Here is a 72089-nt window from a genome sequence, read left to right on the forward strand (position 1 = left end):
TATTAGACGGAGGGGTCCGACAGCCGATCAGTTCGTCATTCCACCAGGTAGGAGGTACACGGCTCTTGTTGTCTGTAGTTCAACCATGCCTAGCGGTCAATACCGCGGTTCGATCATGCCCGCATTGTTACTTTGTGCCAGGAAGGGCTCTCAACAAGGGATGTGTCCAGGCGTCGCAGAGAGAACCAGAACGATGTTGTTCGGACGTGGAGGAGATACAGACAGACAGGAACTGACGATGACATGCCTCGCGCAGGCCGCCCAAGGGCTACTACTGCAGTGGATGACTGCTACCTACGGATTATGGCTCGGAGGAACCCTGACAGCAGCGCCACCATGTTGAATAACTTTTCGTGCAGCAACAGGACGTCGTGTTACTACTCAAACTGTGCGCTGTAGGCTGCATGATGCGCAACTTCACTCCCAACGACCATGGTGAGGTACATCTTTGCAACCACGACACTATGCAGCGAGGTGCAGATGGGCCCAACAACATGCCGAATGGATCGCTTAGGATTGGCATCACGTTCTCTTGACCGATGAGTGTCGCATATGCCTTCAACCAGACAATCGTGGGAGACGTGTTTGGAGGCAATCCGGTCAGGCTGAACGCCTTAGACACACTGTCCAACGAGTGCAGCTAGGTGGAGGTCCCGTGCTGTTTTGGGGTGACATTATGTGAGGCCGACGTACGCCGCTGGTGGTCATGGAAGACGCCGTAACAGCTGTACGATACGTGAATGCCATTCTCCGACCGATAGTGCAACCATGTCGGAATTTTTCAATCCATTCGTAGACACTCCGTTGTGGCAGAACACTGTTCCCTATTGTACCGAAAGCCGTCGATGAATTTCGGCCCCTGATACGCCTTCCGAGCACAAAAAACGGATCACTGAAAATTGCTCTTCTTTTGTGCAAATAAACAGTGGAGCAGCAATGATTATCAGCATGCAGCGATAGCGAAACTAACCTAGCAGCTTGAAAATTGCAAAGATATAACAACAAATAAACAAAGCATGCGTCATCAACGTAAAATGACAGTACTACCAAAATAAACAACAATATAACTAAATTGCGGATGATAATTGACTTACCCTCGTATATTTCACCCAGTTGGTGTAGACAGAGGGGGAGGGGTGATGGGAAAGGGGAAGGAACAGAGATCTGGCAACAGTCCAAGCTGTGGTGGAACATCTTCATCTCACAATGGCAACTACACCCAATGTCCTTTGTTGTATATACTCGTATTTCAATCTCTTGTCCTCGCCTGCAGTTTACAACCGCTACATTTTCCTATAGTACTATCGAAGTTATCCTGTAATGTTGTTGCTGCCCCTCTTTTGACGAGTCTTTTTTGCATATCCCTTTCGTCGCCGATTCTATAGAGAACCTGCTCATTTCTCAGCATTCTTCTGTAATGCCCCGTCTCAAATGCTTCGATTCTCCTTTTTCAATATTTTCCCACAGCCCAGGATTCGCTTCCATACATTGTAATGCTCCAGTCGTACATTCACAGAAATTTTTGAAACATCCTGGTAGATCAAAATTGTGTGCCGGGCAGAGTATCTCGGGACCTTTGCCTCTCGCGGGCAAGTGCTCTACCATCTGAGCTACCCAAGCACGACTCACGACCCGTCCTCACAACTCTACTTCTGGCTCTACCTCGTCTCCTACCTTCCTGAATTTTTTGTCATATTAAGGCTAATGACTGACAGACTTCAATTAGCGAAGAAAACGTTCTTCACATGTGATGGTCTGTTTCTTACTTCCTCCTTGCTTATCATGTGTTATCCTACTCCCAGATAGGCGAATTTCGTCGCTTCCAGATTTGTGTCACGTTTATAGCTACTGTCATTTACGACACTCTTCATTACTATTTTGCTTATTCTCACTACTTATTCGGTGCCCATTAATCTGTTCATGCCATTCAACAGGTCCTATGATTTTTCCTTACGCCCAGTCGCGAGAGAAATGTCACCATCGAATCTTATCACTGATATTCTTTCACACTTCATTTTAAAACGGTTTCTGAACTTTTATAAATTTCCGTCATTTCGTCTTCGACGTACAGGTTTACTGGATAGGAGAGGTACAGCATGCCTGGCTTCTGCCGTTTTTAATTTAAGCACTACCCTCTTGGTCCCCCTTTTACATTTTCCGCTCTTGATTCTGGCACATATTGTGCATTACCCTCGTCTTCCTATAGCGTATACATACCCGTTTTTCAGATGATGTCAAACATCATGCACCATTTTACGTTCTCAAACACATCTTCAGATCCAATGAAAGTGACATGATTTTTCTTAAGCTTTGCTTCCATTGTCCATCTAAACATCAGAACTGCCTCTCCGTTTCCTTTACTTGCCCTAAAGCCAAATGAATCATCATGTCACAGATCCCCAATTTTCGCTTTCATTCTTCTGTATATTACTCTTATTAGCAGTATGGATGGATGAACAGTTAAGCTGAGTGTGTGACAGTTCTCGCTTACATATGTTTCTGCTTGAACCGTGATTTATTTTCAAAGGATATTCTTAAGAATTTATTTTATTTACTAGCGATTCATCAAGAACATTAACACATTTAATCATACTATGTAAGCACGGAAGTAGCTGCCAGGGAGTAACCATGAAATCATAACCAAATTCCTTTTAATAAATGGGAATTTTATTCACTTCAATATTGCCTAAAAGCATTTTTTTAAAAGAAACAGATTTAAAATTATAATCAGAAAGCACCCTCTAAATATCAAAGCTACAATTTATTCAGAGGCAGAAAGAAACAAGTTTTGACTGATGAGTTTTTGGGCAGAGAACCTTGCCGCTCCCTTTTGACACGGCAGTAGTTACGACCGCTCACAACAGCCTCTGAAAGACTACACTGGTGCAAATCTGCAACACACCAGATTACCTTAAAGTAAAAGTTTCAACAATTCATACAAGCACACAAACTATGCACCCCCCGTACGAGGGATGGAAATGGTACAAAACACCAACAATTAAAATATTAACCTTGTCAGCGAAGGTGCAACTTGATTTTAACTTCTAAGAAATGTCTTACGGTGAAAGGGTGGCAACTTTATATACTAAAATGGTCATTTAAAAGAAGCCCATGAAATGCAATCTTATATAAAATTCTACAAGGTTGGCCAAACAATAGTTAAGATGCTCTACAGTACGCAGATCATAGGCAATAATATCAAAGTTTCCAAAGATCAAACCATATTTCAGGTTACACTCCAAGTAATAAATTCGTTAACACACCAAATCCGACCAAGATGATAGAGGCAGCTACTAACGTACGGTAGATTGATAGGGAGGTTACCGGGTCAAACGGACCACCCAATTTATAAACAACCACCTTCCCGCGGGTGGGCAAACGGAGAAGAATGGTGGGACGTCCACAAAGCAAAACGGCTGGTGACCTCACCAAGCAAACAAGTAGAATTTAACAAGAGTAAATCAAACAACGTATCACCAATTACTTAACTTGTAATAAACTGCGATTTCTCGAGAAGACCTGGCGCAGCACCCCCAAATCGCTCTCCCGAACCGTCCGCTGCCAGCCGCTTCAACGGACGCAGGAAGGCGCGCCGACCTCCCGTCTCACGGCGTCGCAGCTCGCACCGGCCAGACTGATGGCGTGGGTTCACTCCTGTTGCTCTCGTGTCTACCGCGAGGACTCTACCCCTAGCTATACGCCGCGACCCACTGGACTCACGTGGCGACTAACCGATCGATCCATCCGTTGCCTGAGCAAACTCGAGTAGAATGGCGGCCCATCGCGCAGACTCAGATGCAGGAACTAAGCCCCGAGCGGCGGAGTGGAAAGACTCTCATTTTGCCGGCTTTAAAGGTTGATCCGAACGACAGACATACTAACTCTCCGAACGACATACAGACAATAACTACCTAACAAATGCGGACGAGAGACAGACTAGCAAGCCGGGGGCGAGAGACTGACCCAGACTAACTGACTGGCGAGCTCATAGCGCCCCTTAAATGCACGTGAACAGGCAACCTTTCCCATTTCCCACCAGAGGAAAGATGCGATTGCCACAGCGGCGCCGCTCCCAGAAACGGAGGGCGAGTGCTTCACGCTACGCGCTGCGGCGCGCTCTTCAAAACAGCAATTTTTACCACGGCTCAACCTCCTCCCCTCACACTGGAACAGGCGCTCGAACTCAGAGACTTCACTTGGCTCAAATGGACTCGATATTCCCTACCAGTCTGATCATGTCTGACTAACAGGTTAACCGGACTCAAGACACAGCGCACGGTGCGTGGACCTACAGGGTGTTTCAAAAATGACCGGTATATTTGAAACGGCAATAAAAACTAAACGAGCAGCGATAGAAATACACCGTTTGTTGCAATATGCTTGGGACAACAGTACACTTTCAGGCAGACAAACTTTCGAAATTACAGTAGTTACAATTTTCAACAACAGATGGCGCTGCGGTCTGGGAAACTCTATAGTACGATATTTTCCACATATCCACCATGCGTAGCAATAATATGGCGTAGTCTCTGAATGAAATTACCCGAAACCTTTGACAACGTGTCTGGCGGAATGGCTTCACATGCAGATGAGATGTACTGCTTCAGCTGTTCAATTGTTTCTGGATTCTGGCGGTACGCCTGGTCTTTCAAGTGTCCCCACAGAAAGAAGTCACAGGGGTTCATGTCTGGCGAATAGGGAGGCCAATCCACGCCGCCTCCTGTGTGTTTCGGATAGCCCAAAGCAATCACACGATCATCGAAATATTCATTCAGGAAATTAAAGACGTCGGCCGTGCGATGTGGCCGGGCACCATCTTGCATAAACCACGAGGTGTTCGCAGTGTCGTCTAAGGCAGTTTGTACCGCCACAAATTCACGAAGAATGTCCAGATAGCGTGATGCAGTAATCGTTTCGGATCTGAAAAATGGGCCAATGATTCCTTTGGAAGAAATGGCGGCCCAGACCAGTACTTTTTGAGGATGCAGGGACGATGGGACTGCAACATGGGGCTTTTCGGTTCCCCATATGCGCCAGTTCTGTTTATTGACGAAGCCGTCCAGGTAAAAATAAGCTTCGTCAGTAAACCAAATGCTGCCCACATGCATATCGCCGTCATCAATCCTGTGCACTATATCGTTAGCGAATGTCTCTCGTGCAGCAACGGTAGCGGCGCTGAGGGGTTGCCGCGTTTGAATTTTGTATGGATAGAGGTGTAAACTCTGGCGCATGAGACGATACGTGGACGTTGGCGTCATTTGGACCGCAGCTGCAACACGGCGAACGGAAACCTGCTGTTGGATCACCTGCTGCACTAGCTGCGCGTTGCCCTCTGTGGTTGCCGTACGCGGTCGCCCTACCTTTCCCAGTCTGTTGAAATTTTTCAAACAGATCCTTTATTGTATCGCTTTTCGGTCCTTTGGTTACATTAAACCTCCGTTGAAAACTTTGTCTTGTTGCAACAACACTGTGTTCTAGGCGGTGGAATTCCAACACGAGAAAAATCCTCTGTTCTAAGGAATAAACCATGTTGTCTACGTTGTGAACAGCACACGCTTACAGCAGAAAGACGACGTACAGAATGGCGCACCCACAGACTGCGTTGTCTTCTATATCTTTCACATCACTTGCAGCGCCATCTGTTGTTGAAAATTGTAACTACTGTAATTTCGAAAGTTTGTCCGCCTGAAAATGTACTGTTGTCCCAAGCATATTGCAACAAACGGTGTATTTCTATCGCTGCTCGTTTAGTTTTTATTCCCGTTTCAAATATACCGGTCATTTTTGAAACACCCTGTATAAAGCGGTGTGTGAACTTCCTTACTCGGCCCCCCATCCTTCCTCGACCCTGAACATTTTTAACGTAGACTTGATCCCCCGGTTTTCCCTGATAAGGACGCCTATTGCGGTTGTACCGCTCGGCTTGGCGACCACGGGCAGCCGCTATATTGCGACGAGCCCGAATCCAGTTCTTTCTATTTAACCAAGGGGATACCCGCTCAGGAAGTAAGTCTTGGATGCGACATAAGTTCGACAAAGGCGAATTGATAGGACAGGCCAATAACAGAGAGGCCGGAGTAGTCTTCGATGCCTCATGAATCGCAGTGTTAAACGCAAAATTAATCCAGGGCAAGTTAGTATCCCACTTACTCGGTTTAACTTGATGGTAAATTATTAAAGCTGATTTTAGGTTGCGATTCAGTCGTTCAGCAAAGGACCCCTGAGGGTAATACTGTGTTGTGTTTATGTGCTTGATGCCATTCCCGAAATAAAGGTCTTAAAATTACCTGACACAAAAGCAGGAGCATTATCACTAACCGAGGCCTTAGGAGGCCCAAATATCGAAAAGATGTTAGTAAAGTGAGAAATAGTTACGTTGGTAGTACTACTTCTACTGGGAATAAGCCAAGTAAAGCGAGTAAAGGCATCAATTACCACCAAAATATACATATTTCCTCTACTGGAACGTGGCAACGGACCCACATAATCGATATAAAGATGATCCATTGGATAATTTTCACGTTCCGAAGACAACAGACCTTGCTACAGGCCACTAGTAGGTTTCGCGGCCCGACACAGGTGACAACCGGCTACTAACTTCTTAATGTCGCGCTCCAGATGAGGCCAAGTCACATACTGCTTAATTTTGTGAATCGTTTTATATGTCCCTAAGTGACCTCCCACCGAAGAGTAATGAAAATATTGAAATATTGGCCGGATTAATGTTCGTGGCAGGCAAATTCGAGGGTGGCGCTCTCGGTCCACTGCTTTACATTGGATACCTTTCCTCAAGCTGTAATTTCCAATAACCTCACCTGACCTAATCCGCTGCTTGATGGGACCCAATTCCTCATCCTGTTCCTGGTAAGTGGCGTGAACAAAAGGACGCTATGTGCAAGAAGCATGACGCGCCCTTTGAATGTATCCTGATAGCTAAAAGACCCACGCGCACTTTGAATAAGAAAATGCTATTTGACACTGAAATCAATATAAAAGATAGGGTCGCCACCAACTCTAGCCACACGACAAAGAAGAGGTAGCACTGAGTCGGAAAATTACTTAATTTATTAATAAGAAAAACTCACAAAAGAACATTCATTGTAAAGTCATTGATAAAGATGTAGTTATTAATATGATCCAGGCATTCTTCCCGTGAATCAAATATTCAGTAAAGTAAATAGGTCGTGAACACCATGCGTAAGTGCAGCCTGCAGCAAGATTCGTGAAAACACGATCTTTTCCAGAGCATTTGTTTCAGATAAAAAAAGGGACACTAATCACTACACCTGTGCACATGGAAATGCTATAGGTGGGCCAACAAGGAAAACTACAAGGTAAATGGCGAAGGTAACGGCGACGTAACATCGGTACACAAGATAAGATTGAAGGCAAAATTATTTATTCCTTAAAACATTGATGTAATGCATCTATAGACTGCTGTTGCATGCTAACTATGTACAATTGTTTGTGAAATACTATACGTTTCATAACAGACTCGCGGGCCCACTCGGTCCGCGGAGACAATTTCTATGGACCGTGGCCAAATTTTAATCACAAGAGACAAAGAAAATTCACAAATACACAAAAATTACCAAGATCCGGAAAAGATTAGAAGCATACACTCACAGTTGTAGGCACATAAACATTCACACTGAACCGAGGGCACTTCAACATATGCAACTCCTTTGTGCTGCGTTCCTCTCACGGATCAAAGTCAAGACTGCATTGGGAATCGAACTGAAAGTCTACAAAAGCCTTGCATTCCCTGCTGCAACCCAGCAAGTAAATCTTTATAAGACGAAATTCGAGACCAAAAGCTAAAAGCTCCCCTCTCTATGTGACAACGCGCCACGCGGTCAGTCCAACTCACCCTTCTTCGACTGGAGCACAGCTGTGTACGCTTCCCGTATCGGCGGCAGACTGCCTCCTGCTTCTCCAGCCTCTTCCACGCTCCGCGTGGACCGGAAAACCCCAGGATGCCATTTCCGCCACCAATCTAACGCAGGTGGATTTCTCACAAGTAGCAGAAACCTCTTTGCCGACTTGACCACTACGAGAGTTGGCAATGAAAGGTGGCTACAGGACCCTTTCACTGTTCCTAGTTTTCTTCAAGATTACTAAACAACTGAGGTACCTTCCTCAAAACCAAAAGTTGACCCTCAAATGGACCGTGATGCTGCTCCTCCGAAAGAGCTCTAGAAATTAATTCGTTACACTTCCTCTTTGCTAACGGGTACAGCAGTGCTAACAGATTGGACTGCGATATTCGAAAAGCAAAAGAATTCTACTCAAAATAAACCAGTAACCACAGAATTTCCTGTATCTTCGCTAACGATTCTACACTTAATTCTCCTACATCCTTTAACAAAAGTGCAATCGGGTTAGGTAGCTTTGCGAAAAACTCCGAATTAGGTTCAATTCCGCGGACTGGGTTATTTAGTTCGCTTCCTGTTCGTTCCAGATCGACTTGGACCTGCCCACTAGATTCTTCGGAGCTAGACTCTAACCCAGTTAACCTAATCTGCAACGCAGCCACCTTTTGCTACAACTCAACCACTTCCTTACGATCAGCCTCGTTTACAACATTCTTCTTGCCCACCACTACATTCTTGTGGACGACAAACAAATCGAGTACCTCGAGGTATGAGCGCCAGCTTTTCGAAATGATGCGAAATTACCGCTGAGATTACTCGATTTGACACTGCAGCGTGAGAAAAAAGAAGCATAGTTGAAAGTGAGGTGGAAGCATTTACAGGCAAAGACGGAGGGAGATACACATGGGGCGGTCATATGAAATATTCCACTACCTTAGTCGATAACACCGGCAAGATTCCGGCCATAATTCGGAAACTACTTCCTACAGCCTACTCTGTCGGCAATATTGCCGGCACATACCGGAGTGATGCCGTATGTTGCAGCTACACTGCAACAGTGTTGAGAACAACACTATAGCGGACACGTCTTGCGTAAAATGTGGCCAGCGTGAGCGCGCCTTAAGGGGCTCCGGAAAGGCTCAAAATCATGAAAAGTTCAATTTTTACTTTTTTGCGTTTTCTGAATCTGCAGACTATTACCTATTAATAGATATATAATTTATTCAATTCCGAAGACTACAACTATTTTTAAATTTTTTTTTGAAATGTGTTCTACATGAGCGTGACCCACTGTGGCGCTGTCAAACTGCTGTCAAATGGTGTTATTATTAACGTCCGTGTTCATCAGGTACATTTTAGTGATGTGAGATAAAGTATGTGTTGTGGCTAACCTGTGATGGTTCAATATATATCGCTGGTGTGATTGTCGACTGTTTCATGTTTATTTACTCTGTCGTTATCTCGAAAATATTCGTAATTAATTCTGTTTCTTGAGTTTCTGTTTTGTTGAAGTATAATAATGAGTAAAAGTAAAGTTATTAGAAATCCTCTGAAGGCTTTTAAGAAAAGGAGAAATGTTGGAAAGCCAAAGGTATGTGTTATTACAGTAAACAATAAAGACGATAACCAAGTGAGTGAACCTAACCTCTCAAGTACACCTGCCCATAGCAGTCAAAGTGGGAAAGAAAATACTTCACAGAAGAAGCTTGGTTCAATGAGTGAAAACTATGAATGTTTTATGGGCGAATCGGATGTGAATGAAATATTTGACATGTCGGTTCTCAAAGGAATTTTTTCAAACTGTGTAAGATGTATTCATTGTACTGAAGTTGGTCTGGAACTCTCCATAATAAAGCACGTAGGACTTGCTAGTGAAATACAACTGAAATGTGATAAGTGTTCATACATGACCACCTTTTGGAACAGTGTTGCAGTAACTGCAACTGAAGAAAATGGTAGCAAAATCTACGAACACAAGATTAGATTTGTTTATTCCTTGCGTTCAGTTGGTAAGGGTGCTACTGCAGGTGCAATTTTCTGTGGCATCATGAATCTTCCAAATCCCCCAACCAAGTTTACGACCTATAATAAATTAATAGGGTCTAAAGTAGAAGATGTCTGTATAGAATCTATGAAGAACGCTGTGGAAGAGGCAGTAATGGAAAATAATGGTAACAGAGATTTGACTGCAGTGTTCGATGGTACCTGGCATAAACGGGGACACACATCTCTTCATGGTGTAGTATGTGCCACCAGTATGTATACAGGGAAAGTTTTAGATGTAGCAGTAATATCAAATTATTGTAGATGTCCACAAAAATATAAAGGTACACATTAAAATAATTGCAAAGCTAACTATAGTGGCAGTAGTGGAGGAATGGAAGTAACTGGTGTTGCCAATATATTCCAGCGTTCTGAAGCGTGTGATAAAGTGCGATATGTTAATTACCTTGGTGACGGTGATTCTAAAAGTTTCAAACATGTTCAAGGACTGAAGCCCTATGGTGATGATGTTGTAGTGCAGAAATTTGAGTGTATTGGACACGTACAGAAGCGACTGAAAGCTTCGTACAAAAAACAAAAACTTAGTAATGGTAAAGGGTTGGATGGGAAGGGAAGGTTAACTGACAGTGTAATTGACAAAATACAGAACTATTATGGAATGGCTATTAGGCAAAATACACAAAGTGTCGACGAAATGAAGAAGGCTGTCTGGGCTCTTTTTTTTTTCATACTTCTTCAACCGATGAAAATCCCCAACATAGCTTGTGTCCCAAAGAAGAAGACAGTTGGTGTAAATATAACAAAGGATTGCTAACTGGTGAAGTGTACACTCATAAGTATAGTCTGCCTCATGCAATTATGGAGGTGATAAAACCTATTTTCAGAGACTTAGCAGCACCTGAACTGTTGAAAAAGTGTATTCACGGAAAAACTCAAAACCCCAATGAAAGTGTAAATAGTGTTATATGGTCGAGAATCCCCAAGACTGTATTTGTTGGAACAGAAACACTTCACTTTGGTGTGTATGATGCTGTGGCGACTTTCAATGATGGCAACATTGTAAGGTGCAAGGTATTTAGAAATATGGGAATGAAGATAGGTTCTAACATGGTACGAGCGATGCTTGCTTTAGACAAGGAAGGCCTTCGGGCTGCAGACAGGGCTGTAAAGAGTCTAGAAATACAAGCAAGAGTAAACAGGAGGAGGAACAAGAGGAAGCTGGAGGAGGAGTTTGCAGAGGATGAAGATAATCTATCCTATGGACCTGGAATGCAATAAAAAGTTAATGCAATCTTTGTCGCTCGATTCCCAAAACTTTTATTTTCTCATACTAATTACATGTTTTCTAAGGATCTTCCAAACATATTTGTTTCAAACTTACAGTAAATGTTACACAGTACCTTCTGCATAATTTAACACAGCCTTTTTCCAAAAAACTGTATATTTTTGAATATATAAATAAAAAATTGCAAAAAAATGTTGTGAATTTTCATTACAATTGAAAAAAAATCATCTTTAATAACTGAACTAAAATTTTGTAAAATCCCTGTGTTAAGTTGTAGCCCATATTCCAATAAACAATCTGTAAAAAGTTCAACTTCCTACCTCAAATACTTTGTGAGGAAAGATGTAATTTATGAGCGTTATTTTAACATTGCAAGTATAGGGCGTTCCGGAGCCCCTTAATGGTTTGATGCGTGTGACGTCACACTAGGCGTAACTTGACAAGAGCTACCCGGGTAACGAGACGTTGTGGTGCGACGTACGTAGAGCGTGTGTGAGTGGACAGATCGTCAAGCGAAGCGCCGCGCCACTCTAGCGAATACTCGGAGCCCGCAGGCGGCCGAGGCTTCACGCACGCCTCTGACAAATGCGCCACGGCAATGCTTCACGGCCATCGCGTCGTAAATCCACGCACGGCAGACAGCGTCCGGCAAGCCGTGCCGCTGAAGAACAAAGCGGACGGAAAATAGCAGCGATGCGCTCGTCAGCTGGCACATCTATCGCTCGACATTTTAACCTTCCAGGTCGTTTAACAACAAGCGGGTAAATGTTCGCACGTGCCGGGAATGCGGGCAGCAACTCTGTTGTGCTGTACATAATCACACTCCATCTCTACTTCCTCGCACACAAAGAAAGAAAAGATGTTATGTGGGCAAGTCTCCAGAAACGCTTAATTTCCATGTTACAGCTCATTTTAGTTTCGTCCGTCTGTACTGTACTTCCTCGATTCACCGCCAGTTGGCCCAATTGAAAGAAGGTAATGTTGACTTCGGTGCTTGTGTTGACATGCGAATCGTTGCTCTACAGTACTAGCATCAAGCACATCAGTACGTAGCATCAACAGGTTAGTGTTCATCACGAACGTGGTTTTGCAGTCATTGCAATGTTTACAAATGCGGAGTTGGCAGATGCCCATTTAATTTATGGATTAGCACGGGGCAATAGCCGTGTCGCGGTACGTTTGTATCGAGACAGATTTCCAGAATGAAGGTGTCCCGACAGGAAGACGTTCGAAGCAATTGATCGGCGTCTTAGGGAGCACGGAACATTCCAGTCTATGACTCGCGACTGGGGTAGACCAAGAACGACGAGGACGCCTGCAATGGACGAGGCAATTCTTCGTGCAGTTGACGATAACCCTAATGTCAGCGTCAGAGAAGTTGCTGCTGTACAAGGTAACGTTGACCACGTCACTGTATGGAGAGTGCTACGGGAGAACCAGTTGTTTCCGTACCATGTACAGCGTGTCCAGGCACTACCAGCAGCTGATTGGCCTCCACGGGTACACTACTGCGAATGGTTCATCCAACAATGTGTCAATGCTCATTTCAGTGCAAATGTTCTCTTTACGGATGAGGCTTCATTCCAACGTGATAAAATTGTAAATTTTCACAATCGACATGTGTGGGCTGACGAAAATCCGCACGCAATTGTGCAATCACGTCATCAACACAGATTTTCTGTGAACGTCTGGGCAGGCACTGTTGGTGATGTCTTGATTGGGCCCCATGTTCTTCCACCTACGCTCAATGGAGCACGTTATCATGATTTCATATGGGATACTCTACCTGTGCTGCTAGAACATGTGCCTTTACAAGTACGACACAACATGTGGTTCATGCACGATGGAGCTCCTGCACATTTCAGTCGAAGTGTTCGTACGCTTCTCAACAACAGATTCGGTGACCGATGGATTGGTACAGGCGGACCAATTCCATGGCCTCCACGCTCTCCTGACCTCAACCCTCTTGACTTTCATTTATGGGGGCATTTGAAAGCTCTTGTCTACGCAACCCCGGTACCAAATGTAGAGACTCTTCGCGCTCGTATTGTGGACGGCTGTGATACAATACGCCATTCTGCAGGGCTGCATCAGCGCATCAGGGATTCCATGCGACGGAGGGTGGATGCATGTATCCTCGCTAACGGAGGACATTTTGAACATTTCCTGTTGCAAAGTGTTTGAAGTCACGCTGGTACGTTCTGTTGCTGTGTGTTTCCATTCCATGATTAATGTGATTTGAAGAGAAGTAATAAAATGAGCTCTAACATGGAAAGTAAGCGTTTGCGGACACATGTCCACATAACATATTTTCTTTTTTTGTGTGTGAGGAAAGTTTGGCCGTACCTTCTTGTAACACCCTGTATATTCTCAACTGCAGACTGTACATTTTAGAGAAAACGCCCCATATATGATACGACACTTCAAATGGACGCCTTACTACAGGAATGTAATAAAATGGGAACACCTACAGCCGTCGTCTCGATATTATTTATTATATGGCTAGAACGTAGATGAAGATGATATAGGAGATATGATACTGCGTGAAGAGTTTGACAGAGCACTGAAAGACCTAAGTCGAAACAAGGACCCGGGAGTAGACAGCATTCCATTAGAAATACTGTCAGCCTTGGGAGAGTCAGGCCTAACAAAACTCTACTATCTAGTGAGCAAGATGTATGAGACAGGCGAAATACCCTCAGACTTCAACAAGAATGTAATAATTCCAATCCCAAAGAAAGCAGGTGTTGACAGATGTGAAAATTACCGAACTATCAGTTTAATAAATCACGGCTGCAAAATACAATCTTGATTTCGTTACAGACGAATGGATAAACTGGTAGAAGCCGACCTCGGGGAAGATCAGTTTGGATTCCGTCGAAATGTTGGAACACGTGAGGCAATACTGACCCTACGACTTAACTTAGAAGACAGATTAAGGAAAGGCAAACCTACATTTGTCGCATTTGTACACTTACAGAAAGCTTTTGACAATGTTGTCTGGAATACTCTCTCTCAAATTCTGAAGGTGGCAGGGGTAAAATACAGGGATCGAAAGGCTATTTACAATTTGTATAGAAACCAGATGGCAGTTACAAGAGTCGAGGGGCATGAAAGGGAAACAGTGGTTGGGAAGGGAGTGAGACAGGGTTGTAGCCTATCCCCAGTGTTATTCAGTCTGTATATTGAGCAAGCAGTAAAGGAAACAACAGAAAAATTCGGAGTAGGGATTAAAATCCGTGGAGAAGAAATAAAAACTTTGTGGTTTGCCGATGGCATTGTAATTCTGTCAGCAAATGACCTGGAAGAGCAGCTGAACGGAATTGACAGTGTCTTGAAAGGAGGTTATACGATGAACATCAACAAAAGCAAAACGAGGATAATGGAATGTAGTCCAATTAAGTCGGGTGATGCTGAGGCAATTCGATTAGGAAATGAGACGCTTAAAGTAGTAAATGAGTTTTGCTATTTGGGGAGCACAATAAATAATGTTGGTCGAAGTGGAGAAGATATAAAATGTAGACTGGCAATGGCAAGGAAAGCGTTTCTGAAGAAGAGAAATTTGTTAATATCGAGTATAGATTTAAATGTCAGGAAGTCATTTCTGAAAGTATTTGTATGGAGTGTAGCCATGTATGGAAGTGAAACGTGGACGATAAATAGTTTAGACAAGAAGAAAATAGAAGCTTTTGAAATGTGGCGCTACAGAATAATTCTGAAGGTTAGGTAGGTAGATCACATAACTAATGAGGAGGTATTGAACAGAATTGGAGAGAAGAGAAATTTGTGGCACAACTTGATTAGAAGAAGCGATGGGTTGGTAGGGGATATTCTGAGCATCAAGGGATCACCAATTTAGTATTGGAGGGCAGCGTGGAGGGTAAAAATCGTAGAGTGAGGCCAAGAGACGAATACACCAAGCAGATTCAGAAAGATGGAAGTTGCGGTAGGTACTGGGTGATGAAGAAGCTTGCACAGGATAAAGTAGCATGGAGAGCTGCATCAAACCAGTCTCTGGACTGAAGACCCCAACAACAACACGGCTAGCACTATCGGTGCTTAAGTAAACCATTTTCAGGCCTTAACCGACGCTGAGGAGGTTAAATCCAATCTTATGTACAATTCCATCACTGTCCAACATCTTTGAACTAGTTTCCGCAGACTGTAACAACGATGTTGTATCTCCAACTTTGCAGTTGATGGTTGGAGAAACAACACCGTTGTTACGGTCTACAGAAACTAGTTCACAGATGTTGGCCACTGATAAATCGTGTATACGATTGGAGTTAACGCTCTCAGCGTCAGTTTAGGCTTGAAGGCGGTGTACTGAAGCACCTAAACTGCTAGCCATATGATAAATAACATCAAAAGGACGGCTGCAAGTGTTTTATTAGATAAGTGAACGGCTGAACTCCTTCAAACCTTCATTCAGAAGGACGGATATACAAAAGCTTACTATAGGATGTTTCTAAAAGTACTATAACAAACTTGATCCTAAAAGGCCTCGGAAGGCCAGACGGTATCATCTCCTACCTAGAGGCGTCACTGGATGCGGGTTTGAAGGGGCATGAGGTCAGCACACCGCCCTTCCGGCTGTTGTCAATTTTCGTGACCAGAGCCGCTACATTTCAATCCAGTAGGTCCTCAATTTGGCCTTACAAGGGCTGAGTGCGCCCCGTTTGCCAACAGCGCTCGGCGGACACAGACGGTCACCCATCCAAGTGCTAACCACGCCCGACAGCTCGTATCTTCTGTGATCTGATGGGAACCGGTGTTACCACTGGGGCAATCTAAAAGGACTATACAACTTTGAAAATTCATATAAAGCTATTCATACGGTTTAGAGACCTGGACTTGGCCTAATTTTATAGGAAAATTGATCAAGTTTTGACACACATAGAGCGCTAGTAACGAATCACGAAACCTCAAGCGCTGGTGGCAGTTGTAGCAGAGATGGTTGCCTTCGCAGGATCCTAACGTTTCCGCTATATGTTTACGTTTGAACAATCAAAATCTGCGACAACTGTGTGAAACAAAATTTGGTACCAGGTACTTAAAGATCCTACTTTACGAGTGGCGTAAGGTTTTTCTTGATACTGGGCACTCGGTAAGCCATAAATTATTCTCGGATAGACAGCGTGTGTACGACAAACTCGTAGAGTAAGCAAAGCAAAGCTTTGTTAATAGTTCTACAAAATCCTTCTGTAGTGCTTCTCGTGAGCAGGGCGTCCCACACCTGATTGTTTACCGTGTGTTGACACCATACTTCACTCTCTAACTGACGAAGTTAACAATGATGCATGAAAAAAAAGAGTCTCCTAAGGAATTTTGTGCGGAGGTGTTACATCGTTTGGATAAAGGCGAAATGGTGAATCGACTTTTCATCACAGAGACAATAACAACCGCATGATTTGGCGCCGTGAAAATCCGCGACAAACCTTGGAACATGGTAATGATGATGCAAAAAATTAACGTCTTTCGTGCTCTGAACAAGAGAAAAAGTTATCTTTGAGCTGTTGGTTTGCAATTCTGTTGTTTAAGTGGAATGCGCAGACTTCTGTCTTGGGAGCATTTGATTGGAGCCTCCATGCCTTGTAATACAGGGTGTGGTAGATAAGTAATGAGACTGGCCGCCGCGCGGCGCCCCAGTCGCTCGCAGGGCGGTCTCCACCTGTACGTCACGTGGTGGGGGATCTGAGCTAACAACAGAACCGGTTCGCAGTCGCGTCGGAGCTCTGGTGCAGTGAGGGTCGATCTTCGCGTTTTACGTTGTTTGTGTGCCCGTGACACTTGTGAAAACGCTGAAGATGGATCGCTCGATAGAACAGCGGTATGCAATCAAATTTTGCTTTCGCTTGGGCAAAACTGCTTCGGAAACTTTTGCTATGATTACGGAGGCCTACAAAGAAGACTCCCTATCAAGAGCTCAAGTGTTCCGGTGGTTTAATGAATTTAAAAACGGGAGGGAATCCGTTGAAGACATGGAACGATCTGTACGCCCTTCAACGAGTCGTGTGGATGAAACGGTGGCAAAGTGAAAGAACTCCTGGACTCTGACCGTCGTTTAAGTCTCAAAATGATCGCCGATGAGGACTCCGTGAATAAATTTACGGTTCACCAAATTGTTACGCAAGATTTGATGATGAGGAAAGTTTGCGCAAAATTGGTTCCCCGAGTGCTCACCGCCGAACAAAAGCAACAACGAGTGGACGTTTGCCGTGAGATGTTGAATGATTTGGAAAATAATCCACACTTTTTAGACAACGTAGTAACAGGCGACGAATCGTGGACATTCCAGTACGACCCGGAGACGAAAGCCCAGAGCTCGGAGTGGCACACACCGGCATCCCCGCGGCCGAAGAAAGCAAGAATGTCAAAGTCCCGCATCAAGACAATGCCGATTGTGTTTTTCGACAAGCGGGGGTTAATTCACAAAGAGTTTGTCCCTCAGGGGAAGACTGTCAATGCCGAATTCTACAAAGAAGTCCTTCAGCGATTGCACAGAGCCGTCAAATGGAAGCGACAGGACCTTGCTCAACGCTGGAGTCTCCACCACGACAATGCTCCAGCGCACACAGCGTTCCTCGTGACCTCCTACTTGACCCGAATTGGAGTTGAAGTTTTGCCACAGCCACCATACAGCCCTGACTTGAGTCCTCCTGACTTCTTCCTATTTCCGAAGGTCAAAAGATGCCTGAAGGGTCATCGTTTCGACGATATTCCGAACATCCAACGTGCTGTCACGATGGCACTAACTGGGATAACTCAAACGGACTACAGTGGGGCCTATGAAGCTTGGAAAACGCGCTGGCAACGTTGTGTCGACGCCCAAGGCGAGTGCTTTGAAGAATATTAACGTTTTGTACAAATTGGATCAATAAATTTGTTTTTCTAGACTGTGTCTCATTACTTATCTACCACACCCTGTACGTGTTGAGACTTTCTAGGTCTCTAGACAATATATTATGTCATCCCATAGGTGTACTGCTTGGTACGGTTATGGCAAGGTCATCTGCATTGCAAAGCTTTTTGATAGTTTGGTATGTCTATTCAGATTTATGAGCAATGGTCTTAAGACGGATCCTTGCGGAAGCCCATTTTTTATGGTGAATGATTTACTCTGTTTTTTTCCGACGGTAAACTTGTTACCAAATTTCCCACAAGTGTCGTCAGTTTCTTACGTGGAACGTGCTTTTTTAGCTTCAGCAGCAGTCCATCTAGCCACACCGTATCATATACTGCTGACAGATCAATAAAGACCACCGATGTCACTAATTTCTTCCGAAATCCGGTCTCGTTGAAGGATGTTAATGCCAGAACCTGTTCACAGCAGCTTCGCTGGCTTCTGAACACAGCCTGACACGTGAATTCTGGTCCCGGCGGAGGTTCGAGTCCTCCCTCGGGCATGGGTGTGTGTGTGTGTTTGTCCTTAGGATAATTTAGGTTAAGTAATGTGTAAGTGTAGGGACTGATGACCTTAGCAGTTAAGTCCGATAAGATTTCACACACATTTGAACATTCTGTTAAGGATAAGTAGTTCCAGTAGTTTGAAGGACACGCTCAGCAGCGCTGTTGGGCAGTAGGTTGAGGGTCACACACTGACTTCCCGGATTTGAGGACTGCTAGTGTATGTGCAATTTTTAACTATTCAGATACCTTCCCAGTCTCGAGTATATCTTCGTAGAATCTCTTCAGCCAAGTTCTTCCATGTTTCCCAATATGTTTTATAAATTCAGGGAATATGCTATCCAGGTGGTGTTATGATGAAAGTAGTTATTGGTTCCATTCAGTTCATCATCCATCTTGTCTTTGGTGGTTGAGTCTACAGGGACCTTCTCAGTTCTTGATTTGACGTGTAATCCCAGTTCTGACGGGGTGATCTTTGGTTGCTGATTGCAAACACTGGTTGTGGTGCCAAGTTTCCTTAATAGCGACCATGCCTTTTTGCTTGAATGAGTGAAATTTAAACTGGATGTAAAGTCCATCTAATTTCACTTTCTCGCTACGTTTAGCTGTTCTAGTATTGTTTTACCAGTATCAAAGTTTGTAGTCTGCTCTTATTCCACATACATGTTTTCCGTTGCAGTCATCCGAACAAGGGATGTGATGTTTGCTGAGGCCTATGGTATAACACATTTGGCTGTATCAATGGTGACTCCCATCAATCTCTTGTAGTTTTCTACTTTTTGGGGTATCCAAAGTAAGTTACTGTCAACCTCTTAATATTTTAATCCGAGGCTCTCCTGAAATTCCATATTGGCTTGTTAATGGAATTTATGATAGGTATCTCAAACCCAGTATTGATTATTGTGGGACGGTGCTGGCTTCTTCTTTTAGGACTTTTCGAGTATGATTCAAAGGAGGTGTGTTTTCATCAGTGTGCCACCTAGCAGGGCGAAAGGTTTTCATTTCTTTGACGTCATAACTAGGATACAGTTTATCTCCTTCTGCCCATTGTACTAGTTTCTCTCCGGTGTCACCACTGTTTTTAAAACGCCAGGTTGTGTGATGACTGTTGAAATCATAAAGTATACAAACGTCTGAGGTACAGATGGTAATACTGGAGTGGGCCACTGGACGTTCGGTGGTTTTTAGAAAGAAACTCCCGACTCAGCAGCATTAGTGGCAGAACAACTGAGAGAAAATTTGGAATACATTTCACATAAATTTTCTCAGCATGTTATAGTCTTAGGTGGAGATTTCAATTTACCAGATATAGACTGGGACACTCAGATGTTTAGGACGGGTGGCAGGGACAGAGCATCGAGTGACATTATACTGAGTGCACTATCCGAAAATTACCTCGAGCAATTAAACAGAGAACCGACTCGTGGAGATAACTTCTTGGACCTACTGATAACAAACAGACCCGAACTTTTCGACTCTGTATGTACAGAACAGGGAATCAGTGATCATAAGGCCGTTGCTGCATCCCTGAATATGGAAGTTAGTAGGAATACAAAGAAAGAGAGGGAGGTTTATCTGTTTAGCAAGAGTAGTAGAAGGCAGATTTCAGACTACCTAACAGATCAAAACGAAAATTTCTGTTCCGACACTGACAATGTTGAGTGTTTATGGAAAAAGTTCAAGGCAATCGTAAAATGCGTTTTAGGCAGGTACGTGCTGAGTAAAACTGTGAGGGACGGGAAAAACCCACCATGGTACAACAACAAAGTTAGGAAACCACTGCGAAAGCAAAGAGAGCTTCACTGCAAATTTAAACGCAGCCAAAACCTCTCAGACAAACAGAAGCTAAACGATGTCAAAGTTAGCGTAAGGAGGGCTATGCGTGAAGCGTTCAGTGAATTCGAAAGTAAAATTCTATGTACCGACTTGACAGAAAATCCTAGGAAGTTCTGGTCTTACGTTAAATCAGTAAGTGGCTCGAAACAGCATATTCAGACACTCCGGGATGATGATGGCATTGAAACAGAGGATGACACGCGTAAAGCTGAAATACGAAACACCTTTTTCCAAAGCTGTTTCACAGAGGAAGACCGCACTGCAGTTCCTTCTCTAAATCCTCGCACAAACGAAAAAATGGCTGACATCGAAATAAGTGTCCAAGGAATAGAAACGCAACTGGAATCACTCAACAGAGGAAAGTCCACTGGACCTGACGGGATACCATTTCGATTCTACACAGAGTACTCGAAAGAACTCGCCCCCCTTCTAACAGCCGTGTACCGCAAGTCTCTAGAGGAACGGAAGGTTCCAAATGATTGGAAAAGAGCACAGGTAGTCCCAGTCTTCAAGAAGGGTCGTCGAGCAGATGCGCAAAACTATAGACCTATATCTCTGACGTCGATCTGTTGTAGAATTTTGGAACATGTTTTTTGCTCGAGTATCATGTCGTTTTTGGAAACCCAGAATCTACTATGTAGGAATCAACATGGATTCCGGAAACAGCGATCGTGTGAGACCCAACTCGCTTTATTTGTTCATGAGACCCAGAAAATATTAGATACAGGCTCCCAGGTAGATGCTATTTTTCTTGACTTCCGGAAGGCGTTCGATACAGTTCCGCACTGTCGCCTGATAAACAAAGTAAGAGCCTACGGAATATCAGACCAGCTGTGTGGCTGGATTGAAGAGTTTTTAGCAAACAGAACACAGCATGTTGTTATCAATGGAGAGACGTGGTACAGACGTTAAAGTAACCTCTGGCGTGCCACAGGGGTGTGTTATGGGACCATTGCTTTTCACAATACATATAAATGACCTAGTAGATAGTGTCGGAAGTCCCATGTGGCTTTCGCGGATGATGCTGTAGTATACAGAGAAGTTGCAGCATTAGAAAATTGTAGCGAAATGCAGGAAGATAGGCACTTGGTGCAGGGAGTGGCAACTGACACTTAACATAGACAAATGTAATGTATTGCGAATACATAGAAAGAAGGATCCTTTATTGTATGATTATATGATAGCGGAACAAACACTGGTAGCAGTTACTTCTGTAAAATATCTGGGAGTATGCGTGCGGAACGATTTGAAGTGGAATGATCATATAAAATTAATTGTTGGTAAGGCGGGTACCAGGTTGAGATTCATTGAGAGAGTCCTTAGAAAACGTAGTCCATCAACAAAGGAGGTGGCTTACAAAACACTCGTTCGACCTATACTTGAGTATTGCTCATCAGTGTGGGATCCGTACCAGATTGGGTTGACAGAGGAGATAGAGAAGATCCAAAGAAGAGCGGCGCGTTTCGTCACAGGGTTATTTGGTAACCGTGATAGCGTTACAGAGATGTTTAACAAACTCAAGTGGCAGACTCTACAAGAGAGGCGGTCTGCATCGCGGTGTAGCTTGCTCGCCAGGTTTCGAGAGGGCGCGTTTCTGGATGAGGTATCGAATATATTGCTTCCCCCTACTTATACCTCCCGAGGAGATCACGAATGTAAAATTAGAGAGATTAGAGCGCGCACGGAGGCTTTCAGACAGCATACGCGACTGGAACAGGAAAGGGAGGTAATGACAGTGGCACGTAAAGTGCCCTCCGCCACACACCGTTGGGTGGCTTGCGGAGTATAAATGTAGATGTAGATGTAGTTAAGCCGCTCAGCTCCAGAGCGATTTCTTCGATGCCACTAATGTCTTGGGAACTTACTCCCTTCACTCAGGAATGCTATTTCTTACGTATATGATAGAGGCATGTACTGGTGATGGCTCATATCCTATCATTTTTTATCCTGCAGCCTTACGCTTTGTTATATCATCTTCATTTAGATGTGATTCTTGGAAGCTATGACATCAGTGTTACGATCAACAGTCGGTTTGCTCAAGTAGTCACATGTTTCTTTTGATAGCTCTTTCACATTCATCTGTTAAATATTGCCAATTGGTCTACAAATCTTCTTCATCTTACTTCGGCTGTGAGAAGAACCTCTTTGGTGTTTTTTTTTTTTTTTTTGTGCTGTTGTCGTCAATAGCCATGAGAAATCTTCGATATGGTATGACACCCTTTAGTGTAAACTTTACTTCGTCCTGGTTTAGCTCTTCCTTGCCCGGAGTACATTATCTTGGAACTTGTCTACACGACGCACTCCTCTAAACGTCGCACCCCATGATGTACTTTGACACGAAATGGGACCAGAACAAGGTCTGTAAGGCATATGAATAATTCTACACTGAAGAGCCAAAGAAACTGGTACACCTGCCTAATATCGTATAGGGCCACGCGAACACGCAGAAGCGCAGCTACACGACGTGTCATGGACTCGATTAATGCCTGAAGTAGTGCTGGAGGGAATGGACATAATGAATTCTGCAGGGCTGTCTATAAATGCGTCGCACTACGGGGGGTGGAGATCTCTTCTGAACAGCAAGTCATCCCAGATATGCTCAATAATGTTCATGTGTGGGGAGTTTGGTGGCGAGAGGCAATGTTCCTGGAGCCATTCTGTAGCAATTCGGGACGTATGTGTTGCCGCATTGTCCTGCTTGAATTGCCAAAGTCAGTCGGAATGCACAATGGACATGAATAGATGCAGGTGATCAGACAGGATGCTTACGTACGTGTCTCCTGTCACAGTGGTATCTAGGCGTATCAGGGGTCCCACATCACTGCAACTGCACACGCCCCACAGAATTACGAAGCCTCCACCAACTTGAACAGTCCCCAGCTGACGTGCAGGGTCCACGGATTCACGAGGATGTCTCCATACCGCCGGCCGGTGTGGCCGTGCGGTTCTGGGCGCTTCAGTGTGGAACCACGTGACCGCTACGGTCGCAGGTTCGAATCCTGCCTCGGGCATGGATGTGTATGATGTCCTTAGGTTAGTTACGTTTAAGTAGTTCTAAGTTCTAGGGGACTGATGACCACAGATGTTAAGTCCCATAGTGCTCAGAGCCATTTTTTTTTTTGTCTCCATACCCGTACTTGTCCATCCACTCGATACAATTCGAAACGAGGCTCGTCCGGCCAGGCAACAAGTTTCCGTCATCAACAATCTAATGTCGGTGTTGACGGGCGCAGGAGAGGCGTAAAGCTTTGTGTCGTGCGGTCATCAAGGGTACACGAGTGGGCCTTCGTCTCCGAAAGCCCATATCGATGATGTTTCGTTGAATGGTTCTCACGCTGACACTTGTTGATGACCCAGCATTGTAATCTGCAGCAATTTGCGGAAGGGTTGCACTTCTGTCACGTTGATGATTCTCTTCAGTCGTCGTTGGTCCCGTTCTTGCAGGATCTTTTTCCGTCCGCAGGGACGTCGGAGATTTGATGTTTTACCAGATTCCTGATGTTCACGATACACTCGTGAAATGGTCGAACGGGAAAATCCCGCCTTCATCGCTACCTCGGAGATGCTGTGTCCCACCGCTCGTACGCTGACTATAACACCTCGTCCCAGCTCACTTAAATCTTGATAACCTGTCATTGAAGCACATTGTAGCAGCAGTAACCGATCAAACAACTGCGCCAGACACTTGTAGACTTATATAGACAGCGCCGTATTCTGCCTGTTTACATGTCTCTGCATTTGAATAGGCATGCTTATACCAGTTTCTTTGGCGCTTTAGTGTATATGAATTTTCAAAGTCCTTTTATAAGTGGCAGTGAAATGAAAACGAAATAGATGGAAAGAAAGTAAGTAAACTGTTCATTATTTCAAGATTAATCGCCGCAAGTGTTAATACGAGGGCAGTTCAGTAAGTAATGCAACACATTTTTTTTCTGAAACAGGGGTTGTTTTATTCAGCATTGAAATACACCAAGTTATCTCCCAATCTGTTAGCTACACAACACTATTTTTCATCGTAATCTCCATTCAATGCTATTGCCTTACGCCACCTTGAAATGAGGGCCTGTATGCCTGCACGGTACCATTCCACTGGTCGATGTCGGAGCCAACGTCGTACTGCATCAATAACTTCTTCATCATCCGCGTAGTGCCTCCCACGGATTGCGTCCTTCATTGGGCCAAACATATGGAAATCCGACGGTGCGAGATCGGGGCTGTAGGGTGCATGAGGAAGAACAGTCCACTGAAATTTTGTGAGGTCCTCTCGGGTGCGAAGACTTGTGTGAGGTCTTGCGTTGTCATGAAGAAGGAGAAGTTCGTTCAGATTTTTGTGCCTACGAACACGCTGAAGTCGTTTCTTCAATTTCTGAAGAGTAGCACAATACATTTCAGAGTTGATCGTGTGACCATGGGGAAGGACATCGAACAGAATAACCCCTTCAGCGTCCCAGAAGACTGTAACCATGACTTTACCGGCTGAGGGTATGGCTTTAAACTTTTTCTTGGTAGGGGAGTGGGTGTGGCGCCACCCCATTGATTGCCGTTTTGTTTCAGATTCGAAGTGATGAACCCATGTTTCATCGCCTGTAACAATCTTTGACAAGAAATTGTCACCCTCAGCCACATGACGAGCAAGCAATTCCACACAGATGGTTCTCCTTTGCTCTTTATGGTGTTCGGTTAGACAACGAGGGACCCAGCGGGAACAAACCTTTGAATATCCCAACTGGTGAACAATTGTGACAGCACTACCAACAGAGCTGTCAAGTTGAGCACTGAGTTGTTTGATGGTGATCCGTCGATCATCTCGAACGAGTGTGTTCGCACGCTCAGCCATTGCAGGAGTCACAGCTGTGCACGGCCGGCCCGCACGCGGGAGATCAGACAGTCTTGCGGCTATGATGACACACGCTTTGCCCAACGACTCACCGTGCTTTTGTCCACTGCCAGATCACCGTAGACATTCTGCAAGCGCCTATGAATATCTGAGATGCCCTGGTTTTCCGCCAAAAGAAACTCGATCACTGCCCGTTGTTTGCAACGCACATCCGTTACAGACGCCATTTTAACAGCTCCGTACAGCGCTGCCACCTGTCGGAAGTCAATGAAACTATACGAGAGGAAGCGGGAATGTTTGAAAATATTTCACAAGAAATTACCGGTTTTTTTAACCAAAATTGGCCGAGAAAAAAAATGTGTTGCATTACTTATTGAACTGCCCTCGTACATCAATCCCATTGTGAGACAAGACGGTCAATGCCTTCGTGGAAAAATGTTTGTGGTTGCCCACGGAACCATGATTGTACCCAAGAGTGCACTTCTTCGTCCGAAGGACATCGACGGCCACGAACGCCTTTCTTCACAGCTCCAAAAATATGGTAATCGCATTGCAAGAGGTGTGGACTATATGGAGGATGTATAAGAGCTCCCCTGCGAAACTTCTGCAGCGTAGTCGTAACACGCCAGCTCACGAAAGTGATGATAATCTTGCACTCTTCGACTAGCAGGGCCTGCTGCTCACTGAGTTTCTGGTACACGGTGCCACAATCAAGCGCAGCGCTACTTGGACGAACTACAAAAACTACAGCGCGCCATCAAGTCCAAACGCCCAGGGATGTTGACGAACGCCATCATTCTGTCGGAGAATAATGCCCGCCTACATGTTGGCAAGGTTGTTCCGACGACGCTGCAGAAACCTCAATATGTCCATCTTTTCTGAGATGCTTGCAGGACTCGGGTGTTCAGTACAGATTGTCCGATCAAACACCTTTCAGCCGTCTAATTTTCAAACTTATTTTATTGAGCTACCAGTTTCGGCGAGATGTTACGCCATCTTCAGGCCGCTTAACCAACGTGCAGAAAGGTGCCATCTTCGATTCTGGTCAAAACAAGGGTGTTGATGATGTTTGAAGGGATCGCTGAATCTAGCAGAATTTTACAGATACCAGTCTTTGAATGCTGGTCTCTGTTTCGACCGGAACCGAAGTTGGAATTTCCTACTCGTCACTCAAGAGCCCCTACAAGGGACCTGAAGATGGCATAATACTGTATTTCGCCGAAACTGTTAGCCCAGTAAAATAACAGTTTGGAAATTAGACCGCTGAAAGGTGTCTGATTGGACATTCTCTACGCTGCAGAAGTTCCACTGGGCATATCCTCCATACAGCCCCATCTCTCTCCAAGCGATTTCCAATTTTTGGAGCTCTGAAGAAAGACATTCGTGGGCATCTATCATATTTGCTTCGGACGAAGAAGTGAATGCCTGCTACAATCATGATTCCGGGGGCAACAGCAAATATTTTTCCATGAAGGCATTGTCTCCCAGCTTACGGTGATTACTTTTGAAATAACAGTTTTCTTACTGCTTCTCCGCCTGCCGCTTACTATTTCAACTAGTGTGGTCAGTGGACTACGACGCTTCCAACTTTTTTTACGCTCCATCTCGTATGGTGCACTTACGGATACTCCACTTAGAAGGAAAGACACGAAATCAGTGTCACCCAAGGCCCACTTTGCGACCACTGCCAAGTCACTGAGTCAACAGCACATAGATCTGTTTGCAACCGGCACATCATCATACGGAAATGAAGGAGAAAGCAACTAGTGCATGTGACCCAGACGGTGCCGCATAATTGTGACTGAACTAACGCACATTTTTAAGTGGTGGCGACAACTCCTAAAGGCCAAGCATAACAGGCGTGTGTGGTTGACTGAACACGTCGTATGTTTTGTACTCAAAACTGCGAATCAAGAATTCCAAAATTATTTCATACGTCTCCTCAGAGACATGGCTATCGTCCTGAGTGCCCCAGTGAAGTGTGATAGAATGGCTGTTGTTATCTATATACGTAAATGATTTGGCGGACAGGGTGAACAAAAATCTGCTGTTCTTTGCTGATGATGCTGTGACGTACAGGAAGGTTCGAAGTTGAGTGACTGTAGGAAGATACGACTGACAAAATTTCTAGTTGGTTTGATGAATGGCAGCTAGGTGTAAATGTGGAACAATGTAACTTAATGAGGATGAGCAGGAAGAACAAACCTATAATGTTCGGATTCAATATTGCTAGTGTCCTGCTTGACACAGTCAAGTCGTTTAAATGCCTAGCCGTAATGTTGCAAAGCGATATGAGCTCGAACGAGCGCGTGAGAACTGTGTTATTAGACTGTGAATATTAGACTTCGGTTCATTGCGAGAATTTTAGGAAAGAGTGGTTCACCTGTAAAGGAGACCGCGTATAGGACGATGGTGCGACCTATTCTTGAGTACTGCTCGAGTGTTTGGATCCGTACCAACTCGTACTGAAGGAGGACATCGATGCAGTTCAGACTCGGGCTGATAGATTGGTTAGCGGTAGGTTCGAAAAACACGTAGTTGTTACAGAGATGCTTCGGGGACTCAAATGAGAATCCCTGGAGGGAAGGCCTATTTCTTTTCCAGAAACACTATCGGCAAAATTTAGAGAACCAGCATTTGAAGGTGACTGCCACACGATTCTACTGCCTCCAACATACATTGTGCATAAGGATCACGAAGATAAGATACGAGAAATTAGGGCTCATACGGAGGCATACAGACAGTCGCTTTTCCCTCGTTCTATTTGCGAATGGAACAGGAAAGAACATGAATAGCAATAGTACAGGGTACCCCCGTCCACGCACCGTACGGTTGCTTGCGAAATGTGTATGTAGATGTAAATATAGATCTTTCAACACGACATTGGCAAATCATTAATCGACTGCAGCACAAATGTCAAGACTCCTTCGAGAACGATTTACGTATTATTTTCTCTAACCTGCAAATGTGTTTCCATCAAAGTACTCATGCATCTAACGAAAAGGAAGAGGACAAAACAATGTATCATCTCACTAATATTTAACTCAACATTTACACATCTACATCTACATATATACTCCGCAAGCCACCCAACGGTGTGTGGCGGAGGGTACTTTACGTGGCACTGTCATTACCTCCCTTTCCTGTTCCAGTCGCGTATGGTTTGCGGGAAGAACGACTGCCGGAAAACCTCCGTGCGCGCTCGAATCTCTCTGATTTTACATTCGTGATCTCCACGGGAGGTAAAAGTAGGGGGAAGCAATATATTCGACACCTCATACAGAAACGCACCCTCTCGAAACCTGGCGAGCAAGCTACACTGCGATGCAGAGCGCCTCTCTTGCAGAGTCTGCCACTTGAGTTTGCTAAACATCTCCGTAACGCTATCACGCTTACCAAATAACCCTGTGACGAAACGCGCCGCTCTTCTTTGGATCTTCTCTATCTCCTCTGTCAACCCGACCTGGTACGGATCCCACACTGATGAGCAATACTCAAGTATAGGTCGAACGAGTGTTTTGTAAGCCATTTCCTTTGTTGATGGACTACATTTTCTAAGGACTCTCCCAATGAATCTCAACGTGGCACCCGCCTTACCAACAATTAATTTTATATGATCATTCCACTTCAAATCATTCCGTACTCATACTCCCAGATATTTTACAGGAGTAACTGCTACCAGTGTTTGTTCCGCTATACAATAAAGGATCCTTCTTTCTATGTATTCGCAATACATTACATTTGTCTATGTTAAGGGTCAGTTGCCACTCCCTGCACCAAGTGCCTATCCGCCGCAGATCTTCCTGCATTTCGCTGCAATTTTCTAATGCTATAACTTTTCTATATACTACAGCATCATCCGCGGAAATCCGCATGGGACTTCCGACACTACCTACTAGATTTATGTATATTGTGAAAAGCAATGGTCCCATAACACTCCCCTGTGACACGCCAGAGGTTACTTTGTCTGTAGACGTCTCTCAATTCACACAATTTCATCATTAAAAGAGGGGTAATTCAGTTTCTTATATCAGGGGCGTTCAAAAAGTTTCCGTTTGCAACGTAGCGCGACTCCAATGCGGGTATCTAAGCACCGACATGTAGCTAAGGGACTGGTGTCTCATTCGTGTCTTTCCTAAGTGCGTGCGGAAAATGCGTAAAAGTGAACGATGCCGACGTTATTACCAACTGCTTCCAAACAGGACCAAGGTGCTGTTATACATTTCTTGGTTGCTGAAGGACGAACACCGCTAGACATTCACCTGATGCGTTTCAATGTTTGAGGCGAAACGTTCCTTGAGTGCGTTTTTGCTGGTGACGAAAGCTGGTACCATCACTGGGGACCGGAGTCGCAAGCGTCGACGATGCTGTGGTGTCATCCCATCGTCCCCTCGTCCAAAGAAGTTCGAGAGCCAGGTATCTGCTGTAAAGGTGATCCTCATCATGGTCTTTGATTACCGTGGCCCTTACTGATTTTACCAAACCGGTGTCTTCAGCCTGGTGCGTCGATGGGATGATTGCATCAATGCTCAGGGAGATTTTTCGAGATTGTCATGCCTAATCTGGACTGAAAGGCCTTCGAACGGAAACTTTTTGATAGCCCCTTGTATCTTATCTATCCTTTATAGTTTCAAGTGCAATGAAGTGGAAGAAAAAAATCCATAAAAATGAAGAAATAGAAAAAGGAGATGTCGTTTTGCTTCACTTTAAAATTAGGATGAGATTACTCTGGTTTTTGCATTACAGAAATGACAATGTAATGAAATTGGGAAGGCTAATAATTTGGCGAGTGAAAGAAAAAGCTGACAAGCACGAAGAAGTGGTTAAAAAAAGTGAAGGTGGCTAAGTGATTAAGCGGCACCCTATGAATGCAAACGACATGGGTTCCATTCCTAGTCAGTGCTAGGATCTGCATACGTCACTTATCACTTGTTTTATGACAATGATTACTACGGTGAAAAACGCAGAGTGCACTGTGCAGCGGTGTAGCGGTGTTCTCTCTAAACTGTGGGTGGTGTTATAACTGGCTGGGTAAGCCAGTTTGAACAGTCGGAGGATCGCGACAGCATACCGCCAACAATAGAAACGAGTGCAGGATAGGCAGTGTTTATGCCGACCACACACGACGTCGCCAACGCATCTCTTCGAAGGCATTCAATTATAGTAATTCCATGGCTGGCCGCTAGAAAGCGCCCTGCTCGCTCCTGGTTCTCCGTTACTCGACGGATGATTCTTGAACCCGTCGGCGTTCGGGACGAGTTAGTTACCACTGACTCTCTACGAGTTTTATGACGTCACTTCCTGCCATTTCTCATATGAGGAGACATTTCGCCACGTGAGCGCCGGCCGAAGTGGCCGTGCGGTTAAAGGCGCTGCAGTAATGTTATGCAGGTGCAGACAGCAAGAAGTAACATCATTTCAGTAGAAACAGTTCCAACAGTGGCACCCAGCAATGTTGAGTAGGTGCAGACAGCAACAAGTGACATTATTTCAGTAGAAGCAGTTCATCAGTTGCACCCAGCAATGTTAAACAGGTGCAGACACCAACAAGCGACATTATTTCAGTAGAAGCAGTCCATCAGTTGCACCTAGCAATGATGAGCAGGTCCAGAGAGCAGTCCATAATATTCACTATCACTGATCACACTGTTCATCAGAGTTTATAAGCAGAAATTAAACATGTCCTAGTGGCACCAATCATGTAGAAAAAGTACAAGTAACAGTCCATAATATTCACTATCTTAATCACACAGTTCATCAGCAGAAAATAATCATTTCTAAGTGGCACCCATTATGTCCACTTAAGCTGGCGTGCGCGGGCGCCACTCTAGAACCGCAAGACCGCTACGGTCGCAGGTTCGAATCCTGCCTCGGGCATGGATGTTTGTGATGTCCTTAGGTTAGTTAGGTTTAACTAGTTCTAAGTTCTAGGGGACTAATGACCTCAGCAGTTGAGTCCCATAGTGCTCAGAGCCATTTGAACCATTTTTTGAGCCACGTGAGCACAAAATAAGTTCTGCCATATTTCTGCAATGTGCATGTGTAGTAGAACCAATAAGAAGCAAGAACGATCCGTACGTCACAAGCAGCAAGCAGCACACCCCACTGCGTTTGTCGTGTTCCGAGTAAGCTCGTGTCGTTGTGGTGTTCTTCAGTCCGAACACTGGTTCGATGTGGCTCTGCATGCTACTCTATTCTAAATGGCTCTGAGCGCTACGGGACTTAACATCTGAGGTCATCAGTCCCCTAGAACTTAGAACTACTTAAACCTAACTAACCTAAGGACATCACAAACACACATGCCCGAGGCAGGATTCGAACCTGCGACCGTAGCGGTCGCGCGGTTCCAGACTGAAGCGCCTAGAACCGATCGGCCACCAGGGCCGGCCACTCTATTCTGTAGATGCCTCTTCATCTCCGAATAACTACTGCGACTTACATCTTTCTGAAGCTGCTTACTGTACTCATCTCTTGGTCTCCCTCTACAATTTTTAACTTCGCCCCCCCGCCTCCCCTCACACACACACACACACACACACACACACACACACACACACACACACACTGCACGAATACTGTACTGGAGATCCATTGACGTCTCACAATAATCCCTTCTCCTAGTTGGGTTGTGGCACAAATTTCTCTTGTCTTGAATTCTGTTCAGTACCACCTCATTAATTACCTGATATACCCACCTAACCTTCAGCATTCATCTGTAGCACCACATTTCAGAAGCTTCTCTCTTCCTGTCCACACTGAGGTGGTAAAAGTTATGGATAGCGATATGAACATATTCAGATAGCGGTATTATCACGAACATAAGGTATAAAAGGGCAGTGCATCGGCGGAGCGGTCATTTGTTTTCAGTTGATCCATGTGAAAAGCTTTCCGGCGTGATTATGGTCGCAAGACGGGAATTTACAGACTTTGAACGCAGAATGGTAGTTGCAACTAGACGCTTGGGACATTCCATTTCGGAACCCTGAGACAAAAGAACAATCAAAGATGTGGGCACATTCAAATTCGCCTACCAGAAAACGGTGTTTTGGGATGCCAAAGGGGTGTTGTTGGTTGAATTCATGGAACGTGGTACGACCATTAATCAAGACGTGTACTGTGAAACAATAAAAAAGTTACGACGGGCTATACAGAACAAACGCCGTGGTATGCTGACTTCCGGTATCGTTTTTTTGCACGATAACGCCCGTCCTCACTCTGCTCGCCGAACAACGGCCCTTCTTGAGTCCTTCAAGTGGGACGTTATCAACCATCCACCTTACAGCCCAGACCTGGCGCCAAGTGATTATCACCTCTTCATGCATTTGAAGAAATGGCTCGGGTCACAGCGGTTTGATGACGACGAAGAGCTCAAAGATGCGGTCACAGGCTGGCTCCAGGCACAAGCGGGTGATTTTTATGCAGAAGGAATTTCAAAGCTTGTGAAGAGATACGATAAGTGCCTCAATCGCTATGGAGACTATGTAGAAAAATAGTGCAAAGATGTAGTTGTAAGATGTATATATTAAAATATTTTAATTTAACTTGGTGTATTTTTTTAAATCAACCGGAGGTTACTTTCTGAACGGCCCTCGTAATATTCCGAGATCGACAGTGTCAAGAGTGTGCTGAGAATAACAAATTTCTGGCGTTACCTCTCACCACAGACAACGCAGTAGCCGACGACCATCACATAACGACCGAGAACAGCGGCGTTGGCGTAGACTTTCCAGTCCTACCAGAGAAGCAACACTGCGTTAAACAACCGCACATATCACTGAGGGACGTACGACGAAAGAATCCATCAGGAAAGTGCGGCGGAATCTGGCGTCAGTGCGCTATGGCAGCAGGCGACCGATGCGAGTGTCTTTGCTAATAGCACGACATCGCCTGCAGCGCCTCTCCTGGTCTCGGTTGGACCCTAGATGACTGGAAAACCGTAGCCTGGTCAGACGAGTTCCGAATTCAAAGGGCTGACGGTAGGGTTCGTGTGTGTCGCAGACACCACGAAGCCATGGATCCAAGGCACTAACCAAGCTGGTGCTGGCTCCATAATGGTGTGGGCTGTGTTTACATGGTGTGGACTGGGTCCTCTTGTCGAGCTAAACCGATTATTGATGGGAAACTGTTCTGTTCGGCTACATGGAGACCATTTGCAGCCATTCATGTTCCCGAACAACGATGTCATCGGGCCAAATTGTTCATGATTGGTATGGAGAACATTCGCTACATTTCGAGTGAATGATTTGGCCACTCTCATAGTCCGACATCGATCCCATTGAACATCTATGGAATATGATCCAGAGTGTGGTATCGATAGTAACGATGCCACGGCATAGGTTCATAAGTTGGCACTACGAGACACCGACGACAGCCCACTCTAGCCGGAGCGGAAGAGCCCTACGAGCTCCGCTCCAGTTTCAGCCATTTGATCAAGATCAGACGGCCGGGACACTTCGCTTCGGCTTCGCACCTCACAGCAAAGTTATGTATTACTCTTGTTGCTAAAGTAAAGGTGATTTTAATTCACACTGCAGTATCGAGAGGTTTTCACCTTTTCCTGCTCCTACCCACGCGCCGCCTTCCAGGCGGGATACAAAACAGAGGCCAGTTCGAGCACAAAATCCTGCACCGGCAACACATTCGCAATTTTGGACGGCTATAGAGGGACCATTGCCCAATACCCAGAGGCTTCCAAGGACTTGTTGAGTCCGTGCCACGTCTTGTTGCAGCACTACGCCGGGAAAAAGGAGGGCAAACACGATATTAGGAGATATCCCACGTCTTTTGTCTGTTCATTATCCATGCATCACTTTCATACACTGCTACTCTCCACACAAATACGAGGGTTGCAACTTTAACAGTGGAAACTATTTATTTACAGCTCGTACAAAATAGATACGCGTTTCAAAGTTTTACTGACCTTCAAAGCAGTCACCAGCGTTGTGTACAACCCGTTGCCAGCGATGTCAAAATCGTAGGACACTCTTAGTAGTGCCAGTTGTGTTGACAGTTCGAGCGGCGCGGTCCATTGCCCGACGAATTTGTAGCAGTTCTGAAGCGAGTGCCGTGAAGTCTTTCCTTCAGTTTAGAAATCGAGTTGAACTCACGAGGGCTTAAGTCAGGGAAGTGCAGTAGATGGTATAGCACTTAGCATCAGTCAAACAAATCAGTAACTGCTTGCACTGTACGTGCTTGAGCGTTGTCCTGCAGAAAGTGTCGTCACTTCTGCCTCTATACTGTTCATTTTTGAAACACAACCTACGACCACACAAAAGTGATGACACTTTCTGCAGGACCTGACCATCATTTTCCACGACACTGCTCAAGCACGTACTGTGCAAGCTGTTACTGATATCCAGAATGAGATTTTCACTCTCCAGCGGAGTGTGCGCTGATATGAAACTTCCTGGCAGATTAAAACTGTGTGCCCGACCGAGACTCGAACTCGGGACCTTTGCCTTTCGCGGGCAAGTGCTCTACCAACTGAGCTACCGAAGCACGACTCACGCCCGGTACTCACAGCTTTACTTCTGCCAGTACCTCGTCTCCTACCTTCCAAACTTTACACAAGCTCTCCTGCGAACCTTGCAGAACTAGCACTCTAGGAAACATCCCCCAGGCTGTGGCTAAGCCATGTCTCCGCAATATCCTTTCTTTCAGGAGTGCTAGTTCTGCAAGGTTCGCAGGAGAGCTTCTGTAAAGTTTGGAAGGTAGGAGACGAGGTACTGGCAGAAGTAAAGCTGTGAGTATCGGGCGTGAGTCGTGCTTCGGTAGCTCAGTTGGTAGAGCACTTGCCCGCGAAAGGCAAAGGTCCCGAGTTCGAGTCTCGGTCGGGCACACAGTTTTAACCTGCCAGGAAGTTTCATGTTACTGATATGTTTGACCGATGGGGCTGCTAAGTGCTATACCACCTACTGCACACCCTTGACTTAAGCCCTCGTGATTTCAACTCGATTTCTAAACTGAAGGAAACACTTCACGGCATGCGCTTCAGAACTGCTACAAATTCGTCGGGCAGTAGACCGCGCCGCTCGAACTGTCAACACAACTGGCACTGCTAAGAGTATCCTACGACTTCCACATCGCTGGCAACGGGTTATACATAATGCTTTGAAGGTCATCAAAACTTTGAAACACGTACCTGTTTTGTACGAGTTGTAAATAAATAGTTGCCACTATTAAAGTTCCAACCTCGTACTTTCAGAAAAGACTCCCAGAAATCTATATTCGACATTAACAAATTTCTTTTCTTCATAAAATGTTTTCTTGCCATTGCCAGTCTACATTTTATATCTTCTCCACTTTGGCCATCGTCAGTTATTCTGCTGCCCAAATAATGAAACTCGTCTACTACTTTCCATGTATCGTTTCCTCACCTAATTCCCTCAGCCTTACCTCTTGTTTTCTCCTGCTTGCTCGGTGTACAAACTGAATAACGCTGGCGATAGGCTAAAGCCCTGTCTCACTCCCTTCTCAACCAATGCTTCCCTTTCATGCCCCTCGACTCTTGTAACTGCTGTCTGATTACTGTCCCAGTTGTAAATAGCCCTTCGCTCCCCGTATTTTATCGTTGCTACCTTCAGAATTTCAAAGAAAGTATTTCAGTCAACATTGTCAAGTATTTTTTCTGAGTCTACAAATTATATAAACGTAATTCCGCATTTTCTGAACCTGTCTTCTAAGATATGTCGTAGGGTCAGTACTGCCTCCCGTTTCCCTACACTTCTTCGGAATCCAAACTGGTCTTCCCCGAGGTCGGCTGCTACCAGATTTTCATTTTTCTATAAATAATTCGTGCTAGTATTTTGCAGGCATGACTTATTAAAATGATAGTTGGGTGATATTCACACCTGTCAGCACCTGCTTTCTTTGGAACTGTAAATACTGCATTCTTTTTTCAAATCTGAGGGTATTTCTTTTATTTATTTATATATCTGTATGATAAAACAGTCCCAACCGCATAAAGATGTTCTTTATATATTTACTGGTGACCGGTTTCGACCACTGTTCTGGTCATCATTAGACCGCCTACTCCATAGAAGTCCACTTAAGCTGGCGTGCGCGGGCGCCACTCTAGAAGGCATATAATTAGAGGATATTTCACGTTCCTCATACATCTTGCAAACCAGATGGAATAGTTTTGTCATGGCTGCCTCACCCAAGGCTGTCAGTAACTCTGACGGAATATCGTTTATTCCCGGAGCCTTGTTTCGACTTAGGTCTTTCACTGCTCTTCTGGCAGTACCATATCCCCCATCTCATATTCATCTATGTCCTCTTCCACTTCTATAATATTGTCTTCAAGTTCATCTCCCTTGTAATGGCCCTCTATATACTCCTACCACCTTTAAGCTTTCCCTTCATTGCATAGGACTGGTTTTCCATCTGAGCTCTTGATATTCATACATCTGCTTCATCTTTCTCCAAAAGCCTCTTTAATTTTGCCGTAGTCAGTATCTATCTTTCCCCTAGTGAAATTGCTTCTAAATACTTACATTTGTCCTCTAGCGATTCCTGCTTAGCCCTACCTGCCAATTTAATTTTTAGACGTTTGTACTCCCTTTCGCCTGCATCATTTTTGTATTTTCTCCTTTTATCTGTTAAATTCAATATCTCTTGTATCTTAGTTCTCGCTTTTTTACTTATCCTCTGTTACCTTTACTATTTCAATCTCTCAAAGCACCCATTCGTCCTCTACCGTATTCCTTTCCCCTGTTTTAGTCAATCGTTGCCTAACGCTCCCTTTAAATCTCTCAACAATGTCTCGTTGCGAAATCTCTGTCTTGTCATTATATAATCGGTCTGAAACGTTCCGGTGTCTCCACGTGGCTTCTTCGTATTTATCCTTCTCTCATCATTCTTAGGCCCTGTGTTGGCGATTATTAAATTACGCTCTGTGTAAAATGCTACCACAACACTTCCTCTTTCATTCCTTTCCCTCCCAGTCCATATTCATCTACAATTTTTTCTTCTCTTCCTTTCTCTATTATCGAATTCCAGTTCCCCATTCAATTAAATTTTTTCTGTCTTAACTATCTGAGTAATTTCGTTTTTCTCATTGTACATTTATTCAATCACTTCATCATCTGCGTAGCTCATCGGCATATGCACTTGTACTACTATGGTCGGCGTTGGCTTTGTGTCTATCTTGGCTACAATAATGCATTAACTATGCTGTTGATAGTAGCTTACTCAAATTCTCGTCTTCTTATTCTCTATTAAACCTATTCATGATTTATCCCTATTACACAACCTGTAGTCACCTGCCACCGAACTTCGCTAATTCACACTATATCTAATTTCAACCTATCCATTCCCCTTTTTAAAACTTATAAACTTACCTGTGTGATTAAGGGTCTTACATTCCTCTGTCCGATCCGTAGAATGCCAATTTTGTTTCTCCTGATGACGACATCTTCCTGAGTAGTCTCCGCCAGAGATCTTAACGGGCGACTATTTTTACCTACCCCTAGCTTTCAGCCATTCGCAGTACCAGCACAGCATGGCCTCTTTGGCTGATGTGACAGGGCCAGATCAGTCAGTCATCCAGACTGTTGCCCTTGCAGCTACTGAAAAGGCTGCTGCCCCTCTTCAGGAACAACACGTTTGTCTGGCCTCTCAACAGATACCCCTCCGTTGTGGTTGCACCTACGGTACGGCTATCTGTATCGCTGAGGCACGCAAGGCAACCAGCCAATGACAAGATCCATGGTTCATGGAGGTTGGTAGGAGCCCATATTCGGTGGGATTTACGTTGCATGTTACACTCTATGAACATATGCTGTTTCTAAGCACCAGCAAATTGTATGTCTAGAGAACTAATCGTTATTGGTAGCGTTTGTTGTAATAAAATAACGGAGAACGTCATACTGGTGCTTAAAGAATTTTCGGATGTAGTTATTTTCGTGATATAGCTCGCAAGTTATATAGTAACGACCCATTGAATATTCATGAAAACATATCGTTCTTGTTAAGAAATTTTACAATTAAATGTCAAAAACATTTCGGCGATTAAAGCCTTTAAAGGTTTAACAAAAAATACAAGGCCCATGGGAGTTGAGTTTCACCATAGCATAGTTGGTTGAGGCGCCGCGATCTGGAATCGAGAGTGGATGGGAAAAGGGTTCGCATCCAGTTGTATCCAATTCCTTTCTACCGCCTTCGCGTTTTCTAAAAGGTTGTGCCAGTTTTCTATGAAATTACAGAAATAATTTCTGTAACATTTGATGTTATGTAAATACAAGAAGTGCGCTCTCTGTCAGGAGTGAGCTTGTTTGATTTGCTGGCCTTTATTACCTGATGTCTTTACTGAGTGCACATTTATCTTTCATTTTTGACTTGTTACACGTTCACAGATATTGAAGATTTTATTTGTGTGCACCACAAACAGCTAATCACGACAAATAGATGGACAAGAAAGGAAATGTGTGTTTAAATAGGGTTAACGTTTGAATTCTATGCGCGTCCCTTTTCGTGAACAAAGTACAACAGTTTGTGAAGCAAATGAAGTCGACAACTGCCTCTGGAGATCGCTGAGAGTGCAAAACAACGTCACCGAGCTCGTACCGTGTGCCGATGGCGCTGCATCTCGTGACGTGGGATATCCCGTCTGCACTCACGTTGACGTTAGTTACTTCGTCTCGTGTGTCGACGGCTTTAGATACCAGAAATGAGTTCCGTATCCTCAGTTTTAAGACGTCGGAGGATCCTATGAAGCCACCTCCGAACTCATCGTCTCCGTACGCTCAAAGACTCGATTCGCCAGTCTGTGCTGCTGGCTGTTCAACCAAAAACTAGTCACCTGAGTCTGCTGTCAGGAGCGAGTGTACTGTACCAGCGTCCAAGGAGAGTGAGTACAAGAGTTAGCAAGTATAACTGAGGGCCCTTGTCGTTGCCACTATACACTCAACCGTTGGGCAGTGCGCTATTTGTCCGCAGGGACGTTGATTTCTGCCCCGTTTTTATGTGACAGGGCACATACGTTTTCTCATGGTGGAGGTAGAATAAATAAGAGCTCTTTTTGCACTGAATGAAATTTCTACGTTTTCCGTCGAAGTGTGGACTATAACACTGAATTTTTTCCAGGGACAGTGTTCTGTCGGCGAAACCATGTAAATCCAACACAAGACGTTATCTGTTATTGCCTTAATCGACGTAACTATAAGTAAAAGTGCGTGAATCTTACCCATACAGCTCTATGTTTTTGTGTTAGTAGGGTAGACTGGGTATGGTTGTGACAATTTTCATTCGATTCCCTATATTGTTGTTACTATGCGAGTTAGATGGAGTAACATTTTTTTTATAGTACAGTGTACATTTGTCTAAATGAAAATATTAAAATTTTGTCGCTAGCTACTATGGTTATCTCATAGGAGCAAATTACAAAAAAATGAAAAATGTCACAACCGACCACACCCCAGGGACGGTTGTGACAGTACCTGGGGTCGGTAGTGACACGTTAAATATTGCATCAAAAGGTAGTGACACGTTAAATATTGCATCAAAATAATATAAAATCAGTTTTATTGCAACTAATATCTAACATAATAGCAACAATCTTCTTCTGTAAACATTTAACTTTTATGCAACAAAACAAATATAATCTTGGAACACTTTAATAGCTTGTAATTAATAAGGAACTCTAGCATCTATAGCTGTTATTATAACAGTCATCATATTACAATCAGCAAAAGAATTTAACTAAAATATCAAACTATACAATATAATAAGTGCGTTGAAATACAAAAGATATAAATAAATAGGCATTATAAAAACCAGTGAAACAAAAATCTTAAAATGTCTTATGCAAGGAAAATCTAAGCATTTGTGTAAATATGATCACAAAAAAACAAAGAACAGTAGAAATCCAGTTTTCGCCAGGCCTACTTTTTGAATATGGGCCTAAGCAAACCAGACAGAAATAATCTTCTTCATCCGATGGCGATGGTGGTATCTTCCTTTTCTTTGCTTTGTTTCTTCCTTTTCCTTTATTTATTCCTCTTGATTCAGTAAGATGTTTCTCTACCTGCTGAGCCTTCAATCGTTTTTCTTTTTCGTCATATTCTTGCCTAACTGCCTCTTTTCCAGGCGTGTCTGTATAAATGGTTGACTTTTTATTTCTGGAACCTCTTGTTTTTCTTTGCGGAGCCTTTGGAAAAGGCCGAACAATTTCAGGCGAGTAAACAGGTGCAGTGGCTGAGAATGACGCAGTTAGCTCAATACTACTTGAACTTGGGATTGAAGACTCGCATAATAAAGAAGCTGAAAGTGGCTCCAATTCATCATTGCGTTCAGGATTGTTCTCTCCAGAGTCAGGTCTTTCTATTTCAGACGATGGTGAAAAGCCAAATTCTTGTGTTAAAAACTGTGGTATTTCATTGTTAACTCCAGCATTGTTTTTCCCAGTCTCAGGGTTCGGTGTGTGCATTTCAAGAGATGGTGTTGCACAAGTGTTCTTTTCTGTGTCAGGGTTTGCTCTGTCCGTAACAAAGGAAGATGCAAAGTCAGTTTCTTGAAATACATTACGATTATAGGGGTGAATACCAGTTTTGCAAAAACCAGCCTGAATGTTCGATTGTGTGAAAGCCAGAGGCATATCAGTTTTGATAGTACCTGGTTTATCGTAGATTGTCATTGTTTTTCCAGGGTGACTCCGCATCCAGCCATCACCAGCAGTATTTATAGCTTTCTTGAAGGGTCCGAACACAAATCTATCCAAGGGTTGAAGTTTGTGCGAGCAGTGTGGAGGAAATGAAAGCAATGTGATTCCATTTTCTTTACAAAAATCCAGTGCGTTGGTGTGGATGTGTGAGGAGGAATGGTTATCCAGCAATAGCAACAATTTATGCGTTTGAGAAGCATTAGAGAATTTCTTACAATGTTAGAGAAATACTAAGAACGATTCATCTTGCATCCATCCTGAAGGATTTGCAGTCCCAATTGATCCTACAGGCCCATCCCTAACAAAATGATCACGATAACGAACCCGTGGAAATATAAATAGAGGAGGCATAGTATTCCCCAAGGCATTTACTGCAAAAGCAACTGTGACTAATGTGCCTCGTTCAGCTGAGGTAAGAGCTCCCACTTGGCGTACCCCACGTCTTGCTACTACCTTGTCAGGTTTTTGGACTGTAGTGACGCCTGTTTCGTCAACATTGTATATATCATGTGGTTCATATTTCTGTCTGTCCATAACAGTTTGCAAATTGTCATAAAAAGCTTTTACATTTGTTTTATTAACGCTCGTTGCTCTTGAAAGGCTAGTTGCTTGAGCTACGCGAACAGAGAGTGAAGGATTTCTATTCATGAATGAACGAAACCATTCCTCGCCAGCCATCTCATTCCTTAGCCAAGTAGCAGGTCGCTTCAGATTGTATTTAGTACTAAGTTCGAAAGCTAGCTTCCGCACCTCTTTCGGAGAAAGGCCAAAATATGTTTCTGCGCATCGTGTTGTATAAAGTGCCAGCTGCTGTTCCTGCTCCTCAGAGAACACTTTAATATGTGCGACATATCCCATCCTGACGCTGTCTTCATTCTGGCCTGCAGTGACTCCATCGCGTTTACGAATGTATCGTAGCAAAGACATGCGATTAACTTCGAGCATTTCCGCGGCTCTGCGTATAGAACTCCCGTTTTTCACTTCTTTATAAGCGTCTTCATATTTTGTAATGCCACACTGCCCTTTATCGGTCTTCCTCAACCTCTTTCTGGGCATCTAGAAAAAAATAATTATCTTCGTGTCACAACGGTACCCAGAAAATATGTCACACCCGTACGCTTAAAACATGTCACAACCGTACCCAGAAAATATGTCACAACCGTACCCAACGCACTCCTCCACAAGAAAAACATCGCAATGGCAATACAAAATTTTCTACGTGCGAAGTAATCACTGATATTAAACTACTAATGTTTAACGTTTAACGAGAAGAAACTCTCATTACTTTATCAGTACACATATAGCAACAATCATTAAAAGAAATGGAATCAAGAAACTTACTTCTGACTGTTGAAAAGTGATGTAGACCGCTGCTAGCGTTATTGTCGCGCGACGGCTGTCGCAATATTGTGACACAAGTCCAGACAGGCACGCCGCTTTTGTCTCCCTCCCACTCTCCACGTTATTCTTTTTTGTTTGGCTAATATGGTGACTGTCACAACCGTACCCTGGCACAACCGTACGCAGTCTACCCTATTATAAATACCTACTATGTATCCGCCACCTACAACTGCAGCCACTTTGCTGATCTTTGAAAGCACTGCGGTATTTGAAGCAACCTTTGGGTTGAAGACAATATTCATCTGCTTTAGCGTAACATGGTACACAGCTGTTAATTTAGTAGGTCTTTTTTAAGTTAGTTACTTGTCCCTTGAATCATTTGTACGTTTCTTTTATGGAGATGATGTGGAACGAGTCAGTTTACAGGATGTGTATACATGATTAGTTTTAACATTAATGAACATTTTGCTTTTTTGACTCCTAATAAAAAAATAGATCTTTTTAGAGTTTTTAAGTAGATATTCGTTCGTGGAACATGTGGCGCCAGTTATCGCGTAACTTTTTGAAAAGTAAATGAAAATTTTGAGTGAAATGTTTTAAAAAAATTCTTTTTTATGTTTGCTAAAAGCCACGACTAATTTTTCTCAGGTCGCTATCGCCAGAAATATCATACGTATCCCAACGTGAAGACATCCGTCTTACTCACGAGGGATGAAAACAAATCTTTCTTTAATGTTACGCAATAAACCAATGCTAATTAATTCCTTTTTTGTGAGGCTTGATGCTCCAGTATAGCTGTCTATGTGCAATGGCAGCGTATACATTTATAGTTAATATTTTTTAATAAAACTGTACCTCTGGCCTAAAAATTCAATTGGAAAACACTACAAGACGCCGTTTTGTATTTATTGAGATTAATCGCTTCAGTACTTTCAGAATTAAATGACTATTAAAAAGGTTTTTATCATTCTATCATTATTGGTTTCGCTTCAACAATGCTCTTACACAAAATGGCCAGGGCAAGATTTCATTATTACGTAACTAAGTCATGGATAGGGAAGGTACTTTCTTACTACTAACAAAAACACACTCTACAGTAATTATTTGGATATATATTTAACAAAAATTATAATAACGCTACAGATAATTTTATTAATTACCGTGATTTACATGCGTCTGTCAGCTAGGACATCAGAACCAAGAAGACACAGAAGACAATGAAACAAAAAACCTGCTTTTCTTTTATACCGCGAGACAAAAATTACAATTAATACGATTCTAAGAGCGCAATAGCGCTTCTTTATTGTTGAATATCGATAAGTTACTTTTTGTACTCCTTTTTCCGGAGGCTATGCTATATGCTTCATACTGCACTCCATTTTGAGCCACTGACATAATTATATACACAAAAGGTCGTTTTTTTCATTTAGTGTTGTAAGTATGAATATCGCTGTTTTTCCCAAATTGTAATGGATTCTTTACGATGAATTTCATTAGCACATATACACACATAAAAAGTTTTGCATCACCTCGGCTCCGAAAGTTGCAGGACCTGTACGGAAAATTGGAATAGAGATCAACATAAACATCATTTCCATCCTTATTATTGCTCATGAAAACCACACATTGGATGTTGTACCACCACACAGCGAGACCGTCAGAGGTGTTGGCCCAGATTGCTGTACACACTGTAACCTCCCCACAAAAATTTAAGAGACAATATTTAATAGAAATGAGAGCCAAACATAACCTCCCTAGCAATTAAATTTAATGAGAATAAAAATGAGAATCGCAATCTGACTCAAAGTATAAGCTGTCACGAAAATGATGAAAAACAATTCAATACTAATGAAACTTCACTGACAATGTAAACTCAATTAAACCGAAATATCGGTCTTTGGCCCTGTGCAAAAATCAGAATTAATTTCTTACTTCAGTATAACTGCATGTCAGGTTTCTGCTGTTATTGTTGGCCACTGCTTGGAGGAAATGCATTGCAAATAATATTTTTTTTTTTTTAAATTTAACTGAAACTTTTCTTTAAAGGAAATGGAAGGAAATCATTGGTTCAATTAAATGGTTTTTTTTAATAAAAAAATTGCTTTGAAATCAAAATTATTATTGGGGCGATTATTGCACAAATTAGTTACAGTTAATTTACATTATTAGCTGAGCGCATTTAAAAATAATATACCTCGTCCTGTATCTTGACCAGAATGCCATGTCGACGCCCGCCGACTCCTCACACACAACTGCACTCGACTGCTACTACCGACATACTGCACTGCTCACAGACTGCCCACTGACAGACTGCTCGCAACTGTACTGCACGACTACTACCGACCGACTACTGGACGCAACTGCACTGAGCTACTACTGACAGAGTACTGCTCGCAACTCTCGCGCGGTCAAGCTCAGACTAATCACGATAAAAGGCTCTCTGGTCAAAGATTTTATCATGCCTCACCATCGCTGCTACGTTACATACGTGTTTCAATGGTGCATGGAGAGAAATGGAATTTATAGTAGGCATTATCCGTGCCACTATGGGTGCACACATTGATGTGTATGGATGAGGAAACAAAATCTTATAAGTTATTTTATCACATGTTGAAAACGATTTGATAGTTCCTAAAATAGTTTTAAAGTCGTGAGTCGTAAAGATAGTTTATAGACACTCAGTATTCCTTACTGCTCGCTTTTGTGCAGTCAGTACTATCTTTCAAAGTGGTGTAACTATCTCAGAAAATTATTTCATAAGACATCATTAATTGTCCTCAGGCCTTCACTCTGACAGGAGTGTAGTTACACTTTTGTAATTGTGAAGTATTGTTAATTCTATAGCGCCTCACTTGTAACCCAAATCAAAATTTGTTTTGGCGAAAGCATGCAAACTGTCTGATGACGAACTGCATCATCTACATCTACATACATACTCCGCAATCCACCATACGATGCGTGGCGGAGGGTACCTCGTACCACAACTAGCATCTTCTCTCCCTGTTCCACTCCCAAACAGAACGAGTGAAACATGACTGCCTATATGCCTCTGTACGAGCCCTAATCTCTCTTATCTTATCTTTGGCGTCTTTCCGCGAAATATAAGTTGGCGGCAGTAAACTTGTACTGCAGTCAGTCTCAAATGCTGGTTCTCTAAATTTCCTCAGTAGCGATTCACGAAAAGAACGCCTCCTCACCTCTAGAGACTCCTACCCGAGTTCCTGAAGCATTTCCGTAACACTCGCATGACTATCAAACCCACCAGTAACAAATCTAGCAGCCCGCCTCTGAATTGCTTCTATGTCCTCCCTCAATCCGACCTGATAGGGAACCCAAACGCTCGAGCAGTACTCAAGAATAGGTCGTATTAGTGTTTTATAGGCGGTCTCCTTCACAGATGAACCACATATTCCCAAAATTCTACCAATGAACCGAAGACGACTATCCGTCTTCCCCACAACTGCCATTACTTGCTTGCCCACTTCATATAGCTCTGCAATGTTACGCCCAAATATTTAATCGACGTTAGTGTGTCAAGCGCTACACTACTAATGGAGTATTCAAACATTACGGGATTCTTTTTCCTATTCATCTGCATTAATTTACATTTATCTACATTTAAAGTTAGCTGCCGGCCGGAGTGGCCGTGCGGTTCTAGGCGCTACAGTCTGGAACCGCGAGACCGCTACGGTCGCAGGTTCGAATCTTGCCTCGGGTATGGATGTGTGTGGTGTCCTTAGGTTAGTTAGGTTTAAGTAGTTCTAAGTTCTAGGGGACTGATGACCTCAGAAGTTAAGTCCCACAGTGCTCAGAGCCATTTGAACCATTTGAACCAGTTAGCTGCCATTGTTTACACCACTCACAAATCCTGTCCAAGTCATCTTGTATCCTCCTACAGTCACTCAGCGACGACACGAACTGCATCAGTTCGAAACTAGTATCAATTTGTGGCTGGTTGCTGCTGTACACCATAATTTGTAGTAGCGTGTATAATATCGGTTTTTGTTGACACCAGATGCAAGTGAGAAATCACCTGAATGTCCATGCCATAGTTCATAAGGAAAGTTATTTTTGTGACTGGAGGCGGAGGCTGTGGCCATTTGATTGAGTTATTTCGGGCCTGCCCGACCACAATTGATAGCAGCAGGTTGTTGTTTTAAGAACGTGACCAGAGTAGTGTTCCGCGCCAGCTGCTGGAGCCGGTGAGTGCTTGATGTTCCCGCTCTGCTGTGTGTGGGAACTGCCCGCCCACCTGCATCCGCAGACAGACAGAGGCGGGCGTGGGCAGCAGACCGCATCGCCTCCCACCCCCCCTACTATCATGGAGCCATTGTCTGGCGCGCTGCGTTGCCAGCTCCCACTACGGCCGCCAGCCGTACTCTACTACGCCACGCTACGCTACTATACCCACACTACTACGAAGCGGCGACCCGGGCGGCGATAAAAAATAGCCCGCCCGGCCGTCCCCCACCCCCTACCAGGAGGGGAGAGGAGAGGAGAGGAGAGGATAGCAGCGGAGTGTGGCGGCCAAGAACTGGCGGCGTGCGCAGCCGAGCGGCCACTAAATGCCACTCGACAACAGCTGGCCTCGCGACTGACTGCTCAAGTACCCACCTAAAGCCGCGCTCGTGCAGACAATGCAGAAATTTCGCCGCTGCCAGAAGCGTCCCTGGCACGACACAGCATATAAACTTTTGCTGCCGTTTCCGCCGCGCGGGATTAGCCGAGCGGTCTCAGGCGCTGCAGTCATGGACTGTGTGGCTGGTTTCAGCGGAGGTTCGAGTCCTCCCTCGGGCATGGGTGTGTGTGTTTGTCCTTAGGATAATTTAGGTTAAGTAGTGTGTAAGCTTAGGGTCTGATCACCTTAGCAGTTAAGTCCCATAAGATTTCACACACATTTGAACATTTTTTTGCTGCTGTTTCCTGACGGTATCTAACTTTGCAACATTCGCCTCTTTTCTTCTTTGACACCTACACTGACTTGCCTAGAATATTACGTTGTTTTCAACTCTGGAAGGAATGCCACGCACGAAATATTACGTGTACGACGTGTTAGTGAGGGCTGGCACGCCCGTAATATTACGGGTAGCATTCCTGGGAGCACGCCTGGGAGGAAATAACGTTCCAGCAGGTTACAAGCCCAGATAAAGTGAGAAGATTAATCGTTGGACTAACCATTCAACTGTAAGAAACTGGCGGGTCCCTGCGGACTCACCCAGCCTCGGATTGGAATAGATGGTACGGAAAACGTCCCAAGCTTACGAATAAACGACTACGAACAGAAACATGAAATGTAAGAATACTATGCAGCATGTCATTCTCAATGGAGAGAAGTCTTCCGAAATAAGAGGGATTTCAGGTGTGCCGCAACATAAATGACCTTGTAGATAACATCGGAAGTTCACTGAGTCTTTTTGCGGATGATGCTGTGGTTAATCGAGAGGTTGCAACAATGGAAAATTTTACCGAAATGCAGGAGGATCTGCAACGAATTGATGCATGGTGCAGGGAATGGCTATTGAATCTCAATGTAGACAGGTGTAATGTGCTGCGAATATACAGAAAGAAAGAGCCTTTTATCATTTAGCTACAATATAGCAGGTCAGAAAATGGAAGCAGTTAATTCCATAAATTATCTGGGAGTAGGCATTAGGAGTGATTTAAAATGGAATGACCATATAAAATTAATCGTCGGTAAAGCAGATACCAGACTGAGATTCATTGGAAGAATCCTAAGGAACTGCAGTCCGAAAACAAAGGAAGTAGGTTACAGTACACTTGTCCGCCCACTGCTTGAATACTGCTCACCAGTGTAGGATGCGTACCAGATAGGCTTGACAGAAGATCCAACGGAGAGCAGCGCGCTTCGTTACAGGATCAGTTAGTAATCGCGAAAGCGTTACGGAGATGATAGATAAACTCCAGTGGAAGACTCTGCAGGAGAGACGCTCAGTAGCTCGGTATGGGCTTTTGCTGAAGTTTTGGGAACATACCTTCACCGAGGAGTCTAGGAGTATATTGCTCCCTCCTACGTATATCTCGCGAAGAGACCATGAGGATAAAATCAGAGAGATTAGAGCCCACACAGAAGCATACCGACAATCCTTCTTTCCACGAACAATACGAGATTGGAATAGAAGGGAGAACCGATGTTGTTGTTGTGGTCTTCAGTCCTGAGACTGGTTTGATGCAGCTCTCCATGCTAATCTATCCTGTGCAAGCTTCTTCATCTCCCAGTACCTACCGTAACCTACATCCTTCTGAATCTGCTTAGTGTATTCATCTCTTGGTCTCCCTCTACGATTTTTACCCTCCACACTACCCTCCAATGCAAAATTTGTCATCCCTTGATGCCTCAGGACATGTCCTACAAACCGATCCCTTCTTCTAGTCAAGTAGTGCCACAAACTTCTCTTCTCCCCAATCCTATTCAATACCTCCTCATTAGTTACGTGATCTACCCACCTAATCTTCAACATTCTTCTGTAGCACCACATTTCGATAGCTTCTATTCTCTTCTTGTCCAAACTTGTTATTGTCCATGTTTCACTTCCATACATGGCTACACTCCATACAAATACTTTCAGAAACGACTTCCTGACCCTTAAATCTATACTCGATGTTAACAAATTTCTCTTCTTCAGAAACGCTTTCCTTGCCATTGCCAGTCTACATTTTATATCCTCTCTACTTCGACCATCATCAGTTATTTTGCTCCCCAAATAGCAAAACTCCTTTACTACTGTAAGTGTCTCATTTCCTAATCTAATTCCCTCAGCATCACCCGACTTAATTCGACTACATTCCATTGACCTCGTTTTGCTTTTGTTGATGTTCATCTTATATCCTCCTTTCAAGACACTGTCCATTCCGTTCAACTGCTCTTCCAAGTTCTTTGCTGTCTCTGACAGAATTACAATGTCATCGGCGAACCTCAAAGTTTTTATTTCTTCTCCCTGGATTTTAATACCTACTCCAAATTTTTCTTTTGTTTCCTTTACTGCTTGCTCAATATAACATTGGGGAGAGGCTACAACCCTCACTCCCTTCCCAACCACTGCTTCCCTTTCATGTCCCTCGACCCTTATAACTGCTATCTGGTTTCTGTACAAATTGTAAATAGCCTTTCGCTCCCTGTATTTTACCCTACAGGAAGTGCAAAATGGCTAAGCAGGCATGGCTAGAGGACAAATGCAAGGAGAACCGATAGAGATACTCAAAGTACCCTCCGCCACACACCGTCAGGTGGTTTGCGGATTATGGATGTAGATGTAGATGTAGATGTAGGACAGAAGAAGATACTTGACGGGCAACGAACAGAGTACAACATGGATATTACAGCTCTGCAGGAGATGAAATGACTGGGGCAAGGCGTGGACAGAGAGAAAAAATATACAATCATATAAAGTGGAAGCAGACACGGTCACCATACACACTGGTGTCTAAAATTAAAGCAACAAACAGCTATTTCCCCGTCCTGTGTGTAATACACCATGTAAACATACCAACTGTCAACTGGCAACAGATGTCCGTACGATCGAGTTCTGCACGAAAGGTGGCGTTCGTCACCTGACAACGGCACCAGCGATGACCTGGGAACACCTATCAAACGGGGTAGTGTTCTCCGGATAGTCCCATATCCACAGTCACTGTGTACACAGACACAGACAGTGCAGCTTGACACAGAGAAGACGCCTACCAGACTCTCTGCAGTGGAGGGCCATAGGAAGAATAGAAGCAGGACACTCGCAAACTGATGTGGCCCTATGGCTTGATGGGAATCGTTGTGTGGTTTCTCGGATGTCGCGACAGTTTATAGAGATCGAAACTGTATCCCGGAGACCAGGACAGGGCCGACCACGTACGATATTAGAAAGAGAGGGCCGTTATTTGGCTGTAACGGAATGATGGTATCGCCTCAGCACTGCAGGGCAACTGGCATTTGACCTCGCAACACCCAGTGGACGCGTTGTGTCGAGGCAAACGGTGTACGGAAGGATTCCGCAGTGGCCTTTATTGTCGGAGACCTGCTTTATGTGTACCTCTGACGCGTCTTCACAGAAGGGAACGTCTAGAGTGGAGTCGTTTACATGCCACATGGATGGTCGACCACTGGGCCAGTGTTCTCTTTCCACAGATGAGTCTCGCTTTGGATTGGAGAGGATTCTCGGCGGATTCGCATTTGGTTGGAGTGTGGAACACGATTTCGCGATACAAACATTGTAGAAAGGGACCGATATCGAGGAGGATTCATAATGGAGTTGGCAGGGATTCTGTTGACCGCTCGAACACATCTTCATGTAATTTTATAGGTGAATAGGTAACTTTTAACTGCCGTCAGGTGTCGTGCCGAGATCTTGGGACCTCATGTGCGGTTTTTGCGAGGTGCTGTGGGCCCAGACTTCGTATTGATAGACGATAATGCTCTACCTCATAGAGCATGCGTAGTTGATATTTGCTTGGAAACGGAAGATATTGCACGCATGGCGTGACCTGCTCGCTCTCCCGATTTGAATCCCAGCATCCACCAACCATTCTCCGAGACTTGCGAGCAGCTCTGCAGGAAGAATTGGTGTTATTGGCACAGCATGATATTGACGATATCATTCACAGAATGTCCCGTCGTTGTCAGGCCTGTATTGCTACCAGAGGTGGCCACACCCCACACTGAGCACATTAACAAGTTGTCGGAATGTGTGTGCAACTCGGTTCAGTTGGAAAAAACGAAGCACATTTTTGTCTACCACAATGCATGTCACAGTTGTTTACGTTCTGTATTCTTTACATTGTTTCTACTTTACTCTCATCTATATGAAGGAGCAGTTATTGTAACTGCTCCTAAAGAACAGGTACGAATGATGACCATGTAGCTTCTCTAGAAAGAAATGATAATTAATCGAAACCCTCAGCTGCCAACAGGTGTTGTTGATATACCTCATTCGGGACAGCCGAAAATGTGTGCCCCGACCGGGACTCGAACCCGCTATCTCCTGTCTACATAGCAGACTCTCTATCCATCTGAGCCACAGAGGATAGCGCGACTGCAAGGACTCATCCCTTGCACGCTTCCCGTGAGACCCACATTCCCAAATGTCCACATCCTACAGTCGTAATGTTCCTAAAGGATATTGGCCCATTCACTCATTACTCGCGCCAACTAGGGTGACGATTCCCGTAAGAGGTCGGGCAACCTGTGCGCGTTCGCACACAAGAAGGTCAATGGCCTGGTAGCCTTTAACTATAAGGCGATAATAACTGTTCCGAAAGAATAGATACCCGCGGGAAGCGTGGAAGGGATAAGTCCCTGCAGTCGCACTATCCTCTGTGCCCTCGGTGGCTCAAATGGATAGAGCTTCTGCCATGTATGCAGGAGATCCTGGGTTCGAGTCCTGGTCGGGGCACACATATTCAACTGTTCCCATTGAGGTGTATCAACAACACCTGTTGGCAGCTGAGGGTTTCGATTAATTATCATTACTCTCATATGTTTATATTGTTTTGTAGCAAAATAAACGCAGCCTTGCAATATTTCCGTTTGTTGCTTTAATTTTAGACACCAGTGTACTTGGGACGGAATTTGCGGTACATAATAAAATACAGTCAATGTGATGACACTAGAACATATGTTCTATCAGAATCAAAGGTAAATATAGAAACATCTCATTCGTAAATGTCCATGTCCCAACTGAAAACAAGGAAGAAGACATGAAAGACGAACAGTAAAACAGTTAAATCAGATGCGCTCCAGATTATCTCATTACGACATCAAAATTGTGCAGGGAGACTTAAATGCCAAAATATCACAAGAACACCAATGGCAACTATATGCAGGCATGTTCAGCTTGCACACTGAATCAAATTATAATGGTATAAGTCCTATCAACTTCACCACAGCTAGAAACATGAAAATTGTCAGTACATCATTTCTCCATAGAAACATAATAAAACATCATGGACCTCACCGGATGGGCTACCTAGGAACCAAACAGGCCATGTATTGAGAAAGGTAGCAGACGTTAGGATAATGAGAGTGGCTGAGATAGGATCAGACCATTCTCTTGTACTAATAAAGATGACACAATCATTACCAAAGCAACCAAGTAATAGCAACAACGGCAAAGGAACCAAAAGAGTAGAAGTGAGTAGGCTAAATGGATGTGAACAAACAGCTTAAGATTAAGCTTAGAAACAGATTCACAGAATTAGAGAATGAAAGCAACAGGAAAGAAGATGAAGATATCAATACAAATTGGAACAAGATAACAACAACTTTAAAGGAGACAGCACAGGAACTATTAGGGCATAACATTAATAGCGATATCAAGCGCAAACCATGATTCAATGAAACATGTAGCAAAGCAGGAAGACAGCCAGACAGGCAATGATGAGCAATAACAAATATGAAAAGTAGATAAAATACAGGACAGCCACGAGAGAAATGAAGAGAACAGACAGGTGGGAGAAAAGATGATGTGTTGTCTTAATCATCACCATTTCATCCCCATCGACGCGCAAGTCGCCGAAGTGGCGTCAAATCGAAAGACTTGCACCCGGCGAACGGTCTACCCGACGGGAGGCCCTAGTCGCAAGACATTTTTATTTTATTTTATAATTTTCTTAACAACTCTCTCGCTGGAAGCTTACACGACATCGAACAGAATACAGATTCATCAGCGGCAACATTTTTCTTCACATAGGCAGACCAGTTTCACACCTCTTATGGTTTTTACCGTATTTCATCACGAATACTTCTATGTTTTCACGATAAAATACACTGATCAGCCAGAACATTACGACCACCGTCCTACTATCGATACAAACGCATCCAGCCGATAGCAGCGTGACATAACGAGGGATGACTACCAGTCAGACGCAAGCTCAGTGTATGTAGTGTCTGTGACCGTGCTATCCGTGAGTGCAATGGGGAAGGCGAACGATCTACCTGACTTTCACTGAGGGCAGATTGTGATGGCTCAGAGGCTCGGTTGTTCGAGGAGTGCTGTGGTGAGGGTCTTCAACATGTGGCGAACCCAATGTTAAACCACGTCCAGAAGTGGGGTTCGGCGGTCACGCCTCATTACAGATGTCGGACATCGCAGACTGGGCAGACTGGTGAAACAGAACAGGCAGCCAACTGAGGCGGAAAAAACATCAGACTTTACTGCTGGGCAGACTACGTGTCAGTATGAACACACAGTGCACCGAACACTCCTAAGAATGGGCCTCTGCAGCCGACGACCCATGCGTGTGTCAGTGTTAACATCACGACATCAGCAACTACGACTGAAATGGGCACGTGACCAATGGCACTGGACTTTGGCACAGTGGCAGAGTGTTACATGGTCTGATGAATCCTGATACCTAGTTCATCATACCGATGGGAGGGCGCGAATCTGTCGCCTTCCAGGAGAACAGCTCCTTGATATCTGTACTGTGGACAGAGAACAAGCTGAAAGCGGCGTCATTATACTCAGCGGATCATTCACGTACGCATCCCTCGGTCCAGTGGAGCTTGGGTAAGGCACCATGATGGCCAAGGAATATCGTGCACTGGTTGCAGACCACGTACACCCCTTCATGACGTTCACGTTTCCCAACGGCAGTGGAATTTTTCAACAAGGCCGGGAGTGTGGTGGAGTGGCTCGAGAAACACGGTGGCGAGTTCCAATCGGTGTGGCTGACCCCCCTCCCCCGGCCTCCCCGCCCCCCCCCCCCCCCCATCAACTCTCCAGAACTGAGAACCCAATTGAACACGCCTAGGTTCAAATGGCTCTGAGCACTATGGGACTTAACCATCTGAGGCCATCAGTCCCCTAGAACTGAGAACTACTTGAACCTAACAAGCCTAAGGACGTCACACACATCCATGGCCGAGGCAGGATTCGAACCTGCGGTCGTGCGGTTCCAGACTGAAGCGCCTAGAACCGCTCGGCCACCCCGAACACGCCTAGGACATGAATGAACGTGGCGTCAGAGCTCATCGATCCTCTATCCAGAGTTGAGTGTGCAAATGTGGTGCCAACTCTCTCCAGCGATGCACTACGGACTCATTGCTTCCATGTCACGATGCTTCATCACTGTTATACGTGCCAAAGGTGTACATACCGACTATTAGATAGGTGGTCATAATATTCTGGCTGATCAATGTATGTATCACATGCGTCTATAAACTTTGATAATATTCATGAGTTATATTCATTCCAAGTATGTCAGTGGTCCTGTTTTTTCCACATGCCAAAGGTGTACATACCGACTATTGGGTAGGTGGTCATAAAATTCTGGCTGGTCTATGTATGTATCACATGCGTCTATAAACTTTGATAATGTTCATAAGTTATATTCAGTCCAAGTATGTCAGTGGTTCTGTTTTTTCCGCAGGTTGAAGTAGAATATACTTTTCTTCAAAATTTCTTGTAACGTTAGTTTTCGTCGTTTTTTTGTGGCAGCTGGCAAGAATTTTCTTGCGGAAAGTACTCCACATATTCTAGACTAAAAATAAAAAACAGATGTCTAATTTTTCGTATTTATCACAAACTGGCAATGCTGTAGAACGGTGAGGCGACTTTGGGATGCCTATTTTAATGACGCCCGTTGTAATATACATTCTTCCCAGCTTGGTTCCTGACAATGCAGTCCGATAATAGAGACAATCAAACCTGTTAACGCATACTGTCACCCGAAGAAATGTGTCTGGCAACAGTCCATTCAGTGGCGCAGAGATTCTTCGCATTGTCGAAGAATCGGGACATCACCGTAGCGATCGATTCTATTCTGATGACACGGATGAATGTCCTACCTACGATTTATCTGATTCAGGTAAGAAAACAGTCTTCCTGTACGACATTCGAAAATTTATAGTAATAATTTTGCATACGAGTGTTGGCGAGCGGCTATCGACTGCAGGCCACTGGAGCACAAACACGTCGTTTCAGTGCGGTGTATGCAAAGTGGGGTTTTGTGTGGAACCATGTTTACATAGCTAGCCACAAAAGGAAACTATTTGAATCATTAAATCACTCCTGTAATATATATTCTTCCTTTCCATTGTATACAGAGACTTAAACTTTTCATTCGTAAATTCTAAACGAATAAATAAATTTTCTTTCACCTGAAAAAGGCAATGCTTTTCATAACAATAATAAGAGTTTTAACAGAAAAAAACAATATAATTCACCTTTATTTAGAAAAGTAATTAACAAGCTTTGATTCAAAGGAAGAAAAATAGTTTCACAATGTTTCTTTAGATTCTCCTCGAGAGTGAAATTGTGGTGAAAATATTGGCACTGCATGAAGGAGACGGAGTTAACAGTCCTGTAATGAAAGAAGTAGATTTACAGAAGTGACTGGCACTCCAGCTTTTATAAATGGAGTTATTATTCATAACCAGTACAGAGCTACTAAAACATTTATTTTCAGCAACTAGTTTTAACAGTATGCCATTATCTGGGGTACTTGAGAATTTAGCACTAAACAATTAGGTGTAAGTTTGTATCTTACAGCCGGCCGGGGTGGCCGAGCGGTTTTAGGCGCTACAGTCTGGAACCGCGCGACCGCTACGGTCGCAGGTTCGAATCCTGCTTCGGGCATGAATGTGTGTGATGTCCTTAGGTTAGTTAGGTTTAAGTAGTTCTAAGGTCTAGGGAACTGATGACCTCAGAAGTTAAGTCCAATAATGCTCAGAGCCGTTTGAAACATTGCAGTGTATTACAATTATGGACGTATGGCCGGCCTGTGTACCATTTTAAAATCTTTAAGTCTACTACATGATGACATGCCACTGAAACTTGATACAGAGCATTCAAAAAGTATTTAGCATCATTACGGTAGCTATACATGTTATGAAATTTGTTTCTGTTAGCACGTATCATTCCTGATGTAATTACGCATTCCTTCCCTTCACTCCTACGCACGTGGAGACTATAATTGTTCAGAAACTATATTTCATCGTTATAATGAGCAGCCAGATGAAAACGAACAGATGGAAGAAAAGTAAGTAAGCTGTTCATTATTTGAAAAGTAATCGCCATAACTGTTAATACATTTACCCCACTGTCGAACAAGACGGTCAACACCTTCATGGAAAAACGTTTGTGGTTAGCTGCCGAACTATGACCGTACCCAGGGGCGCACGTCTTCGCCCGAAGCAAATTTATGACCACGGATGTCTTTCTTCAGGGCAATCCCACATGCTGCCACTGTTGTTTCGTACATGCTGCACAATTTTCGCTGAGAAGCCCTTACACGTCCTCCATACATTCCCGACCTCTCCCCATGTGATTTGCATATTTCGGGGCCCAGAAGAAAAACATTCGTGGCCATCAATTTGCTTCGGACGAAGAGGTGCACATCTGGATACAGTCATGGTTCGGTAGGCAACCGCAAAAGTCTTTCTAGAATGGCAGTGACCATCTTGCCTGACAGTGAAATAAACGTTTAACAGTTATGTCTAAAACTTTTAAAATAATAAAACAGTTTACTGACTTTCTTTCCAACTGTCTCGGTTTCATTTGACTTCCCGTTATACACATTTTAGAATTCTACATAATTTAACTTCATGCTACATAAAATTACACATTACTGCCTCCTAACCTTCTTCATATTTAGTAGTCTAATAGTATTTTTAAGTGACTGTAGATCATTTTTACAAGGATGATATTTGATAATGTAAACGCTAGTGATACACTGCTCATTCAATTGTTCAGTCTATGAGAAAGCCTCTCGCTTACGGAAAAATTCCAATCCGACATGCCGTAAGAACTGGAGACAGGGAGTAAATTATGACTAAAAATGAAGCCCTAGTTGAAAGTTATTTTAATAAAAAAAAAAAAAAGATGAAGAAGATTATGTGAATGTGCACCTGTTTCCTTTTCTTAAGGATTGTCTCTTTCTGAAAGTCTTTCTCTTATCAACGTAAGCCGTTATTTACCAAAAAATTCCATCCTTAGAAAAGAAGTATGTGCATAAGCTAACCTCACCTTTACAGTGAACATCTGTCTGCGAGAATGAGAAGCACATCTGTCAGGATGTAAGTGAAATATGCCCTGGCTGAACCAACACTGTCTGTTACAAAGACAAATGAACTTTAATGAGAATAATTAAACTCAACACTGTTAACTGACCCTGTGAAACTGAAAACTCGTATCTACTGTATTTGGCTTACTTCTGTCGCAATGGGAAACGCCGTGCAACTGCGCTCGTAGAAAAAGAAGAAAAAGGGAATCTCACTCAGTTTCTGAGCTGCTGCTAACTACGGAGAATCGCTGTAATGCAATGCGATCTCTTAAATACATATAATGCAAACTCGGTTTTCACAAAATTTATCTCTCATAAAAATGAATGATCATCAGGCAATGGGTGCTAGATAATAACGTAGGATAACCTGAGTTACTCTCTAGACAAAATTCTGATCTTCATATTTAAAAATTAATCTCAAAAAAAAAAATTCTTGACATTATCATTTACAAGATTTCGCTATTGAAGGCTTAGCAAGCAATAAGAAAACATTTCTTTACGAATTACAGTTACTAAAATCAACACTCGAGAAATACGAAAATTTTCTAACACAACAGTCTTTCCAAATCCATTAACATTGACTGTGACAAAACTTTCCAAAAGTAGCAAGAAATTTATGATTCAGAATACTGAAGAATGCCTAACTAAATGCTGCTGCAATAAAGTAAAATATATTCATTCGTTACCGTATATCCCGGTCTTCTCGAAATAGCGTCCATCTCAGTAATTCCGTATCATTCAGTGCATAATGATAATACTCCTTTTATAATAATAATACCTTCCATAAAATAATTTCCAAGAGCACTATATTTTGCGTCCTTCTTGTACAAGTTTACGGCCACGACACCCCGCTACAACTCCTATCGCACCTTGCGATCAACACTTATACCGCCCGCGCATCCTCGCAGAGCAAAGATGACCGATCTAGTCTCCGGGCATCGCAGCATCTCTGATGAGGCTGCGAACGCATGACTAAACGATACAAATATCCATGCGCTTCCTAAGACGTCCAAAAATAAGAAAACTGCCTATAAAATTATATACATACACGTTTCATAGTGCAATAAATCATAGTTAATTGCACTATGAGATTGTTTATGAGTGATGTGCCTCAGCTTCATTTTCTATGACGAGAAATTTCAGTTCTGAATGCAAATATAATAACTACACTATGTGTAGTGTTGTAATAGCCTTTTAGTAGTAAAGGGCTTCGCTTATCTTCGAGATGGGGAGTTGTGCCTAAAGATTTTTACCTATTCAAAACTGGGAAGTGATTTCGCCAAGTTTGGCAAATACAGTTCTTAACGGTTGACATCTCTTTGTTAGCATAATACCTCGTGTTGCATCAATATTGCCGGCCGGAGTGGCCGAGCGGTTAAAGGCGCTACAGTCTGGAACCGCACGACCGCTGCGGTCGCAGGTTCGAATCCTGCCTCGGGCATGGATGTGTGTGATGTCCTTAGGTTAGTTAGGTTTAAGTAGTTCTAAGTTCTAGGGGACTTATGACCACAGGAGTTGAGTCCCATAGTGCTCCGAGCCATTTGAACCATTTTTGCATCAATATTATCGCTAAATTAAGAGCTTGGATTACTATGGAAGACGTTTTTAGCGCTGGTGGTGAGGCTGTTCTCTGCCGATCAAGTAATAAGCAGATAGGGTGATGTATGAAGTCTTAACTTTAGCGAAATACAAGTTGTGATGCGCACACAAAGAAAAAAGCTGAATAATGGTACAAGTATCAAATGTTACTGAAGCAGATGCAAAAGACTCGGAAGTCCACTAATGAAATTTTCCATGACGTGTGCTACACTATGGTTGCTGCGAATGTTCTGTGGCACTAATTTCAAGGGCTTGAATATCGTGCGTTTCTACAAAAGTACTGTAAGCAACAGTTTCGTAATCAGTCAACATTAAGGAAAACTCATTGAAACTTTTTCTACCACGAGGATCCTAAAAGTGCGCTTTTCTCTGTAAGTAACCACCACATACGGATAGCCGTCGACGAAACAAATGACGTGTGTGAACGTTCCATTGGCAGTCTCACTGTGTGCTTTCTGTGGTTCTTGTACGTTTAAGAACATATTAAGATAGTGCAGTAGGCTGTGGTGTATTGCCGCAGTGGTAACACCGGTTCCCGTCAGATCGCCGAAGTTAAGCGCTGTCGGGCTGGGCTAGAACTTGGATGGGTAACCATCCGGCCTGCCGAGCGCTGTAGGCGAGCGGGGTTGCACTCAGTCCTTGTGAGGCAAACTGAGGAGCTACTTGACTGAGAAGTAGCGGCTCCGGTCTCGGAAGCTGACATACGGCCGGGAGAGCGGTGTGCTGACCACACGCCCCTCAATATCCACATCCAGTGACGCCTGTGGCCTGAGGATGACACGGCGGCCGGTCGGTACCTTTGGGCCTTCATGGCCTGTGTGGGAGGAGTTTAGTTTGGTTTTTAGTAGGGTGTGGCGTAATTCAGAAGTTGATTTCAGTTGAAATAATTGTTTTATGTTGAATATTTGGAAAAAATATTTTCGAGATATTACAAATTTTACCCACATTCATTACTTAAATGTGTACATATTTTGAGTGTTAATATTATAAGGGACAATAAAGAGGTTCCCGTTCGAAGGTCGTACTGTCCGGAATCAGTATGTCAATCACGCAAAATCGCCGTGAGCATTGAGGCAATCATTCCATCGACGCTCCAGATTGAAGACCTCGGTTTGGTGAAACACCGTATCCTGATGCGTGAAGAAGTCCGTAACTGCCTGTTGCATTTTCTCCTGCGGAAGGAACCATCGGCCCTTCAAGAACTTTTCTTAAGGACCGAAAGCGTGCTAATCGCAAGGGAGGAGATCAGGACTCCCATTTGAGGTAGCGTAACTTTTGCCTTGCGTCTTATGCGATAAGGGGACGTGCATTATCATGAAGCAGCATGTAAGAGACCCCGTATGTTCAAGATTTTATTTCCTTATTTTCCAGTTTTACAATTTTGTATCACGCAGATATCATGTAGCATTCAGTGAGTAAAGCGGTACTAGAGACCGAACACTGTCGGGAGTAAGATTTCAATTCCCACGCTGGCTGAAGGAGCCGGTAGACCACAATTATGGCGTTGCCACTGGGCGGTGGTGTGAGGCATTGTGGCTAAACATGGGAACCCTCGTTACGTCAGCAGCGAGGTACGTAGGGAAAGTACGGTTACTCTGGTGCGAAGCAATTAACCTTGCTTAATGAATATTTGCTAATAAAAGTCGCTGTTCCCCATAAAGATATTAGGAGAAGCCTACAGGCCATAGGCATTTCCTTACAACAGTATTACAACGCCATAAATCGATCATCTTAATCAAGAAGTGAATAATGTTTAACCTAATGAAAACGTACGAATGGCTTCGAAACACCACTAGTATGAGCAGAGGGACGGGCTGAGTGCCGTAATCGCCAGTCCGGATTAGTTCTGACGTAACAAATCGTTAGTTTTCAGTTAATCATTGTTAACTGTGTCGTTATTATCAGTTTATGGTGTTTAGGAAGTAAATGCATCATAATGGCATCACTTTTGAATGTTATTCCTAATAATATAGTTTCCGGCTTCATCACTTAGAATCACGAACTGCACTTTACTGAGAACCCGACGGCGCTGATAGTGCTTCTACGAGGAACATAAATTTCGAGGGCTTCTCTACAAAACAGGTAGAAAGAATCCCGCACGACGACTCACTATGAGGGACGTCTGAAAAGTCTATGCAAAGTCCGAGAGATGGCACCAGCGGCGCGAATCGAGGTCATGTTTAGTTAGTAGCATCTTTGGAAAGAACGCACGCCAAGTTTCAGCCATATTGGTCTATTTCTTTGTGTTTGGCATTCGTGTGAATCGAGGAAGTCAAGTGACTGTCAAAAAATGGACGAAAAAGAATTTCGTGTGGTGATTAAACATTACTTTACGAAAAGCAAAACGCCTCAGGAGACTAAAGAGAAGCTTGATAAACATTACGGTGACTCTGCACATTCGATTAGAACACTTTATAAGAGGTTTCAAAATTTTCGGAGTGGCCATATGGGCACAAGTGATGCTTAACGTTCTGGACGCCCCGTGGAGCTTACGACTCCGGAAATCAATGATATGGTGATGGATGACAGAAGAGTTAAGGTGTGTGAGACTGCTAGTGCAGTCGGCATCTGGAATGAACAGATACATAATATTTTGCATAAACATTTGGACACGAGAAAGCTATCCGCAAGATGGGTTCTGTGATTACTCACGCTTGACCAAAAACGGAATCGTGTGAAGTGTTGCGGGGATGGTTTGCAGCTGTTCAGGAAGAATCCGCAGGACTTTAAGCGTCGTTTCGTCACTGTGAATGAAATATGGATACATTACTATACTCCTGAGACCAAAGAACAATCTAAACAATGGGTTACCAAGGGATAATCTGCACCAAAAAAGGCGAAGACCATTCCTTCGGCTGGAAACGTTATGGCGACTGCCTTTTGGTATTCGCATGGGATAATCCTCATAGACTCTCTGGAAAAGAGTAAAACTATTACCGGTGCACATCATTCATCGTTACTGAGCCGTTTGAAAACCGAGCTGCAAGAAAAACGCCGGCGATTGGACCGCAAAAAAGTCCTTCTCCATCACGACAATGCACCAGCACACACCTCAGCAGTTGTGATCGCAAAATTAACGGAAACAGGATTCCAACTCGTTTCAAATCCCCCCTATTCTCCAGACTTGGCTCCCTCGGCCTACTACTTGTTCCTCAGTTTGAAGAAATGGCTGGCAGGACAAAGATTTTATTCAAACGAAGGGGTGATTGCAGCAACTAATAGCTATTTTGCAGACTTGGACAGTTCCTATTATTCGGAGGGGATCAACAAATTGGAACAGCGTTGGACGAAGTGTATAAGTCTAAAAGGAAACTATGTCGAAAAATAGATAAGGTTTACCCCAAACACGTAAGTAGTTTTCATTTTTGCACGGACTTTCCAAACGCCCCTCGAAGTCCAAGCATGGATGGAAGAGCGCGGCCAGTCATACTGTACGCTTCTTATACTGTCCTATAAGGATTCACTGGCTAAACTGTGACATTTCTGGAGGTTTAATACAAGGGCGGGGGAGTTTTTGCTAGCAGCACCCTTTGTCTCCGTTTTTTCGGACATTCACTCTTATTTTTTCGGTGGCTGCCTCATTCTTTATTCTCTTTGGATGTCTACCGGTGTTTGAGCCTCGGCAGCCAAGAACAGACTAACAGCATGTTGGTGCTGTTTGGACGCATTCCGTTATAACGTCCCCATAGTTCACGTTTCCGCCTTTACCGCACGCACGTCGGAAAGATGCGAATGCCACACGATTCCCTTTGTCTTTATGTCAGTGCTTATATATCCTCGTCGGAGTCACAATACGTTGCATATAAGCTCAGACGTCCTTAGACGGAAACTTTTTGATCGCGCCATATGCATAAATATTCAAGCTCTATTTATGCTACAAGCTTACAAAAATAAAAATAAACAGTTTAAGATCTTGTTCAGTCAGCTAAGGTGGTGGACCTTGTGTTACATTCATGTACAGAAATTCTCGACCAAGTGTGCCACTACTAGCAGCAGATGTCTTATCCCACTGGTCTGGGCTGTACCTCACCAACGACTGCTTGTCTAATCGATTTTTAATGTGTCCAGGCCCTAAGTCCACAAGACCACCACGGCAGACTGCAAGTAGGTCAGTGGCTCTTGCAGATCCACTGCTTACATGTAAGATTCCATTTACCGATGAGGCGGCGTTCGCAAGCGATGGTGTAGTGAATTTTTATAATTAGCGTATGTTGGCTGATAAATTTCCGCATGCAGTTGCAGGAGGAGAGCATTAACAGCGTTTCTCAATCAACGTACGTGCAGGCATTGCTGACGATACATTACTAGAGCCAAACGTGCTACCACGGAGATTAAAGAGGCTCATTACTACGATTTTCTAGTTAACGTACTGTCTCGCTTGTTGAACAATGTGCCGTTCCAGCAAAGGCTACAAATGGTTCAAATGGCTCCGAGCACTATGGGACTCAACTGCTGTGGTCATCAGTCCCCTAGAACTTAGAACTACTTAAACCTAACTAACCTAAGGACATCACACACATCCATGCCCGAGGCAGGATTCGAACCTGCGACCGTAGCAGTCGCACGGTTCCGGACTGCGCGCCTAGAACCGCGAGACCACCGCGGGCGGCGCAAAGGCTACAGATGCGATTCATACCTGATAGTGCACCAGCATATTTTCGCGGCAACGCGTGTGGTGAATACCAGACGCCTACGTTTCAGTGCCTCTGGACTAGTGTGGGCGGCCCTACACCTTGACCTGTTCGTTCCCCACACCTCAGTCTGCTGGACTACTGATTACGGGAAAATCTGAAACAACTGCGCACGCCAGTCAAATTTAAATGGCTCTGAGCACTACGGGACATAGCATCTATGGTCATCAGTCCCCCAGAACTTAGAACTACGAGGGCAGTTCAATAAGTAATGCAACACATTTTTTTTCTCGGCCAATTTTGGTTGAAAAAACCGGAAATTTCTTGTGGAATATTTTCAAACATTCCAGCTTCGTCTCGTATAGTTTCATTGACTTCCGACAGGTGGCAACGCTGTACGGAGCTGTTAAAATGGCGTCTGTAACGGATGTACATTGCAAACAACGGGCAGTGATCGAGTTTCTTTTGGCGGAAAACCAGGGCATCTCAGATATTCATAGGCGCTTGCAGAATGTCTACGGTGATCTGGCAGTGGACAAAAGCACGGTGAGTCGTTGGGCAAAGCGTGTGTCATCATCGCCGCAAGGTCAAGCAAGACTGTCTGATCTCCCGCGTGCGGGCCGGCCGTGCACAGCTGTGACTCCTGCAATGGCGGAGCTTGCGAACACACTCGTTCGAGATGATCGACAGATCACCATCAAACAACTCAGTGCTCAACTTGACATCTCTGTTGGTAGTGCTGTCACAATTGTTCACCAGTTGGGATATTCAAAGGTTTGTTCCCGCTGGGTCCCTCGTTGTCTAACCGAACACCATAAAGAGCAAAGGAGAACCATCTGTGCGGAATTGCTTGCTCGTCATGTGGCTGAGGGTGACAATTTCTTGTCAAAGATTGTTACAGGTGATGAAACATGGGTTCATCACTTCGAACCTGAAACAAAACGGCAATCAATGGAGTGGCGCCACACCCACTCCCCTACCAAGAAAAAGTTTAAAGCCATACCCTCAGCCGGTAAAGTCATGGTTACAGTCTTCTGGGACGCTGAAGGGGTTATTCTGTTCGATGTCCTTCCCCATGGTCAAACGATCAACTCTGAAGTGTATTGTGCTACTCTTCAGAAATTGAAGAAACGACTTCAGCGTGTTCGTAGGCACAAAAATCTGAACGAACTTCTCCTTCTTCGTGACAATGCAAGACCTCACACAAGTCTTCGCACCCGAGAGGAGCTCACAAAACTTCAGTGTACTGTTCTTCCTAATGCACCCTACAGCCCCGATCTCGCACCGTCGGATTTCCATATGTTTGGCCCAATGAAGGACGCAATCCGTGGGAGGCACTACGCGGATGATGAAGAAGTTATTGATGCAGTACGACGTTGGCTCCGACATCGACCAGTGGAATGGTACCGTGCAGGCATACAGGCCCTCATTTCAAGGTGGCGTAAGGGCGTAGCATTGAATGGAGAATACGTTGAAAAATAGTGTTGTGTAGCTAAAAGATTGGGGAATAACCTGGTGTATTTCAATGCTGAATAAAACAACCCCTGTTTCAGAAAAAAAAATGTGTTGCATTACTTATTGAACTGCCCTCGTACTTAAACCTAACTAACCTACGGATATCACACAACACCCACTCATCAGGAGGCAGAGAAAATCCCTGACCCCGCCGGGAATCGAACCCGGGAACCCGGGCGTGGGAAGCACGCTGCCGCACGACCACGAGCTGCGGACGCACGCCAGTCACTCAGTATTGTGCACACACTGGAGCATTGCGTCCTCAATGCATGTCAGCATATGCAGCAACCAGGTAAACTTCTTAGACTACATGATTCCTTACGCTGAAGGGCAGAGTGATGCATTGCCTCTGGTGGAGCTCACTTTTGAACTCCTCCTAATGGTAAGTGATGCGGGTGGACGCCACATTGTCCTCTGCAATGGATGCATGTTCCGATCTCAGAAACTATATGTCTCCAGTCCCTTGTTTATTGCACTAGTTTTACTTGTTTCGGCAAGTACTACCTCCACTGCGCCCAGTGAAATTTTATCGCATAAAAAGATCTGTGAAATATGCGCTCAGTATTATTAGAAATACTACCTGCTCCTCTAGAATCCTCATTCACTGAAAATGGGTTCTTACGTTATGGCATCCCCTCCAAACTGCGTTGGCACTGGTGTGCAAATAACCTGCAACATAAACATCCAGCTGTCAGAAACAGAGCGCCACCATTGCTCGGCAAAACATTAATAGAAGGACTGTGTGCGTTTTGGGCCAAAATTCACCACATACGAGGTGGGGCTAGAAAAAAACCGGACTGATGCTGGAAAAAACATTTATTTACAATTATTTACAATTTCATGTTATCTCCTTCAATGTACTCTCCTCCTCGGTCTCTACACCGCTCCATACGAATTTTCCACTGTTCATAGCAATGCTGCAGATCATTTTCGGTAAGTCCATACATTACTTCCGTCGCTTTTTCTTTTACTGCTTCAACAGTCTCAAATCTAGTTCCTTTCAAAGCTGACTTGACTTTAGGGAAAAGAAAAAAGTCACAGGGGGCCAAATCAGGTGAGTAGGGTGGATGATCTAAGATAGGAATGTTGTGTTTTGCCAAAAACGTCTTCACTGACAACGCACTGTGAGCTGGGGCATTGTCTTGGTGAAGGATCCATGACTTTTTTCTCCACAAATCGTTCCGTTTTCTCCGTACTCGCTCACGTAGGGTAGCCAGGACGCTAATGTAGTAATGCTGATTCACTGTTTGTCCCTCTGGTACCCAATCAATGTGCACAATCCCTTTGATGTCAAAAAAAAAAAAAAACAATCATCATTGCCTTGAATTTCGATTTTGACATTCGTGCTTTTTTTTGTCGTGGAGAACCAGGAGTTTTCCAATGCATCGATTGGGGTTTAGTTTCGGGATCGTAAGTAAAAAACCACGATTCATCGCAAGTAATAACATTTAGTAAGAAGGTGGGATCACTTTCAATGTTTTCCAGGATGTGAGAACAAATCATTCTTCGGCGTTCCTTCTGTTCAATTGTGAGACACTTTGGAACGATTTTTGAACACACTTTGTTCATGTTGAAACGTTCATGAAGAATCTGCCTAACACTTTCCTTGTCAACTCCTGTTAACTCAGACACTGCTCTGATTGTTAAACGGCGATCTTGTCGAACAAGTTTACCGATTTTTTCAATGTTTGCATCAGTTTTTGCTGACAATGGTCTGCCAGTCCAAGTGTCATCACTGGTGTCTTCGCGGCCATCTTTAAATCGTTTAAACCACTCAAACACTTGTGTTCGCGATAAACAATCATCGCCGTACACTTGTTGTAACATTACAAACGTTTCACTTGCAGATTTTCCTAGTTTGAAACAAAATTTGATGTTAACACGCTGTTCTTTCTGTACACTCAACATTTTCCGACGCACAGACAAAACGTCAACTACTTAAAACAGACGCCACGGGCAGACTGAGTGCAGGAGGCAGATGAAACTCGAGCAGTAGGCGGAGCGAGAGTCACGTGACAGGCCACGCGACTTTCAGCCTTACTGCATTCGTTTTATTGTTTCACCAGTACTAGTCCGGTTTTTTTCTAGCCACACCTCGTATACGTCCACATCGGCAGGGGCTAGGATGATTTATAACCCCCACCTGTTACTTTCAGTGTGCCCCTCTCTTCCTCCCTCCCCTTCCTACTCCAATTATCTTATATATAAATGGTGGGCTGTTCGGCTACTGGCATTACATTTTAGGTCACTCTGGCTGGTGACTTCTGCATATGTTAAGATTGTTACAGTTTCTAGCGATTTCTCATGAATAGTATAATAATACAGTGTTGGATTTATTGTCCTGTTTTTGTGTACTAGGCTACATTTACACACATTCAGTGTCAACTCCCTGTTCCTGACCAATCATCAGTCCTTTACAGGTTTTCCTGCAGAAACCAATTCTAATTATGAAGCATCATAAAATCGTCCCTTCTTTAATTGCTCCTCATAGTCCACCATAATGTTGTCACAGGATGGTTCGCTAAACGGTGTAAGTATATTAAAATTCGCATTCATCCAGTAATTAAGTTCCAAAAATTAATGCTGTGCTTTTTTTTTAATTTTTCTTGGTTCTTATAATGTTTGGTCAAATAAATAAAGTTGTAAGTTCAAGTGTAACTGACAGCCGCTTATTTTGGCCCTTTTCCACAATTTAAACTACTGTACCTGTCCTGTCCTGCGGTTTAGCAAGGCGTCTCACCACATTTATCATGTATTTGATTGTTCCTCCAGCTTCCTTGCACCTCTAGCACATGTGACTGTTTACAGAGCAATACTTTCATGTGGTGATAGAAAGTGGAGTTATTACTTTTTCCGGCATACAAGCGCACCAATTAATGAACATACCTGCAAAGTTTCAACGTCCTGCAATGTATGCAGCCTGCACTGTAGCATTCGGAACAACATATGTTTAATTATAACCGCCCAGCATATACAAACACTTTCCATTTAGCGAAAGCCAGTGAACAGTTTTGAAAAGTGAAGAGGTGTGAGAGGGATCTGACAGACCTACCTCAAAGTCATGTCACGTACACTGAGTCCGGGGACGCATTTGTTTGCAGCAAGTCCAGTATCCACGGGAACAGTGTGTCAGCACAGCGACCATTGTTGTGGTTTCCCTTGATCGAGTGGTAGAGAGAACCGCGCAAACATCTACATCAACATCTACGTGACTACTCTGCTATTCACAATAAAGTGCCTGGCAGAGGGTTCAATGAACCACGTTCATGCTGTTTCTCTACCATTCCACTCTCGAACGGCACGCGGGAAAAACGAGCATTTAAATTTTTTTGTGCGAGCCCTGATTTCTCTTATTTTATCGTGATGATCATTTCTCCCTATGTAGGTGGGTGCCAACAGAATGTTTTCGCAATCGGAGGAGAAAACTGGTGATTGAAATTTCATGAGAAGATCCCGTCGCAACGAAAAACGCCTTTGTTTTAATGATTGCTACTCCAATTCACGTATCATGTCTGTGACACTATCTCCCCTATTTCGCGATAATACAAAACGAGCTGCCCTTCTTTGTACTCTGTCGATGTCATCCATCAGTCCAACCTAATGTGGATCCCACACCGCACAGCAGTACTTCAGAATAGGGAGGAGAAGCGTAATGTAAGCAGTCTCTTTAGTAGACCTGTTGCACCTTCTAAGTGTTCTGCCAATGAATCGCAGTCTTTGGTTTGTCTACCCACAATATTATCTATGTCATCGTTCCAGTTTAGGTTATTTGTAATTGTAGTCCCTAAGTATTTAGTTGAATTTACAGCCTTCAGATTTGTGTAACTTACCGCGTAGTCGAAATTTAGCTGATTTATCTTAGTACTCATGAGATAAATTCGCACTTTTCTTTATTCAGGGTCAATTGCCACTTTTCTCACCATACAGATATCTTACCAAAATCATTATGCAAGTCATTTTGATCATCTGATGACTTTACAAGACGGTAAATGACAGCATCATCTGCAAACAATCTAAGACGGCTACTCAGATTGTCTGCTATGTCGTTAATATAAATCAGGAACAATAGAGGGCCTATAACACTTCCTTGGGGAACGCCGGATATTACTCGATGACTTTCCGTCTATTACTACCAACTGTGACCATTCTCACAGGAAATCACGAATCCAGTCGCACAACTGAGGCGATACTGCGCAGGCACGCAGTTTGATTAGAAGACGCTTGTGAGGAACGGTATCGAAAGCCTTCTGGAAATCTAAAAATATGGAATCAATTTGACATCCCCTGTCGATAGCACTTATTACTTCATGGGTATAAAGAGCTAGTTGTGTTTCACAAGAACGATATTTTCTGAATCCGTGCTGATTATATGTCAATAAATCGTTTTCTTCGAGGCACTTCATAATGTTCGAATAAGTATATGTTCTAAAACCCTACTCCAATTCGACGTTGGTGATATAGGCCTGTAATTCAGCGGACTACTCGTACTTCCCTTTTTGGGTATTGGAGTGACTTAAGCAATCTTCCAGTCTTTAGGCACGTATCTTTCTGTGAGCGAGTGGTTGTATATAATTGCTAAATATGGAGCTATTTTATCAGCACACTCTGAGAGGAACCTGACTGGTATGCAATCTGGACCGGAGGCCTTGCCTTTATTAAGTGATTTAAGCTACTTTGTTACACCGAGGATATGTATTTCTATGTTTCTCATCTTGGCAATTGTTCTTGATTGGAATTCAGGAATATTTACTTCGTCTTCTTTGGTGAAGGAGTTTCAGAAAACCGCGTTTAATATCTCTGCTTTAGTGGCACTGTCATCAGTGACTTCACCGTTGTTATAGCTCAGTGAAGGTATTAGTTGTGTCTTGCCACTGGTGTGCTTTGTGTATGACCAGAATCTCTTTGAGTTTTCTGCCATATTTCGAGATAGAATTTCGTTGTGGAAATTATTAAAAGCACCTCGCATTGAAGTACGCTCCATATTTCGAACTTCTGTAAAACTTTGCCAATCTTGGGTATTTTGCGTTCTTTCAAATCTCGCTTCTGCAACAACGATCTGACCCGTTTTGTGTACCATGGGGGATCAGTACCATCACTTATTAACTTATGTGGTATATATCTCTCAATTGCTGTTGATACTATCTCTTTGAAAACATTCCACAACTTTTCTACACTTTATTACATGATCAGATCGGAAGGAGTGAAGATTGTCTCTTAAAAAGGCGTTAAGAGCATTTTTATCAGCTTTTTAAAATAGATATACTTTGCGTTTCTTTTTGATGGTTGTAGGTGTTACGGTATCCAGCCTAGCAGCAACTGCTGGCCGGACTGGCCAAGCGGTTCTAGGCGCTACAGTTTGGAACCGTGCGACCGCTACGGTCGCAGGTTCGAATCCTGCCTCGGGCATGGATGTGTGTGATGTCCTTAGGTTAGTTAGGTTTAAGTAGTTCTAAGTTCTAAGGGACTGATGACCTCAGAAGTTAAATCCCATAGTGCTCAGAGCCATTTGAACCATTTAGCAGCAACTGCCTTGTGGTCGCTAATCCCTGTATTCGTCACAACACTCACTATTTGTCCAGCATTATTTGTTGCTAAAAGGTTAAGTATGCTTTCGCAACCATTTGCGCTTCGAGTGGGATCATGGACTAAATGTTCAAAATAATTTTGTGAGAAAGCATTCAGTACAATTTCGGATGATGTTTTACGGTTGCCGCTGGCTTTAAACGTATAATTTTTCCAGCATATCGAGGGTAGATTGAAGTCACCACAGACTATAATTGTATGAGCGGGATACTTATTTGAAATGAGACTCAAGTTTTCTTTGAACTGTTCAGCAACTATGTCTTCTGAGTGGGGGTGGGGGGGGGGGGGGGCGGTAAAACGATCCAGGTAATAGTTTAGTCCGATTGTGAGGTATAACCTCTACCCATACTATTTCACATGAACTATTTACTTCAATTTCGCAACAAGGCAAACTACCTCTGACAGCAATAAATACTCCGCCACCAACTGTATTTAATCTATCCTTTCTGAACACTGTCATATCGTTTGAAAAAATTTCGGCTGAACTTATTTCCAGCTTTAGCCAGCTCTCTGTTACTACAACTATTTGAGCTTCAGTGCTTTCTTTTAGGGCTTGGAGCTGTGGTTCTTTCCCAACACAGCTACGACAATTTACAACTACAATACCAATCGTTTCTATAACTACCTTACTGCGTTTTACCTGTCCACTTTTAGACGGACGCCCCTTCTGTGGTTCCCTGAGACCCTCTAACCTAAAAAACCGCCCAGCCCCTTCCACACAGCCCCCGCTACCCGTGTAGCCGCCTCCTGTGTGTAGTGGACTCCCGACCTATTAAGCGGAACCCAAAAACCCACCACCCGATGGCGCAAGTCAAGGAATCTGCAGCCTACAGGGTCACAGAACCGCCTGACCCTCTGATTCAGATCCTCCACTCGGCTCTGCACCAAAGGACCACAGTCGGTTCTATCGACGATGGTGAAGATGGTGAGCTCCGCCTTAATCTCGGAAGCAAGACTGCAGTCTTTACCATTTCCACTAGCCGCCGGGAAGCAAACAGAATCTACTCCGATCCAAAGCGACACAGGTCATTGGTACCGACAGTGGTAACCCTGTGGCACTGGACACCGTAGTGGCACCGCATGGCTTTTCCCAGATGAGTCCCAACTGCATGTTCTGGATCATGAAGGAAGCGTCTGTATGGGCAGCTTCCGAGAAAAACTAGCATTGGTAAAGTACATTTGTCATCTTCATGCAAATCCGGCCACTGCCGTGGTGGTAGAGGGTGCTACTCGACGCACAAAAGGGTCACCACTCGCTCGCGTAGCCGGTAATTTAGACAACATATTTGTGGTCCCTGTGATGTTATATTTCAACAAGGCAACACCGCATGTTTCCCGACCCGTTCTCACCAACCTCGATACAGACGTATTGGACTCTTTACCCTGGTCAGCACATCCTCCAGTTCTCACGCTCATCAGAAACATCTGCTCGTGGGAAGCACCATGACTCAACAGCCATTGTAATTGATGAGCTCTGCCTTAGGGTTCATGGAACTTGGAATGA

The sequence above is a fragment of the Schistocerca serialis genome, chromosome 4 (assembly GCF_023864345.2).
Source record: "Schistocerca serialis cubense isolate TAMUIC-IGC-003099 chromosome 4, iqSchSeri2.2, whole genome shotgun sequence".
NCBI lineage: Eukaryota > Metazoa > Arthropoda > Insecta > Orthoptera > Acrididae > Schistocerca > Schistocerca serialis.